This window comes from Euphorbia lathyris, chromosome 6 (genome assembly GCF_963576675.1).
Source record: "Euphorbia lathyris chromosome 6, ddEupLath1.1, whole genome shotgun sequence".
Lineage (NCBI taxonomy): Eukaryota > Viridiplantae > Streptophyta > Magnoliopsida > Malpighiales > Euphorbiaceae > Euphorbia > Euphorbia lathyris.
This window is the reverse complement of record NC_088915.1, coordinates 14261754-14323619: the sequence shown is the minus strand read 5'-3', so window position 1 is coordinate 14323619 and position 61866 is coordinate 14261754. Positions and strand designations below refer to the sequence as shown.

The 61866-nt window shown below is 35.9% G+C and overlaps 3 protein-coding genes across 4 annotated transcripts; 1 reads left to right on the top strand and 2 right to left on the bottom strand.

Annotated features, from left to right (window-relative positions):
• The first annotated feature begins 16527 nt into the window (after positions 1 to 16527).
• Positions 16528 to 20225, top strand: LOC136233830 (mediator-associated protein 2). 2 transcript variants are annotated; one of them, XM_066023512.1, is made up of 7 exons: positions 16528 to 16724; positions 16962 to 17228; positions 17513 to 17644; positions 17823 to 17958; positions 18200 to 18278; positions 18440 to 18523; positions 19274 to 20225. In XM_066023512.1, exons 4-7 carry the CDS (start codon positions 17833 to 17835, stop codon positions 19579 to 19581), a joined length of 597 nt encoding a protein of 198 aa, XP_065879584.1. In that variant the 5' UTR covers positions 16528 to 16724; positions 16962 to 17228; positions 17513 to 17644; positions 17823 to 17832; the 3' UTR covers positions 19582 to 20225. The 2 variants fall into 2 exon arrangements, with proteins under 2 accessions (XP_065879584.1, XP_065879583.1); XM_066023511.1 differs by lacking the exon at positions 16962 to 17228.
• Positions 20226 to 21448: 1223 nt separating this feature from the next.
• Positions 21449 to 32478, bottom strand: LOC136232541 (peptidyl-prolyl cis-trans isomerase PASTICCINO1). The gene is made up of 21 exons (XM_066021759.1): positions 32203 to 32478; positions 31610 to 31706; positions 31418 to 31502; positions 31269 to 31338; positions 30966 to 31063; positions 30522 to 30644; positions 30287 to 30319; positions 28494 to 28552; positions 28320 to 28404; positions 27903 to 28061; positions 26319 to 26376; positions 25735 to 25883; positions 25474 to 25571; positions 25267 to 25336; positions 24877 to 24936; positions 24680 to 24736; positions 24256 to 24324; positions 24070 to 24147; positions 22231 to 22332; positions 22080 to 22148; positions 21449 to 21989 (listed from the first exon to the last, which is right to left on the bottom strand). Exons 2-21 carry the CDS (start codon positions 31669 to 31671, stop codon positions 21705 to 21707), a joined length of 1869 nt encoding a protein of 622 aa, XP_065877831.1. The 5' UTR covers positions 31672 to 31706; positions 32203 to 32478; the 3' UTR covers positions 21449 to 21704.
• Positions 32479 to 41931: 9453 nt separating this feature from the next.
• On the bottom strand, positions 41932 to 46982 carry LOC136231833 (phytochromobilin:ferredoxin oxidoreductase, chloroplastic). Its single transcript, XM_066020805.1, has 8 exons — positions 46692 to 46982; positions 45834 to 45950; positions 44699 to 44793; positions 44261 to 44354; positions 44028 to 44159; positions 43754 to 43858; positions 42326 to 42376; positions 41932 to 42239 (listed from the first exon to the last, which is right to left on the bottom strand). The coding sequence occupies exons 1-8, from the start codon at positions 46902 to 46904 to the stop codon at positions 42051 to 42053; spliced, it is 996 nt and encodes a 331-aa protein (XP_065876877.1). The 5' UTR covers positions 46905 to 46982; the 3' UTR covers positions 41932 to 42050.
• Between the last annotated feature and the right edge of the window lie 14884 nt (positions 46983 to 61866).

Below are 61866 nucleotides of genomic sequence, written 5' to 3'. Positions count from 1 at the left end.
TCACGTGGCGATATTTTGACACTTAAATTTGATAAATTTTAGTTTAGAGATTTGTTTTTATTGTTTAATCTAATTAATCATTTTGACATAAAAGAGTTTATATGACAAATAAACTTGAAGACATGTGACATGTCAAGCTCATATATCAAAATATAATTACATATGAGGGGGATAATAGTTTTGTTAAGTCTCCATCTAAATTTGGTGAAATTTCATCAATTGGGATAGTTCAGGGATCAAATGTGATCGAATAAAAGATCATGGGCCAAATGAAATTTTTTTGAATAGGTCACTGGTTCAATAACACTTTAAGCCTAAAAAAATAGGTTGGTTTCAAAAAAAAAAAATTAGAAAAAAGTATAAAAATAAATCATGTCGTTTCAACCATTTACTAATACAATCCCGTGTTTTTAAACTTGATAAACATGTATTTTGAGATCCATTCCGTTAGTAAACAGAATCTTAGGCTAACAAACATAGCAGTCAAAGTTAAAATATTAAATGAATATTTTTATCATTTTATTTATTTTATATTTTATTATTTTTTAAAATTTTAATTTATTTAATTTGAAATAATTTAAACTATTACTTTTTATTTTGAAAAAAATTTAAACTATTACTTAATTTTTTAAATTCTATTTCTATGTAAATTTCACTTGAGTGGCTTATACATGTAACAAATTTATTTTACCATTAGGATCCATAGATAAATTACATATATGACCGCTGAACTTTATCCATTTTAATATTGTGGCTATTAAACTTTATTTCCTAGCGGTATGATCACTGAACTTTACACTTTTTAATACAGTGACTACTCAATTTTAACTAACTTGTCAAAATGACCGTTAACAATCTCAAAATAAAAATATTCAAGAATTAAAGTTGTTCAGAATAACATTTATTATGAAACCACATTTTTATTTTCCAAAATCATATTTCTTTTGGAGCCTTTTCTCTCTAAAAAATCACTTTCTCTCTTAACCAAACAACACCTAAACGACCTCAAAACGAAAATTTTCAAAAATTAAAGTTCTTTAAAATATCATTAACTTTTCTAATTTTATATTTCGAGGCCGTCAACAGCCGTTTTGAGACGTTGAGTGGCTATCTATAGTAAAAAAAAATGTAAAATTCAATGACTATACTGTTAAGAATTGAAGTTCAGTGTCTGAATATTGGTAAAATTCAGGTAATTTACCCAAATCCATATGAACACTAAAAACTCAATGGGTAGATAACTATAATATGGACCAGAAGTAACCTAACCTTAAATGACACAATTATTGTTGGGAAATTAAGTGAATTAAATAGTTTTAATTTGTGACGTTTGTACATTTACAAATGTTCCATCAAGTTCAATTGTATTAAATGTATTTAATTTATTTATTTGAGGTTTTCTAATTCTTGAAGTCACATATTTGTTTTCTTTGATTCCAATTGGAGGATGGATGAATAGAGATTGGAATAGAAATAAATTAAATTAAATTTTATTTGTTATTTGTAATTTTCTTCTATTTCATTTCATTTACACGAGAAAGAATTTTATTGGGTGAGTGTTTTTTTTAAAAAAAAATTGATTGGGTGAGCTTAATAACAATAAATTTAATAAAAATAAAGAAGAGAGCGAGAGATAGGTAGATATATGCAGGGCCGTCTTAAATATTTTTGGGGCCCTATGCTAAATGAAAAAAAAAATTGGGTCATATTCATTAAAAAAAATTAATACTTTCATATAATAATAATGTTTCTACAAAATGAAACACCAACCTACTTTTAACTTGATTTTTAGCATTAGAAATATAACTAAATAATTAAATTAGATATTGTATAATAACAATAAAAATAATTGGGTCCCTTAACACTCTTTTTTTTTAACAGAAGGAAGGGCCTAGGCCCCGAAAGCAAAACACAGAAGGAAATCAAACCAGATTCGCGCTCTCCTAATAATGCCAGCACCAGAGTGGTCCGTATTAATGATGTCCATTAGGCCTGCATGGGGATTATCACACCCGTGATACCCCAAACTCATAACTCCTGCAAAATTTGCCAAGTAATCCGCTGCTCTATTCCCTTCGCGAAGGGTGTGAGTAACTTTGACATCCCAATCTGAACTTATCCGTTTCCGACATTCCTCAATAAGCCAATCATAGCGATGAGAGCGATGGCCTTTCTTCTTCAATAGTTCCACAATTGTCTGAGCATCCATCTCAATCAAGACTTTTTTCCAACCCTTTCTCCAAGCTAACTCGAGACCATAGTAAGTGCCCCAAATCTCAGCCAGATCTGCTGTGCAAATACCTAAATTGCAGTAAAAACCCCCTAACCATTCGCCATTGCTGTCACGAGCTAAACCCCCACAAGCAGCCCACCCCGTACTGATGTTGTGCACTCCATCACAATTGATTTTTATCCATCCCTCCCCTGGAGGAGACCACCTTACCAGACGATCTGCAGCAAACGGCGGAGCCAAACTCATGTTGTAGCTGTTTAAAACCGCAGCGGCTTGTTCCTTGGCATGGCGAATCACTTCATCGATTTTCTCTATCAGACCACACCCCATGCCTTCGAAAAGAACTTCATTTCTCCACTTCCATATTAACCAGCAGCAGTTCCCAAAAACAACCGCCCAAGAAATCCCATTCCATTTCTCCTTGGCCTTCAAATTACCGAACACCCAAGTTTTCACGTCACCTGAAAAAAACACAACATGTTTATTCACAGGGATGAAAAAAGTCCAAATTCTGCGTGCCTCAACGCAATCACGAAGAACATGGATCAGGTCTTCACTTAGTCCGCAGCCTCCGCACCTGTCCTTGTTACCTATGTGACGCCTCACCCGTTCCGTGTTAGTAAGCACCGCTTCATGCCCAACGGTCCAGAGGAAGAGCCTAATCCTTTCCGTCACTTTAATACCCCAGATGGTTTTCCAATCTGCAGCCCTCCCATTTAAGACATCGTCATTTGCTTGCGTTTGTAACAAATAGGCTGTCTTTGTTGAGAAGCAACCCGTTCTGCTCGGTTCCCAATTCCAGCCATCCCTATTTTCATCATTCCAGAACAGAACAGTAGCTGCTAGCTTATACAAGACATTTCGAGGGAGCAGGAGCTGAAGATTATCCCAGTCCCAACCACAGCCTTCAATCCATAAGTCCGCCACTCTCTTCCCCTTCTCTTCCTCCGTCAAGGGTTTAAGCGCTTCCTCACTCAACTGACCAGCCTGTAGCCACTTATCCATCCAGAAATTCGTATCTTCTCCATTCTTAACTAATCTGTTGATGCCCTGTTTCAGTAAATTCACCCCCAGAATGATGCTTTTCCACACCGGGCTTTGCGGGTTCTTTTTCCTGAACACATCCAAGCCAATCTTGTTCCCCCTATAAATACTCTTTAGCACCTTAGCCCAAATGCAATCCTGCTCTGTGAGGAGTCTCCAGCCTAACTTGGCAATATTAGCGAGGTTTGCTTTCCTGGTCTGACGAATGCCAAGGCCTCCAAGCTCCTTCGGTTTACACATAATTTCCCACTTTACAAGGTGCATTTTCCTCCTACTGTTCTCACTGCCCTAGATGAAGCTCATGTTCATGCTGTCCAGACGCTTACTAACACTTACCGGAAATGTCGAAGTCTGCATAGTGTAGATAGGCAAGGCCGAGAGGACCGACTTAACCAGCGTTACTCGCCCTGCAAGGGAAAGGCTCTTCTCCTTCCAACCCGCTAGGCGGTTCCTAACCCTGTCAATCACATAGTCAAAAGAGTGCTTGTTTATTTTCTCATGAGCAAGGTAAGTTCCCAAATACTTCCCAAGGTTCATGGTGCTCTTTATCCCCAAAATCCCTGTTATCTAGTTCTGGAGCTGAGTCTGGACGCAAGATGAAAAGAAGCAGCAGGATTTTTCAAGGCTAACCTTCTGCCCAGACCCATCACAGAAGGCCCCCAGAATCTTTTTAATCGTTTCCGCTTGTTTTTCAAAAGCCTCAGCCATTAGAACAATGTCGTCAGCGAAGAAGCAATGGGATATTTTGGGCCCATTCTTAGAGAGAGTAACTGGAATCCATTCCCCTGCTTCCACCGCATCCTGTATGAGATGGTTCAGGCGCTCGAGACAAAGAACAAACAGATAAGGTGACAGCGGGTCCCCCTGCCTGAGACCCCGGGTTGGCTTAAAACCAGTCCCTTTCTCCCCATTCCATAGGATATGCATAACCGGTGTAGTGACACAATTCATGATGACCGAGATGAGACCCGGGGGAAGGCCGAGCAAGGTCAAAGTATCCTGAAGAAAATTCCAATTGATCCGATCATACGCCTTTTTCAGGTCAAGCTTTAGGAGCATTCGCTTCTTTTTATTCTTAATGCGTTGGAAAGAGAAGATGGTTTCCTGCATTAGAATCACATTGTCCGATATCTGTCTACCCGGCACAAAGCTACTCTGCATAGGACCAACCACATCAGGGAGAATAGTTTTGAGCCTATTTGTAATACATTTGGTGATGAGCTTGTAACTGACATTGTATAGGCTAATCGGCCTAAACTGCGTGAGGCTCTCAGGATCCTTTACTTTTGGGATGAGGGAAATGAGGGTGTCGTTCATTCCCTCCTCCAACTCCCCCAAGTTGAGGCCCCAAAGAACACAGTCCCTGGTCCTGGCTCCCACAGTATTCCAAAACCGCTGATAGAATCCCGCTTGAAACCCATCTGGACCTGGCGCTTTCCAAGGAGACATGCTATGGAGGGCTTCCTTCACATCATCCATAGTAAACGGTTGCTCCATATCCGAGTAATCCGAACAGCTGATCGCAGGGAACCCATGTGCGGATTGAATTTGGATTCTGCTCGGTAACTCATCAAAATACAGCTGCTTAAAAAAATCATCTGCCATGTTGCGCAGCATCCGATCTTCCCAAATCCAGGTACCATCACTACTTCGAAGCCCAATCTTCCAATTACGGCGGTTTCTGATCACAGTTGACAGGTGGAAGAACTTTGTATTTCTATCACCCTTCTTGAGCCACTGCACCCTCGAACGCTGCACCCAGAACAATTCCTCCTGATGCAGGATAGTGCTTAGTTCCTGTCTTACTTTGCTTTTAAGTCTCAGCATCCCAGTCGTGCAATTAGAAACCAAGCTCTTCTGAATCCCTCCCAGCCTAGCATAGGCTCTCTTTTTCCTGTGGGCCAGATTCCCAAAATCTTCCTTGTGCCAAACCGTCAACCGATCTGCCAGATCGCTGAGCGCTCTACCAAGGGGAATCGCGTCATTCCAGTTTTGACTAACCAACTCCTGCAGAGAATTCCCTTCAAGCCAGGCACTCATAAAGCGGAAAGAGCTCTTGGGCTTACTTATGTTATTAAGAACGTCAATCAAGATAGGAGTGTGATCAGACTGAGTTCTCTGGAGATGTCTCACCACAGCAGAGGGAAAGCGGAGACGCCACTCGGCATTACACAAGCCCCTATCCAACCTGCACGCTACACGGGTTCTTGGCGTGGATCCCCTGTACCACGTAAACTTCGGCCCCTCATACCCCAAATCCACTAATTCAAGCTCATTAATCCAGGAAGAGAAGAGATTACATTTGTTTAGAGTTCTATACGATCCTCCTTGCTTCTCACTGCCTTCTTTGATGCAATTAAAATCACTACAAAGAATCCAGGGCCTCGTAGTGTATCTTAGCAGCTGGCCAGTATCCACAAAAAATGTACGTTTGTGAGATAATTGAGGTCTCACATATACAACCGTAAGGTCAAAAAATTGATCCTTCCATTCACCCTCCTTCAAAGTAACGGCACAGTGAATAAACTGATAATTCTTCTCTTTTATATTAATCTGAACCTGCGCTTCATCCCAGAAAAGTCAGACTCCTCCACTGAACCCCTCTGCCTCAACGATCTCGCAACTATTAAGGCCCATCTGCTTACCAATAGCCGGAGCCCGAGTCCGCGGAATGCGGGTCTCAAGCAGACCAACAACATGTGGTTTATGAACCTTCACCATGTGCCTTAAGGCTCTCTGAAAATTAGTGCCACCGGCACCAAAACAATTCCAAATGATAATCTTCATGGACAAAATTAAAAGGAGCAGAAGCCAGAACCAACTCAATTCGGGCTCCAACCAGGAGGCTGCTCCTCCATTCTGATTACGTTGCCTAAACCCTGCACTGCTGCCCTTTCTCTTAATTTCTGATTTAGCCTGTCATTCCCTTTCAACTTAGGATTCTCATGCTGAACGTTGACGTTTAGAACGCTGAGAGGCTCCCTTGGATCCATGTCAAACCTAGTTCTTTTCCCTCTCCCAGCCCCTGTATCTGTCATGGCACTCTCCTGAATCCCATCACTTCCCATACGGCTACCCTTCTCTATTTCCATCAGGTCGTTGCTCAAGTTAGCAAATCTATTAGGATGAGAGAACGAACCTTGCTCCTTGTTTTCCTTCTGTTTATTAGGCTTTACCGGCCCCTTAAATTTCTGCCTCTGGATGGAGGTACCACCTGTACTTTCCTTCTCATTTTTTTCGGGCTCCGTCGCCTTAAAACCTGTGAAGTCGCCCTTGTTTGTGCTTCCCAATTCCCTTACCTGCTGCTGGACAAATGGGTTCAAGACTGGTTCTTTCCCGGCATTCGATCTCCCTCTGTTTTCATTACCTTGGTTGGTATTTCTAGCATGGAACTTCCTTCTAGGCACCAGCATCCAGGGCCCATAAACCTCCGCGTTCATGTCCTAGACTCCAGAGCTTGACTCAGACATCAAAATCGGACCCGTAGTTTGGTTATCGCTATCAACTTCTTTCTCTCTTTCAGCTGTTACCATATCATTGGTCTCCTGGGTCTTCTTGACAGGCACGGCACTCTGCCAGCTGCATTCCGTCCTAAGATGGTCGTATCTCCCACATTTTGTACAAGCTATATGGAGGCCTTCATATTCCACACGCTGTAACTCCCCATCAAGCTCAAACTGTGCAATCAGAGGCTTCAGGAGGTCAATTTCCACGCATACTCTGGCGAACCGTCCCCTAGTCCTCATGGCCGTATTCTCATCAACACGAACCGGTTTTCCAATGGTCGTTGCAATCCCTAACAATGTATCCTCATCATAGAATAAGAGAGGGAGTTGAGGGAAACGTACCCAAACCATAGACTTCTCCACGCTAGCTTCAACTGGACTGAAAGAGGCGGACCAAGTACGAACTGTCAGGTAGTGTCCCTGGATCATCCAAGGACCATCATTAATCACATGGCTTCTATCCAGCTCCTCATCAAATTGAACTAGGTGGAAGCCCTCTCCCAAGTCCATCATACTCACCCCTGCAATTGGCTTCCACAGTTCCATGGTTCTCCGTTGAAGCGCTACGTAACCCAAGCTTCTACCAAGGATCTTAATGATTAGGGCGTTTTCCCAGGCTTCGCCAACCTTTTTTTGAGCTCAGGGTCAATGGTGACAATCGGGACAAGGGGGTCTTCGTTGTTCTCATTAATCCGTATTAACCCCTCCGCACAGAGGTCCTTACGAGGGCGAGAAGACGAAACAGGAGGCTTCACGGCGGCAATATCCTTCCAGGACAGCTTGGGCGGCGGCGGATTAGACTGTGGCGGGGGTAACTGATCTTCGGTCGGGGTGAAATTCGAGCGGTGGCGGTGGTCCGACGAAGACAACCCTAGGGCTACCGCAAGATCGGATAGGGACATTGTATTCTGATTATTCTTATGGGTCCCTTAACACTCTTAGAGCGTTAATTTTCTGAATAAATTAACATTCACTTAATTTTTTATATAATAATTAATAATAATAATATATTTAGATTTGTATAATAAAAAAAATTGGGCTCCCTTAAATTTGGTTCCTGTGCAGGAGAGCTTATTGTACACCATTCTCCTACTCCCCTGGATATATATAGGTAGATATATATTGACTAAGTTGTAGGATTTAAAAAATAAAATAAATGATAAAATATAAAATAAATGAAAGAATAAAAATATAACTCTTTGATGGAAGGGTTGTATAGCGTGGGAGCAGCGGTGAAGGATGCCTCAGGACAATTAATTTGCTGCAGCAGCAACCTGATTAAGGGAATAAAGGAGCCGAAGATCGTTGAAGCTCTTACATTAAGAACGAGCTTATTTTGGATGGTAGGAATGAGCTTCGCGTTGAATTTGAAATGGATGCAAAAAAAAAACATCACTGATAAATTAATGCATCAACGAAGGACCTATCTGAGTTTGAGTCTTTGATTCAGGATTGCAAATTTATTTTACAAAGTTTTTCTGAGTTCAGTATTTCGTTGTCCCTCGTATAGCGAACGGTGCAACCCACCTTATGGCTAGGCATGTCTGTTCCAATGCTAGCGAGTTCTTTTCGACAGTAGTGTCACATTGGTTCTATTATGTAATTTTTAAGAATATTCATCCTTCTACTTAATAAGAGTTTACTTTTCAAAAAAAAAAAACTCTTTGATTTTAACTTTTTTAATACATTAGCGTGTTTTGAGACCTTATTTGCTAACAGATTGAACTTCAATGAAAATAGTCGAAACTTCATGATTTATTTTTATATTTTTCTAAAAAAAATTATAAGGAACATGATGCGTTGAAATAAAAATTATAAGCTTAGTAAATAAAAATAAAAATGATCATAGGTGTCAAATAACCATTTGAATAAAAACTTAAGCCGATAGTTAAGGTTTAAAAATAACTTTTATTGTTAAATGTGACATACATTCTCACGTGAATGCTCTTTAGTTTGAAACGTGTACACAATTGCCTATCTTACCATGTATTAAAATTTAATCACTAAATGAATATGTCAAGATTCGGAATCCATGACCACTTGATCTAAAAAGTTTTGATACATACCACTAGACTAATTTACCCAATGATAGTTTTTATTACTGGGTATGATATGAGAAATTTACAAAACTAACCCAATAGGAGGTCCATTTATACAATACAAATACCCTTAGCTACTTTCATTCAAACTTCATCTGCAACATCGCTTTCAATAATCAATCCAAACTTTTGTTGATTTCCAAGATTATGAAAGTTTTTGTTGATTTTGAATACATAATAATCGATTGCAATTCTAAGTTAGCTGAAGTAATTTGAAGTTAATTCTAAGTTAGTTATACATTGTGGTTCATAATTTATGTCTTTGCGAAGTAATTTAACCTAGTTTTCTTCACTTTGCAAATCTCCAATTGCGAACCATCTTGCCTAATTGCAAACTATAGAAAACTTCTCAAATCTCCAATTGCGAACCACCTTGCTCAATTGTGAAACTATCTTTTATCATTCGGATTTTGTATAAATTGTGATCCAATTGCGAAGTAACTCTTTGGTTTAGTCCTTTACAATTGATAAGATGAGAACTCAATCTGCCAAAATGTGAAGCTTATTTTAGAATTTATATAAATAGTGACCCATTATATAAAATAGCGATTCACAATACCCCAAATGCGAATTGACTTTGCCAAAATGTGAAGAGTCCATTTCAATCAATTTCACAATTGCAAAGTACCTATTCTATGTCGTTGTTTAATATGATATGATTCTTATAGAAATTTGACAATCAATTTTGCTTATTTCAATAGAAGTACGTCCACAGAGTTTGTTATTTGTTTGATCTCATGGAATGATCAATGGAAAAAAGTTGCAAGTACCATGATGTACATAGGTGGTGAATCGACTAGTTTCAACAAAAATCAAGTTGGAGAGGTTAAAAGAAAGAATTTACACTTCTGTAGGTGTTGATTCAACCTTGTTTGACATACGATGTCCATGCAAGCAAAAACCGATCCAAAAAGAAAACACTTAAATTGGCTTACGTTGAGTCTATATATCCAGTTCGCCATGAGTCGGAATGGAAGACCTATAAAAACCTTGTGAAAGTTCCCCCCTTGTAATTGGAAGACCATCTGTCGGTAGACTGAGAAGTCAAAATAGAAGAAAATCTCAAGGTGAAGATGTAGTTCCCAAAAGATGCAGCATGCACGGGCTTGCTGGGCATAATCGGTTGAATTGTCATCGTCCAGTACCAAATATATCATGATCTCCAAGTAAAATCTCAAGTTCTTCAAACTCTAGGGCGCCAAATCGTGGATTAAATGTATAATGTAATATGGATTAAATTTATAATTTCATTCAATTTCAATTCAATCATCCAGTTTCACTCCATTTCATTCAGTTTCACTCATTCATTCAATTTCAGAAATCGCATCAGGGGTTGCCCGACACCTTACTCCTTTTTCTTATCATCCACGCTATCTTGCTCCTTAGCCTAATCCTTCCCGTCATATGGCTCCTTGACCTTATCAACTTAGTCAACAACAAATCCCGCAAATAATGGCTCATAATCAACTGTACGACCCTCAATATCGTCAAGGAGAAACTTATACCGAGCAGTATTCTTCTCCGCATCTTCCACAACATATATAGGTTTTAGAGGAGTAGCCTTCTACAAATCACAAATGGAGAGATAAGTAATATGATTTCAAAATCGATTATGACAATTTAAATGGATATTTTTTCACCATAAGCATATCGTGCACTTGAGGAAATGACAGGACTTTAGCCGTTTTCCATCTAAGCATGCGTTGCGGGAGACAATTTCGTTTTTTCACGTAGTATGTCTCAGTGGCCTTCCAAAGCTCAAATATCCAAACCTATACAAAAGAGACAAACAAGTAAGTAAACAATATATATACAATTCATACCTCGACTACATGTGCTACCCCTCTTAGTTGATATTTAAAAGGAGCGTTCTTTTCTCTAGACTCAATGTTTTTCCATCTTTTAGAGATAGTTGTCATCATGGTATTGTGTGTCTCATACTAAGACACTTTTTCCCACAAGAACAAATCAAACAATTAGACAATCAATAAGCACGAGCCCAATAATATTCATCAACCTAGTTTTCTCATCAAACAACAATGTATAAAATACAACATCACAATACTGACGACTTTTTATCGTCATCCTTCTTATTCCAATCAGTATCTACAAACACTTCAAATATGTTCTGATGGGTTATGAGCTCTATTCCTTTCAAGTACTTATTGATTATTTCATTATTATATAGCTTTTTTTTTATCCTTTTTTGTCATCTCCTCCAAACCACAAGACAGAGATAAGCCTAAACTCTCAATCCCAAACCTATTTCAACTCCTCCAATAGAGAACCACATCTCTGATCTAACATGCTCAATCTCCCTAGTTAACAACGTGTGGACAATGGTCCGGAGAAGGCGACATTATCCAAATCCATAAGATGTCTGAAACATCTACTTCTGAAGGTCTTTATCTATGACACTGTCAATTTATTTTGTAGATCTAACATGGCAGCAATATCACCTTTTACAATTATTTTACCTTTTGAACCCAAACTCCATAGTACTTGAATTTTACACTGCTGTTCGCTTTTAGCTTCTGCCACTTGACTTTGTAAAAATTGAAATAGTTTGCATTTCATACTTATAATTTACATTTAAGTAAAAACACCTTATGTTTTGTAAGACAACCCAACTTAGCAATTCACCTGAAGGGCATTTACCTATTTATTAAGCAAAAATATTCACAATGTCATTCAATTGTGAAACAAATGGAAAATTGCTAAGTTTAATCCAAGTGGAATGTTCGCAATATCCATATTGTGAAGCCTTTTGCTAAATAATGGTTTTCATATTTAATCAGAAATCTTCACATTTGTCTATTTGTGAAGCCCTTTTGCTAAAAAATGGCTCGCAATTTATCAAAAGTTTTTGCATTTACCAATTTGCTAAAAAAAAGGTTTCAAAATTCATCAGAAGGGGGTAAATTTCATCAATGGTATACAACTTTTACCCGAAATCACACTTTGATATACAACCTTCAATTTGTCTCACTAATATGTACGAAATTTAGGAACTTACTTGGGACTGCTGCATGAAACAAAAACTTCTTCTCATTTCTTATGTAAGCAATATTTAAAATTTTAATTAAACTTAGAAGTGGAATGAATAAGTAATAAGCAATATTTAAAATTTTAATTAAATTTGGAAGTGGAATAATTAGTTGGAAGTGGAATAAATAAGTAATTAGTGCAGGACTTTGATGAATCCCATGCCATCAGACAAAAAAAAACCTTAAAGAATCTATATAATCTTTTTTGCTCTCATTCAGCTTATCCACCATTACGCCTATCCATATCGCAGCAGATGAGAAATTGTCCATAGCTAGTTAGATTTGATTTTGTTAAGTCTGATTAAAAATTAGAAACCCATTTATTGTTTTCACATGAAAAAATTAGAAATTTATTATTGTGTTTGGAAGGAAGAGATTGAAAGCTTTTCAGAGAAAAGAGTTAGAGAGAGAAAGGAACAGAAAGAGAGAGAGTTGGGAGGAAGGAGGTAATGGTAGTTTAGTAATTACATAAGGAACAATGGTATTTTAGTATAGGATAAGGGTGGGTCTCACTTTTTTAAATGATAGGATGAAAAATGATGAAGTGGCGCGTTGACCAGGTGTTGACCGGTCATTTTTACCCGATGTACACCACAGTGGGAGGTCACCCCTAAGTTCGTACATATTAGTGAGACAAATTAAAGGTTATACACCAAAGTGTGATTTAGGGTAAATGTTGTACACTGATGAAATTTACCCCATCAGAAGGCTTCTCATTTACCAAGAATAAGGTTTTCTCGCTTCTTCCGACAATAAAGAAGTTTTCTGCTATTCCCATCAGCCTAAAACGCGGATTCTGATAGTAGCATAACTCGTAGGAGAAGAAGGCAGTTTGATTCTATTCCCATTAGAAGGTTAAGATGGAGGTTTAGGATTTATTGTTTTGCAATTTAGTAAGTAAACTCATAAAATGTGAAGCATCACAAATGAACTCTGAACTTAAATCCTTCGACTTCTAAACCAATAAATCAAACAAATACATTGAAATGAGTTCAAAAATCATCATTATACCATTAACACTAACTCTAACCAAACATAACACCTTAATCCATCCTAATGGCAAAAAAATCAAAACCTAAAACCTAGTTGAAATATATAATGCACAAAACCCAAAGAGATGAAGGACATTATATTTGTTTTGGTTTTATCAACCTGTTGCATCTTCTTTCTAGATTTTGCCATAATTCACTGTTCGTTTTTGTTTCGCAAATCACTTATTTTATCACAAAGAGAAAAGTGAATGTGAGGGGTGTGTGCAAACAAGGGTGTTTTAGGTAAATAAGTATTGTAAGTGTTTTGTTTAATGCAATGAGTTATAATGAGTCTAAAAATAAAAATAGTTGTGTTTTTATCATGGGAAAATTATAAAATTGGGTCAAATGGGAGATCCATTTACATATTTAACATACTACATATCTAGACTATTTTTGTGTTACTTTCCAAAATACCCTTAATATGTATATAACACTTAGAAAATTTTTAGCCTTTCTTCTTTCTCCCTTCCGTCTGACTTCACAGATTTCGCAATATGCGAAGTCTGTGAAGATAATGTTTGGCTCAGTAGATGATTTTAATTCGCAGATTTCGCAATATGCGAAGCCTACGAAGACAATACTAATTCGCAGATTAATTTTCATTTTCGCAGATTTCGCAATATACGAAGTAAAAGACGCGTTTTTTAGCAGTATTATCTTCGCATACTTCGCATATTGCAAAATCTGCAAAGTGGTATATAACAAAAAAAGCATAACAACAAGGGTGCAACAATAATTCTAACATTAAAATCATAACATTATCAAAATTTACAACAAGATTGCAACAATAACAACATTAAAATCATTTCAAAGTCAATGTGACGAATCTTGACGGAATTTTCTCCTTGTAGAAGAGAAATCAGCAGGTTCCCACCTCCCAGTACACCGCATTCCTGAAAGGGATGTTATGTATCCAACCACCTTTACAAAAATTAAATCGTGTTAGGAAGAAAAATAACGATTTTGCTTCGCGAAAAAAGGATTCCGCGAAGTCTGCGAAGAGAAATGTGCAAGAAAGAGGACGTTTTTACTTCGTGAAAGCGGATTACGCGAGTCTGCGAAGAGAAATGTGACGATTTTACTTCACGAAACCAGATTACGCGAAGTCTGTGAAGGTAAAAATCATGAACATTTCTCTTCGCAGACTTCACGTAATATGTTTTCGCGAAGTAAAATCGTCTGTTTCAGCCTCTTTTTCCTCGCTGACCTTAGCGAAACCAGATTACGAAGAAGTGATATTCAGGAAAAAAATGAAGATAAAACAGTAGATACTTACATTTTTCCGTCTTTCACCATTAAAATTGTCAATAACCATATGATAAACGCAAAAAAAACGATGAAAATAACGTCGAATAATGATTTCTTCGATCCGCACAAGAAGAAAGAAACCAAGAGACAATAGGATGATGAAGAATCAAGAGATGAAGAGGGGAAGAAGAGAAAGATATAGTGATGAAGAAAATGGTGCAAATTTCGCAATATAAAGAAAGAGAGAAAGATCAAAGGTTTGTGAAGGGGAGAGAAACTGTGTGGCAAGGAAGAGAAAGGGGGAAGATGAAAGGTTGTGGTATTTTGGGAAAGTAATACAAAAATAGTCTAGATATGTAGTAGGTTGGGTAAGTGAGTTAAATATGTAAATAGGTCTCCCATTTGACCCAATTTTGCAATTTTCCCTTTGATTATTCTAGTTCATTTTAGGTGTTAAAACCAAACGACGCAGTATTGAGAAGTTTTTGAGTTGGTATGTAAACAAAACGATGGATTAAAAAAAAAACCCCATTTTATTCAATTTTCAAACCCTCATCAGTTATCAGCCGCCACTCAAGTCACCACTCCCCACTCCGCGGCATGGGTGCCTATTTCCCAGCCAACAGATTGGTGCCGGTCATCTTCATTCGTCACTAGCTACTCTTACCTCCGCCGCTCCTCCCCTGAGTTCCTTCTGTATTTCAGTTCCTTACCTTTTCCGTCGCTCCTTTCTTCGTTGATCCTTCCTGTTGTTGCTTGATAAATTCTTTACTCCTCCATGATTGTTCCTTCTTCTTCGGTCGGTTGGATTGTATTTGATTGATCATCTCTTTCCCTCCACCACTGCACCAGAACCCGGAGAAGCATCGTTGTAGTCAAACCAGATTCCACATCTCTTTTTCTCGAATTTTAAAATTTTCAAACTGTGAAGTCTCATTTGAGCTGATAAATTGTGGCCTGGGAGCTTAATTTTCTGAATTTGAAAGGAATTATTCAAGGCAGATTGCTCTTCCTTTGGAGATTTAAATTCTAGGTATCTAATTTGTAATTTCAAGAATATGATTCAAGCCCATATGTTTCTTATATATCTAAAATTGCAACCGCAGTAGTTCACAAATACTTAAATTTATAATGTTAAAAGTACTGTAATATGCTCTGTCAATTATATGGTTCTGTTATTTTCATTTAGATTGCAATTTAGGTGACTAGAATGTAGATGTTGCAGTATAACAAAATAGTCATTCTCGTTAATCTGTTAATAGTACTGGAATATGCTCCGACATTTATATGGTTCTGTTATTTTCATTTAGATTGCAATTTAATTTATTAGAATGTATATGTTGCAATATAACAAAGTAGTCATTCTTGTTAATCTATGGGTTCCGAGCTGTAAATGAAAACCTCAAAATTCTTGTCATTAGTGTTAATTTTGTTTTCCAATACATAAAATTTGTTGATGCTTTAATGTTTAAATATTTAAATGCATTTATTATAATACATTGTTATATTTCCAATACAAATAAATGTTTATTTTAGAATTAAAATTTTCCCTTTTTATGGAAAATATAAGAAAATATATGGATAATTAATGTTTATATACAACCCTTGCGGGGCGTTTGATATTCTATTGGGATAGAGATAGGGATAAAGGTTGAGATAAAGATAAGGATAAATGGTTGGAATAAGGATAAAAATATGATAGTCGAGAATTATTATTTAATGTTTGGTACGTGGGATAGACATATGGATAAAATAATATATTTTACTATTTTAACCCTATTAAACTACATAAGATTAATTTGAGGGATAAAATGGACTTTTCCATCCTATTAAAATCGCAGGAGCTTATCCTACCTCCTTATATCACCCCCGGTATAGGATTTGAGGGATAAGAAGCTTATCCCTCATCCGTTTCACTCTTCTATCTCCCAAACAAACACGAGATAACTTATTTCGTGTTTTTTTTATCCCTATCCCACCTCCTATATCCCTTCTAACAAACACTCCATTAGGGTTGTATATATCATTTGCCTTAATCTATAACTAGACCTGGCCATGGATCGGTGAGCCTGCCCGACCCGCCCAGTTCTAGGCCCAGTCCCATTTAGCCGGGCCTGGACAAAAAAAAAGTATTTAGATCCGACCCGGCCCAAGCCCGTAAAAAAACTGAACGGGTTTGGGCTTTACATATTTTACATTGGGCCGGTCCGGCCCGATATAATATATATACTGTTTTATAAATTTATATTATATTATATAATTAAATAAATATTAATTATAATTTATAATATAATTTTATAAGCAAAAAATATTCCTGTGCTTAACCTAATCTCCTCCTCTCCTCTCCTCTCCTCTCCATCCAAAAACGCCGCACATCACACAAAACATAGAGAGAATCGCCTCCTTCAGGAACTCAGGGATTTTCACGCCGCAGCCTTCAGGAACCGTCCTTCACCGCCGTCGCAGGGAACCTCCTTCGCCGCCGCCGCAGGGAGCCCTCCTTCACGCCGCAGGTTTGTTTTTGCCTATCTATTTCTCGTTTTCCTTTTTGATTGCTGTTTGATTTTGATCCTGTTTCTTTTTTAGCAGTGTCCATTTTGATACCCATTTTGATTTTGATTTCGTTTTCCAGTAGCTCTTTGATTTCGATTTTGATTTTTGATACCTATTTTTCTTCCTCCGTTTTAGTTTTGTGATCTTTCTTGGTGTGAGATTTTAAATCTAATTATATATTTTTTTTAAATATACAGATGGGCTTGGGCGGGCGGACTTGGCATTTATATCTCAGGCCCGAGCCCAGCCCGAGCCCGATTAAATTCCTGCGGGCTGGGCTTGGGCTCATCAGGCTTTGTCAAAAACCCGACAGGTCCAAGCCCAGCCCGGGCCATGCCCAGGTCTATGTACTGGAATATGCTCCCACATTTATATGGTTCTGTTATTTTCATTTAGATTGCAATTTAGCTTATTAGAATGTAGATGTTGCAGTATAACAAAATAGTTATTCTCATTAATCTCCTGTGAGTGTTTTTTTTTAATATATATATAGTCCTTCATTTCCTGTTTGTAATCAACTACATGAATTGAACATACCACTGTGCTGATATAGATTGCCATGAATTGAATGTTATCTATTAGCCGACTTGTCGATGCGATACTACAGAGAAAGTGAAATAAGGGACTCAAAACTGTTGGATTAATGACCATAGTTATGTAATCTGTTGATATGTAGTTTAGTTTGTTTTATTTATGTCTAATTAACTTTGCTGTTCAATCTTTCTCTTATATTCTTTCATTCCGATAGCAATTGGAGATCTGAATCACTTTTTCATCTCGGATTCGAGGACTCTTTGGTGAGCTTTGAAGGAAGCAGCCAGCCTCTCTTGTATCCATCTGAATAGGGCTCTTTGAAGAGTTTCACTAAAAATCAACAAAGGTATTATTGTATATACATGGCATTCTGAATTTGTTAGAATCATTATCATACCTAGATAAAATGTATGCAAAGAAGCTAATCTGAGTTGTGAATTTTGGTGCTTTACTTATTGTTTGTGCAAACTGGAAACTGAACAATGTAGTTCATTGATTTATTTATTTACTCAATTTGTTTATAGTTATTGTGCAATGGTTGCGAACGAGGAGGGCTATAAGCCTGAAGCAGGATTTCAAGAGGATTTAAGAGAACCACTAGTTGATCTTTCATTGACAGACTCTACAGAGCTCTGGCTCATCCAGTGGCCTCAGAATGAGGTAAACTTTCATTCTTTTTGCATTTTCACATATTGCCATTTAAATTAATTTTGGAATATATGCAACATACTTGTCTATTGCTTCAAACTTAAATTTTACTTGTTTGAATTCGAGAATAGGGTGGATTGTTTGAAGCTCATTATCGTATTGGTATTATGTCTTTGAAAGTCTTGATGCACAAAGTAGATTTGAGTTTGACTTGGATTTCCATTGCTCTTTCTTGTTATTGACTGTATTACAGCTTCCTGATTGTCATGGGATAGAGTTACCACTCAATCTTCACGGTGATGGATGCTTGGGCAGTTTTGAGGGTTTGTCAGGTACCTATGATATGAAAATAGGCTCCAATTTTCCCGAAGCAGAAATCTTACTGCTGCATTGTCTGATTAATTTAGTTTTAATTTTCTAAGTAGCTTATTTCTTGTACGTGGCAATTCTTACTCTATTTTTCTCGTATTAATGCGCTTTTTCAATGTGTCAGGCAAAGCATATGATGTGGTCAGCTGTGCTACTCGAGAGCCCAATGCAACAGTTTTTCTATCCACTGCATCGGAAACAAAAATTGGTAAATGCACTTATCTTATTTATTTCCGTTGCACAATGTAAGTGTTAATTGTTTGTTATCAGTGTTTTGAATTACTTCAGTGCCGATGCGTAATCCTAATTTTGGAATAGAAAGAATATGCACAAGATTGAATTTCAATTAAAATGCTCTCAATATACTTGATGTTTACAATTATTTTGATGTTGTTGTTGGATTATCAATTGGTATCAACATGAACGTTTGTTGGGGTAAATTACATCCATGGCCACTGAATTTTACTCATTTTAACATTGTGGCCACTGAACTTCAATTCTTAACAGTATGACCACTGAACTTTACACTTTTTAACATCGGTGGCCACTCAACGCCTCAAAATGACCGTTGACGGTTTCAAAATAAAAAATTCAAAGATTTAATGATATTCTAAGGAACTTTAATTCTTGAAAATTTTCGTTTTGAGGTCATTTAGGTGTTGTTTGGTTAGGAGAGAGTAAATGAATTTTTAGAGAGAGAAAGCTCAAAAAAAAGGTGATTTTGGAAAATAAAAATGCAGTTTCATGGTAAATGTCGTTCTGAACAACTTTAATTCTTGAATATTTTCATTTTGAGATCGTTAACGGTCATTTTTAGGAGTTAGTTAAAGTTGAGTGGCCACCGATGTTAAAAAGTGTAAAGTTTAGTGGCCATATGCGTGTAATTTACCCACGTTTGTTGCATCCATCCAGTGTTCATTTCTGGATGTTGATTTGACACGGTTGTCTTCATTTACAGTGGGGAATATATCGAGACGCGTTTCTCTTGTACACTACCCTGATCCGAAAGAGCTTGAGAGACAAGAAGCTGAAAAGAAATCAAAACGATTCCATCAAATGTCTGGTGGATCTACAACTCCATCAAGGAGTAGTAAACTCAGAAATCCATCATCATCAAGGAGTCATGCTGCAACACACAGTAGCAGAAAGTCTTCTTTGTCTGAAGTTGGCGAAAGATCCAGCGGCCAAAAAAGGCGTAAAACTAAACCTACCGCATCAACTGATAGGTCTACTCTGGATTCAGGACGAGGTCACATTGGAGAATGAAGGATGAAAAAAATCTGTTGTTTTCTAATCGTTCATTTCCTTAAATATAGATTAAGTTTTGGGTAAATTTCAAATAAAACCCCTGTGGTTTCACTAATTTTCAGATAAAGGACTGTGGTTTACTTTTTGTCAAAACGAGTACTGAGGTTTTCAACTTTAGCAAAATAAGGACTTTTTCGATTGATACTATTAAAATCACCCTTAACGACTTCAAAAATGACATATTTTAAGAACTACTAATATTCTAAGCAACTTTAATTCTTCAACTTTTTTATTTCGAGATTGTTTAGATGATGTTTGGTAAAGAGAGAGAAAGTTAATGTTTAGAGAGAGAAAGTTCCAAAAAAGATGGCATTGAACAACTTTAATTCTTGAAAATTTTTATTTTTAGGTCGTTAAAGATAGTTTTAATAGCATTATTAAAAATGTGAAACCTCAATCCTTGTTTTGACAAAAAGTAAACCACAGTCCTTTATCTGAAAATTAGTAAAATCACAGGGGTTTAATTTGAAATTTACCCTTAAGTTTTTGGTAGCAACAGAAAAATTAGCAAGAATTTCAAATTGTTATTTGTGGCTACACTTAAAACTAAAAGTTATGATTACTTCTTGACACAATTGCTTCGGGTTTTTTGCCACTCGTTATATTGTGTTTTATCATGAGAGGGTAATCATGCTGCTCACTAGATGATGAATTTCGTAGGAACTTTTCCTTCATGTTATCATGAGTGTGGTGTGTTCTTTGCAGATATCTATTATGTCGAAGATTGATGTGGATCTTGCCTTAATCGAGTTGTTCGCTTTTTCCTAGCTTCTTATGCACTGCGTTTTCATATACGTTGAATGTGCTATGGCTTTTAATTAATGAGGCTATGGTTTTTGACTAAACTCAAGATCTCAATTGTTACCACTAGCTTCAAACAGAGCCATCCTAAGAAGATACCAATGAAAAAGCCTCGTTAACAGAAAATTGTCTTTTCGATGCAGTTTTATTTATCCTCCAATTTCCATCGTTTTTTTAGCGCTCCTCCGGTGTTTTATTTAGGGTATTGCTATTTACCGCTCTCAAATTATTGATCTCTGGTCCCATTTGGACAATTTTGCCCTTTTCATAATTTTTTTCTCAAAACTGAATTTTTTTTTGAGAGAATCGGCCAAAATTTGGCCTGGGCGGATGCGGCATCCGCCCATGCCATGGCTGGTTCAAAATCCTTAAAATTTTGTGATGAAAAATACTAAATCGTTCAATTTTTTTGACGAAAAATGTAAAATTAAAAAACATAAATTCTAATATTTCCGACTCGTAATCATCCATTTCCGGGGTTTCGGTTGTCACACATTAATTATTTTCATAATTTTAATTATTGTTGTTCGGGTTATGATTTTGGAGAGAATTTTCAGTTTTTGATCGAAATTATGAGAAAGGCAAAAAAGTCCAAATGGAAGCGGTGATAATTAATTTGGAGGTGGTATTTAGCAGCCCACTTTATTTATCCTCCAATTTCCATCATTTTTTTCAAGATCCTCCAGTTTCTAGATCACCAAAGAATCTTTTGTTAATGAGATTTAAAGTTATATCATTTGATAATTAAAATAGTTAGGTTTAAGATTGAATTATTTTATACCCTGAAAACTAAATTCAATTCCTAGAACTAAATTTGCACCGTATCTCATATTTTAGCAAAAGCCCAAATCTGAAGTATCTAATTTCCCTAATGAAAATTATATGTAAAAACACAATTTTTGTGAAAGAATTTCTCCTCTTAATTGTTCAAGTGAACCACCAAATAATTTTTTGGCATAACCTTGTTATAAAATTAAACAAGGTCAACATCAACTTTAAAATTAAGTCATTTATTGCCCTTCAATTTAAAGTTCATTGAACCATTTGCTCCTATTTTCTCATGAAATTTACCAAGTATAACAAGAGGCCGAACCACAGTAACGAATCTAAAATTCACTAACAGAGGTGCTCCAATGTTTATGGGAGCTTTAATTGATTTTTTTTGTCTTTACCCTAAAAAAATTAAAGCTCCCCTTCCACCGGTTCGATGGAGTTTTGAGTGCTCAAACCCCGTCCTGACCCCCTCCAGATCCATCCCTGCCTAACCATACTATTCCACATCACAATATAGTACATCTTTGCAACCCCAGTGCTGAAAACACTCTTCTACCACTAGGCCAAAAGTGGGAGAACCAGCCTCCTCTTGCTGCATTCCCTGCATCTTCAAGCAGTGCCTCTTTCTCAATCCCGTCCGAATTCTCATCATCTTCATCTTTCTGTACATTCTCAATCGTATTTTCACCTGTACTCCTTTCTTCTGTATCTAAAGTTCCAACATCTGAGATTTCTCCCGGATTCTTGTCGAATAATCCTTTAAATTGTCTACGTGCCTTCCTCTCGGATTCCTGCTTATCATACCCATAGTGAAAATATTATACAACTGTTCTGCATCTTAGAGATCAAATATAATCATTACATTTTTACATTTAACCAACCTGTTTCTTTTGCTTCAGTTTTTGAAGTGCTGCCATAGCATCAGGTTCAGAGGACTTGTTGGTTTTCATCTGGCAAGATCGAGAAAGTACACGAGTATCCGGGATTAAAAGATGTTACATTAATTAACTGATTAAAAACCACTAGCGTTACCTTTTCAAAATCACTTTTTGCTTCCTCAAAATCTCCATTTGTCATGTACGCCATTCCACGGCGGTACAAAGCCTTCACATGCACTGGATTTGCATCCAATACCTGCATAATTTGCAAAAGATTTCCTCGAATAAAATCTTTAACTTGCATCATTGATATAAAAGAGATTGACATGTGAAACAGACTGAACATCGATTAAAATTCTCCATTCCAAAGAGTTGTAAACTCGAGTCTAATATCTGGAGTACTTTACTTTCAAAAGCTTACAGTTATAGAATCCTATATGATCTAATTTGTTTAACCCTATCTAATAAAGCAATAATAGAAATTACAGTGACATTAAAATCCCAGTTGTAAGTGTTTTGGTTGGGAACGTTTATAAGCATTATTTAGGTTCATTTTGTAGCATTTAGGTTCATTTTAGCAATAGTTTGAGCATACTTTTGTGTTGCTATGCGACATTTATTTTGCAGTTACAGATTCTGCAGAATGTCGTAATCAGAATTTACTTAATGCAGTTTGACAGAACAACCAAATAGCCGGAGAGTCTAAGGTTCCCTTCAATGAACCTTAATTAACAAGTAACCAAAGGTACTAAAGGAAGAAAATCTAAGCACAGACCCGGTATATATTGGAGTTGTTTAATCACCAATCATCCCACAACTCGATCACGGACTTCGAATCGTAACATTAACATAACCTTAAAGCATGCCTTGAGCATAGACTATTGCATGAACAACAATAACTTGTGATCTTGTGGTTGTCAGACTCTTAATCAAGGTCTTTCAATATACATAATGCACCTCTAATTTGTTCATTTTACTTGATCAATTGAGATTAACTTTGAAGATGGATGTCCCATGACCATTGACTCCTTGTTTGATACCAAATTCATGCAAGAAAAGAATTTATTTCCCTTAATAAAATTCAATTCAATTAGCTAATCATTTCCTTTGTTTGGAGAATATTCTAATATGAAAGAATCCAATTAGTGCTAATTAATTCATTTCACATATTTATTTCCATTAATACCTTTATTTAATAGAAGCTCTAATCAATTTAAATAAACAATCATTTCACATATAACTCAATTAGGCCTTTTTGTAATTGTAGACGATCTAAATTGAATTCCCACACTACTACATTATCTTTAGCTGATTTCTGATTCTCAAACTTCACCTTAATTTTTAATTTAGAAGAATTGAATTATTTTTTTTTTTTTCTTTGCAAGCATAAAAATTAAGAAAATGACAGTTAATTGAATTGAATTCCTTCTAAACGGAGTTTTCCAAACACTATAGTGTTTTGGGGAATAGTGAAGCCTAAAGTCCTAGCCATATATATACAAGGGATAAGGTACAAAACTACCCTCAAGATTTTTGGGAAATGCTTATTTAACCTCACCTACAAAACAGTACAATTTCAGTTCCAACGTCTATCATCAAAAGGTGCAATTAAAGGCTTCACTCACCGACAGAAATTGACACATCAGATATTGGTGTCGTGAACCCCTTTACACCTAACATCTGATGTTGGTGGAAGTATGACGTGGCGCCTAGGTGTAGGGGGGTTAACGGAATCAACATCTGATGTGCTAAATTTTCATTAGCGAGGCCTTTAATTGCGTCATTTGATAAACGTTGTTGGGACTGAAATTGTACTATTTTGTACTAGGGGCTAAATTAGCTATTCCCCAAAAACCATGAGGCTATTTTGGTATCTTATCCCTATATATAATTAATTGAATATGATTTTCAAAGATCAACTACTATAAATAGAAATTAAGTAATTTATAAAGAAAAGGAGTTAAATAAATCTATTTAATCCACCAGAAGATACCTTATTGCAATACTCAATGGACTTTTTGCACTCTCCCATCTTGAGGTAGCACGCAGCCAGGTTGAGGTTTAACAAATTCTTCAAACATCGAAGAAGAAAAACATAAATTAAAAATATTATCTCAACATAAATATTTAAGATGATACAGTACAGTAGCTCTTTTGGTTAAGGAGTTGAAAGACTTACTCTTGTATCTGCAAAAACCTTCCCTTCCTCATCATCTTGTGGATTGACATGATTGAATTCCCTAAGTACCTGTTGAGCAGTAGACGTTAAGCAGAATGAATATGATTCAGATGTCGAGGAAAAAAAAAAAAAAATCTGCAATTCCATATAAGATGCAGCATAACAGTATAAGAAATAATAATAAACCTATTTTACGTCGAGCCTCAAAAAGAAAAAGAAAAAACATCTTTTTTCTGAATTTTAATCATTTATTTATTTTGCAATTCAATGAAAATCGAAACACAGACTTGATCTAGGCACATCACCAGTCAACTGAACTAAGTGATGTCAGTAAATGGCTTCACACTTTGTCACCAAAACCATTGGAATTTTGACTCCGAAGAAGCTAAGAGAAGTGAATGAATGAACTGAGTTAACATATCACCTTGTCATATTTTGCCCTGGCAAGTTCAAACTTTCCCTCTTTGAAGAGCCTGTTTCCCTAAATGATAACAGTCAATTTCAATATTGTAAGAACAATCAAAGAATGCAAAGATAGACCATGTGTATATGAAGACAAACCAATGTTAAATGTGGTCAATGATGGAACTGGAGGAAAAAGTAAAACATATATATACATACGGTGTTTCTAGTTTTCTCTGCATCAGCCATTATAGTTGGGAAATCCATGCCAGTCCAATCCTGCAATAAGGATTCAAGTTTACCTTTGATATGTCATGAAACAAAAAGAAATGTCCACTTAAATTTAGATGCTTAATAAGCACTCTATGCTGAATCAAGTAAAAAACATCCCTAATGATGCCCAGCAGTGTCAATACTAATTCCTAAATGCATTCTCCATAGAGTGAATGAACATTAAACAGAATGCCATGCAGGAAAATCAATATGGAGTCAATAAGAGAAATACTAGACCATGATAAAGGAGCAGAAAATTGTTATTCTATAAAAAATATACATATATTAACTTAAATAATCCTGCAATTAAAGTTCTAAGAGATAAATTTTAGTTACCTTTGGCATCTCAAAACCAAGTAGCTCTATTTCCCATTGAATATGAGCACCCTCAGGAACATTAGCTGGCCTAAAAGAAAAGGAGTGACCGGAAATTGGAGACATTATGTGATGAACAAAATGAAGTAAGAATGATGATAGTGGCAATAAGTTCAATAGTTGTGACTGTTCAATAGAATATGTTAAAACAAGATTTTGAAAAGCAACCTCTGGAACTTGTCATATGCGTAATCAGGAGGACATGTGACAAGGGCTATCTCTCCAGGGAGCATCAGACGAACAGACATTTCAAAACCCTCAGGGACCTGCGAAAAAAAAATTTGAAGATACAAGTTAGACGGCAAACTACCAACTGAGTTCGCAATTTGAATAGAGGCTAAGTATGGTCATGTCTATATTTGTTCATGGAAATTAAGAATAGCACTTATCAAGCATCTATTTGTATATTTATGTAGAAGAACAACTTACAAGGCCTTCTCCAGAACTGAACTCCAAGGGCTGGCCATCATTATGAACCCTTGTATCATAGAAGACCTTCTTTTCCTCATTAAGAAGCATACCCTTGTAATGGACCCGTAGTTGACTGTCATGGAGGGGGCAATCCATGGGAAACTCACCTAATTTTTCAGGTCAAATCAGATAAACATTGTAGCATATGAAACGTTACAATTGTAAAGCCATGTACTCATGCATATAATGTTGCCATTTGCAAGAGGTAAGCATTGGAAAAGAAAGCTCAAATAGAATAAGTGACAACTTCAGGCAAGTTAGATGCATTTCAAGGTCCATAGAACCTCAGATCTTTCCAAAACAAACGAAGAAGAAGAAACTCTTTTTGAGGTGCAGAATACCAAGCAACTGACACTAAAAGATCAGTAAAGCACAGATCTCATACTTCAACTGTCGGTGACTTAACAGAAAGAAATAGATGTAATCAACTCCATTTATCCCCATAATATTCATTTATCTACACTATGCCTAATTAAAGATGCAGAAAAGAAAAGAAACATCAGCTGGTGCTAGCAGAGAGTAATGAGTTTAAGTATACACACCTTTTCCATCTCGAATCCGACGCTTTATCAAACGTCCATCTCCAAGCATGTCCCGCACCTGTCAATACTAAGCTAGAGAGTTGAATCACATCATTACCAATACCACCGTTAACCATGGAAGTGATTTCAATTGTCATAAATAAATAAATAAAACATTCTGCACTCATACACAGAAAGACCACATTAAGTCAAAACTTGACATAAACATCATTACCAATGCCCCCATTAACCATCAAAGCAATCCATTGTTATAACCAAGATAAATAAATAAACCACATGCACAAACTACATATAACAATAATAGACAATATCAAGTAAGTACTTGTCCATAAATCAGGTACAACAAGATTGCTTCCATAAGGAAAATATCAAATGTTATGCATGTTAAGTTCTTGCATTGTACATAAGTTATTATTTGTCACTCCTGGATAATATATTTGATAACCATATCTAACATATTCACTGGATAGTATGGCCTGGTAATTTTGTCTGGTTTGGCTCCAAATTATTGGGCTTAAAATGTTGACCAAGTCTGTCCTACATGCCATGAACGTGTAAATTACATACGTGGTGTACAACCTTTGACATATTTCACACTTTGGTGTACAACCTTCCATTTTGCACAAAAAAATGTACAACCTTTTGGTGACCTCCCACTAAAGTATACAGCCGGTAATTGTGACCGGTCAACGTGCCACGTTAGCAAATTGACATCCTTAAAAGTCAAAAGTTGACCGATCAACGTGCCATGTCAAATTGCTGACGTGGCACGTACACTTCACGTTGACCGATCGTAATTACCGGTTATACACTTTAGTGAGAGGTCACTAAAATGTTGTATGGTTTTGTGTGCAAAATTGAAGGTTGTACACCAAAATGTGAAACAGGACAAAGGTTGTACACCACGTATGTAAGTTACCCTGGCATGAACATGTCTAATTATCATCAACATCTTTTGAACTCATGGTTCTAATAAACATGAACTTATGACATCCATGACATGATTACTTTGCTCATATAAGGCTCCCAACTAACAATTCAGAAGATGGTAAACTAATCATGATATTGTCTATGACTGGGTTTTAACTATCAGCTTGAGCTTTTAGTTCAATTGGTTCCATGATATGGTATCATGGCCTCTTGGACCAAACGGTTGAAGTTGAGTCTTGGCAACCTTATTAATTTGTGGATTTAAAAACACATGATGGGATGGGCGTGTGTTGTACACACTGCAAGTCCAGGGGGCATTTTCATGCAGGGTGTGTCTATGATTGGGCCTTAATTATCATCTTGAGTTTTTAGTTCAATTGGTTCCATGACATATATGATAATTTTTTTGGTTTCAAGCATTATTCAAACTTAACCATAGAGGACAATTTTCCTGAGCATCACTTGCAATACGAAGAAAAAAAATGGTTATACCCATGTTCTATGCAGTGACAGAATGACAGCACAACATTATTCACATAAATTAGAATGTAAATAAGATTATTACCAAATATCCCCTCAACCAAAAAAACACTTTTGATGGCTCTACACGGCAAATGACTAGTAAGATTTGCAGTTAAGGAGAAATCTACACACCTGAGTGAAATGAACAAGCTCCACTTCAAAATGAACTTCGTCAAAACCTTCAACCACAGACATGAGAGGAGACTCACTTAAGTACTGATTAGTAACATAAATTACTGCCTTTTCTTGACGTGTCATTGTCCCTATCCCCATCTCAAGACCTTTTGGTACCTAATTAGATAGGAAATAGTTATGATGTTAACATCCATAAGTACAAAACCTCTATATTAAAAGAATTCAATATTCGAATGGAGGGCATAATTATATATAGTAACTATGGATATAAATTAACATCCATAAGCACAAAACCTCTATATTAAAAGAATTCAATAAGCGAATGAAGGACATTATTATATATAATAACTATGGATATGGAAGATGAATAACTACATTGAGATTTGCAAGAAAAAGTGTGAATATGAGGCTAACCTCAGATTTCCCAAAAGTAAAGAAATAGGGTTCTCCTTGTGTGTGCAGCAGAATCACTTTTCCATCGCTCGTCTTTGCAGTAATACTAACACATAATTCAAAAACACTTTAGATACTTCGGTCTTCTGATTAACATAAAGCAAAGCAAAGACAAAAATGAGCAAGAAATTTTACCGAGCTGTTACTTCGTATGGTTCCCTTGGTGATTCCCACCATTGTCCTTCATTTATAACCTATTCATAAATAAGCAAATGTGTAATGCCACTTCTTCAAACATGAATTAGAAAAGCAGACACATGCTGATTGTAGATTGTACGTCTTCATAAGCATTTTCCTTTTATTCCAGTATAGGTGGAAACCCCTACTCAAACACAGGACAGCTAGCCAAATCCCCACTCTTCCGAGCAGTTGTGATAGACCCAGTACAGGCAAAAACCACTATTTTGATGCCAACCAGCTCCATGCTTTCTCTTATAAGTTCCTAATAATTTTTTTTTCTCACTTGCTGATTCCCGTAGCCATTTGGAGAACTGACGGGGCGTTTGGTATTCTATTGGGATAGGGATAGGGATAAAGATTGGGATAGGGATAAGGATAAATGGTTGGGATAAGGATAAAAATATGATAGTCAAGAATTATTATTCAATGTTTGATATATGGGATAGGGATGTGGATAAAATAATACATTTTACTATTTTAACCTTATTTAAACTATATAACATTAATTTGAGGGATAAGATAGACTTTTCCATCCTATTAAAATCGCAAGAGCTTGTCCCACCTTCTTATACCACCCCCCTCCTGGGTATAGGATTTGAGGGATAAGAAGCTTATCCCTCATCCGTCTCACTCTTCTATCTCCCAAACAAACACGGGATAACTTATCTTGTGTTTTTTATCCCTATCCCACCTCCTATATCCCTTCTAACAAACGCCCCGTAAGGACTTAAGGGGTTGTTAATTACAGAACGGACAAAAGAAAAATACTGAACCAGAGTGAAAAACTGAAGAATGAATATCTGATACTAATATGCTCTCATGCCAAACAGAAAGAAAAGAAATCATAGATTCTGTCGCGAATAATGACTTTAGCCTATGACATGAAGACAATGCCAATGTTAGAAGCAATATGATTTTGGTCCTATGACAATGCTTTTGCACTGTCAGATAGTAATATAAATTGGGCCTTTAATTATAAGCTTAAACTTTTAGTTTAATTGGTTCTATGACATGGTATCAGAGCCTCTTTGACCAAGTGATCAAGGGTTCGATTCCTAGCAACCCCATTTCTTGATTTAATTTCCAAACATGGTAAGATGGGCCTGTGTTGTTCACGTTTCAAGCCCAATTGGAAATTCACGTGCGGCGGTGTGTCAGTTATTAATATGAATTGGGCCTTTAACTATCAGCTCAAGCTTTTAGTTCAATTGGCCAGAGCCTCTTTGACCAAGTGATCAAGGGTTCGATTCCTAGCAACCCCATTTCTTGATTTAATTTCCAAACATGGTAAGATGGGCCTGTGTTGTTCACGTTTCAAGCCCAATTGGAAATTCACGTGCGGCGGTGTGTCAGTTATTAATATGAATTGGGCCTTTAACTATCAGCTCAAGCTTTTAGTTCAATTGGTCTGAGCCTCTTTGACCAAGTGATCAAGGGTTCGATTCCTAGCAACCCCATTTGTTGATTTAATTCCAAGACATGGTAATATGGGCATGTGTTATGCACGCTTCGAAGCCAGTGGGAATTTGCGTGCGAGGGTGTGTCAGGTATTAATATGAATTAGGCTTTCAACTATTCGCTTAAGCTTTTAGTTCAATTGATTCCATGACATGCACAAACAAGGTGCTAAAGAATCATAAGCAAAGAAAAGAAACATCAGCTGGTGCTAGCAGTAGCAGATAGCGAGGTACACAAGTGAACTTATAAACCATGTCATAAATGCAATTCAACAAGGAATTTCTTCATACCTGTTTTACAACTCCTAAATCATCATTGACAACCTGAAAAGTCAACACAGAGATGATTCAACACTAAAATCTAAGGCGTACCAAATGCCAATTAATAGTTGCAGTAGCCATAATTAGAACGTCAGAAGATTTCAACTAACACTATCAACTAACCATTCATATCGGAACATGAAAACTAAACTAGCAAAACTGCCATAAACGAAAACTATACAAAGTTAGAGTTTCAAAACCTTGCCTTTACTTTAGAAAAGTGCATCATCTCAATCTCAAAATGGAGTTCATCTTCCTTTGGAAAGTTACTAGGAGGTGAAACTGGACAATCATCCTCACCATAATGCATTTCAGGTTTCAACTTGAACTGAAACAGAAGAATTTACCAGCTTTCAATATAATAAAACAAGAAAATCCAACATAACCAAACTTTTATTCACTATTTCCTCATCAGTTTCCAATTTTGAACGCTTTGTTCTCCAGCCTAAGCTTCTCATAGGAAAGAAACAAGACAAATCAAGAAACAAATTCATTATGTCCTTTTTTTATGTGTCCAAAGTAAATTTGTTCTGCTTTCCTCTTTCTCGCATGTACTTAATTTTCTTAATTTTCTCCCTTCTACAGTGATAAACATAAAATTAACAGAACCTTAAACGCACATCATATGTGAAATAGAATAAGCCAATACCATTGCTACTTCACCCTTAAGCATAGTGGAAAGGCCTTCCAGCAAACCTAATAGCATTTTACTTTTGCCTAAAACTTGTCTTATTGGAGTGCCCTTACCTGTAATGTAAAACAATAGGTTAATTAAATGCCACTTATCCAACAACCATGAGAACATAAGAATCATGGAAAACTTTCTGTTTACGGGTTGAATGTCAAAATCAAGTAATCCGAAAATAGCACAGGAATCTAAGAGCACTACAACATTTTGTACAAGGCAGCATAATTATGAAGCAAACATAGAGCATTCATGTAATCAACCCACCTCCATATTCTAATCTAGTAGACTCTACAACAACTCCTTCCAAGGTTCTAACAGTGCAGTGATATATGACCTGCAAAATTTAACAATTATGACAGTTTCATAACTCCATAAAGAAAATTCTAGGAAGGAATTATTCACATATTTTGAACCTGGTCCCCATCTGATGGCTTAGCATCACCTCCTCCTGGCCGCATCTCAGCTTTCATCAAACTCCCAGGCACAATTTTCATTTTCCTGATCAGACGAATACCTCATTGCTTAAATTTTTTGCAAGGGAACCTAATTCTCAATTACAAATGCTCGTTCACTAAAAAGTACTATCAAATGGAAAACACAAGAACCTCTTCTCATTTTCAGTGGGCTCCTTCTTCTTCTTCGGCAAAGGCGCTTCATCTACAGCCATTGCTGATAACCGTATTCAGGGAATCAATCACAATACTGGACAAATATTCAATCACAGTAATTAGCACAAAATAACAGTAAGTGTGGAGAACGGACTAAGAGCAAACATTATATTACAGAAAACATTAAAAACCAAGTAAATGCTGCTGCTGCAGCAAAGCAGAACTCATTTGAGCAAATAGCTGATTAGGTGTTGGAAGCATAGGCAAGAATAGTCAGGTGTTACAAAGATCGCTTTAAAGTCAGACATGGAAAAATTCACAATTTCGCGAGCAATTCGGTAGCATTGTTTGAGACTATAATTTTGCTAAAGCGGAATACTGCGAATGTCGTCGAAAAGTTTATAATTGGCAGGGGATCTACATCGGCTTGATATAGTAAAAGAAGAACAAAGATGAGATAACTTAATTGAACAACATTCATAACAAATTTGAAGAAAGAATAGAAGAAATTGAGTTTGCATAGCTACTAGATCAAAGATTGTAAACCAAAATCATCCATTACCATATAAGGTGAAGGGAAACTGCAGTACCTGAAGTTCTTAGAACGGTGAATGATTGAGCAGAGCTATTTGATTAAACAAGAAATTACTAGAGTGTTTGAGAATGAAAGATTCAGTTGAAGAAGAAAGGTCAAACACTGATTCTCAGAATTTCTGCAGACTGAAATTTGTAGTCAAATAAGGACAAGCTAGTTCTAGTTTCTACTTTCTCAGCAACATCAAACCATCTCCGCCCGCCTCTCCTCTCTAAATATGGATGTTAAAACTGAAATGCAGCCGAAGATCGTTGCAATCAAGGCAAAACGGCAATTCTCCATCCAGTCAACTAAACTATCAGAAGAAGTACGGCCAACGCTCTCGTGAATGGGCTGCGATGGGCTTGGGCTAAACTCCAATTATTGGGGAGTATAATTATAATTTGGGGAATTTAGCATAAAATGCCATAATTGACTGTTACATTCGGTCGCAATAACTAGGGATGACAACGGGTACGGTATCTATGGGTATCCGGCACAATCCGTATCCTGCATAAAAGGATACGAGACGGGTATGAGATTATCTGCTAGGGTAATAAGACGCGTATAAAAATACCTCAGGATACTCAGTACCAGATACGTGTCATAACTCTTTAATATATTAAAAAATATTATTGTTTTTTAGATGCAAGATGTGAGATTTGAATCCATATCTTTTATTCAACCATTAAGTGCTACCACTAAGCTACTTTATTAAAGTTAAATTTGTTCAACTTTTAGATGGATGATTTATTAAATTTATACTTTGTTAAATTTTTATTATTTTTTATTTTATTTATTGATTCTTAACGGGTAAGAGTATCCGTGGGTACCCGTGAATTAAATGGGATGGGTATGATATGCAAAAATTATACTCGTTAGGATAATGGGACGTGTGAGTGTAATTAAAAATAAACGGACAAAAGTTTGGGATTGGCACTACCTGCGGGTACCCTACCCGTTGCCATCCCTAGCAATAACTGTACTTTAAACTTTTATTTCTTAAATGCCATTTTTTATATATTTTATTTGTATTGATCTCATGTTGTTTGGATCTCTTGACTTGTTTCATTTTTTAGTGTTGAATTTTTCTCATTTTCTTTCATAATTTTCGTTTGAATTTCTTCTTGTCTTTGTTTCGAGTATCAAGTTTTTTATTTTTATTGTGTTGTCTCATTTTTTTCTGTATTCTCGTTATTTTTTGTTTGTTTTTATTTTGTTTGTGTTATGTTTCAGAATGATAAAAATAGCAAAAAAATTCTCACAAAGATAAATCTTTTACTTTTTCTAATTCTGATGATTACGAAGATTTTTCTTTGATTAGATTGATGTATGATAACAATAGAAGAGGAAAAATGTTGTGAATGGTGGTGACTATGTGAAAACGCATAAAAAAAGGTTTGGAGAAGTAGTATGTTGATGAAAATAGAAGAGTTTCTATTAAAAAAATTGTTGGTAAGAACATTGAGTTTTCTAATAAAAAGGCAAAGACTCGTAGTGGAATGATTTTTTTAATAAATTCTTCTACGACTTCTTCACCATTTTAGATGTTAGGGGTAAAATTGCTCCTGACCTAAAATATGGTAATTTTGATTCCAAGAAAATTTCATATGTTAAAAAAATAGAGTTATGTAGATTTATTTTTTAATTTCATTAGATTTTAATCAATTTTGTACAAATTTTGTTTTTTTTTTGTGTGTTTTCTTGAATTTGTTTTTTTAATGTTAAATTGGAAACCTTTAGAAATCGGATCAATTGGTTGAATTAGAGTGAAATTGAATCATACCAAATTAAATTTATTTGATTGTGTTTTAAGTTTTCTTGAAATTATGTTATACTAGAAAGTGTCCCTTGCTTCGCTTCGGGAAATAATTAATTTAAATTGTGTTACATTGAATTATAAATTTTAACCTGGTTAATAAATTAATTAAATAATTTGCAACTTGAGTTCTTTAATAGTGCAATTTATTGTAATTTTAGTTAAATTTTGTTTTTTTAGAAAAGTTAAAATATGTTAAATGTAACGAATTATTTTCTCATAAAATCTTGGTATATATATTTTTTCCTCAAAATATCAATTATAAGGAAATCTCACAATTTACCAGCTCAAAAAAAATATTTTAAATAGTTTCTTCTTGGTAGAGAGAATGAATTGGATTAATGAACATTTTGTGTAAATTTTTGTATAATATAATGAAATAAGTCTATCAAAATAGACTCAAAGTTTTAATGGAAATTTCAATTTAAAAAAAATAACATAATGTTAGCCTTAACATTTATGAAATGATGCAATTATAGCTCGTAATATACCTTAAATCTAAATTGATACTATTTCACAAACATTGAGGCATTAAGATCTATTATCAAGACCTATAATTGCATAATTTTACATATATTGAGATTAAAATTATCTTATTTTATATATTGAAATTAATGTAAAAAAAACATTATAATTATATTTCAAAATCTATCATTTTTATCTTATTTTTTTCTTTGAAATGATTTGAAAAATTTGTATACTAAAGGCAAAAATGTTTTCCATTAATTTGAGTGGATAGAAAAAGCTAAGTAAATTTAGGAGAGATATAGAGTTGAGAGCAAGAGAAAAAGCATAAAAGAGAATTAAAAAATTGAAGCAAGTTTTGATTAAAAAAATGAAGCAGGTGTCATCAAAAAAAAAAAATTGAAGTAGGTGAATATAGAAGGGAGGGAAGATAAACGGTGTCGTTTTAGATTAGGTGAGTACTTTTTTTTTATGGGAATACTAAAATTTCATGAGATAATAAGATTGATAGTACAACATGACAATAGCAAGGAGTAAAACCTCACATACATAAAGGCAAAGCCTATTACATGGACCATAAAGGCAGGAAAAAAACTACAAAAAGCAAAAACAACCATAAAAGGTACATCTAAAATAGATGACCGTTGAACCATATATTTATCGTAACCCCAGATTTGTAGCGGAACAGCTGTAGTCCAATCTTCATCCTTTGGCCTAGTCTGAAACACCAGATCTAAGTCCCTTCTTTTTTTGCATCCACGTAGATCCAGTGATCTACGGATAAGATCTACCTTTTCTGCACTTGCTACAACAGAAAAGGTTACAGGAACAAAGATTATAACGAACAGATGCACGCCAAACGGATCCAGAGATCGGATAAAATATGTCAGATCCAAAAACGATACAACACAAGGAAAACAAACTAACACAACATAAAAAAATAAAATGCAGGGGAGGAGGAAGAAGGAAGACAAGCTTCCTTCTTCCTCCTCAACTATATAAAAGTAGCTTTGAACTTTGTTGTAAGATCTGGGTTAAACTGAATATTTTTCAAGGAATATGAGAAAAGAGGGGAAAAGGGAAAAGGGATCGGGTGCAGGAGAAGGAAGGGGGGGGAGGGGCGGCGGCAAGAAAGGAAGAGGAAAGAAGAGTAGAAGACCCTAGAGAGAAGGGAGACCTTCTCTCACTAGGGCTTTTCCTCAAAAAATGTTAGCTGCAATGAAGGACAAAACTTGGAGAGTGACGATTAGGTGAGTACTCAAAATGAAAGAAATTAGCAAGAGTAGTATTATGATAGGAGGGTAAAATTGGAAACTTAAATTAAATATGAAAATACTGGAAGGCAGTAGTGGGAATTAGTGGATTGAAGTGGGATTTGGAAGGCTAATAAGTTATAGGGGTAAATTTGGAAGTAATTGAAAAAAAATTCAATTGAAACACTGTTCATGCTATTCAATTTTATAAGTATATATATTTGGTTGTAATTTCAATTTTAGTATTTTTCATTCATGTTTATTTGAATTAACTTTATTTTAGTTGCACTTGAAATCTTTTTTAATTTAATATTTTAGCTATTTGTTGAATTTTTTTTAGATAAAATCTTGTGGAACAGAGGGAGTAAGATGTCTCTTGTGGAACAAAGGAATAAATTTGTTTAATCGTCATATTTTCATTCTTTCCATTTGACTGAAAGCATACTAGAATTCCTTCCAATCCAATTTTTTGTAATAAAATATAAAACTTATTTCAAGTACAATATAATAGTTATTGAGATATCAATTATTAAAAATTATCCATATAAATAATTATTATATCGTGTTTGAATTTAATAGTAATCATATATATATAAAAGAATAAGAATACAATCTGATAAAAATAAAATCGAACGTCGACAACAATAGCACATGTTGTAGCAAAAGGTGCATCACCTTGTAGCAAATGGTGTCTATATGGGTGGTGAAGACTGTCATTTTCTCGTCGTGCGAATCCACAGGAATATAGTGATATTCTGCAATGCAATCAATAGAAAATGATACATGGTGGCTTGTCGTTTGATCAACCAGTTAATCGATGTCAGGCAGCGAGTAGCAGTCTTTGGGACACACCTTACTAAGGTCTGTGAAATCAACACACATTTTGTAAGCTCTGTTCGACTTCTTTACTATGACCATATTGGCCAGCCATGTAGGGCAGTGTACTTCCCTAGTGAACCCTGCACCCATCAACTTTTTGACTTCTTGCTTATCCTTTGCGTGATTTCTTATTTTTTGTTGGATGGGGGGCTTTTTTAGGTCCACATTTTAGGTTATGGGTCACATGCTCCGAAAATATCCCCTTAATATTCATGGGATCCCATGCAAACACATCTTAGAACTCTCGTAGGGTTGTCGGTTTTTCCTCTTTAAATGGATCGGACAGTTGCATGCCCATCTTTAGTTGTCGATCTTCCCTGATTTGGAATATTTTTGTACCATCACGGTTAGGGGTCGTAGCCTCTCATCTTGCCTAGGGCTGTAATGTCTTAATTGCCAAAGCATAATTTAGGGCTAAGGATGCCCAATGCACTTTTTTGGCTTCCCTCTTGTCACTTGTTACTATGATGATGCCATTATCACATGGGATAGAATAATGAGTTTTCGTATATTGATGATTGCATTAACTTTGGCCAACAGTGGCCTGCCAATGATGGCATTGTAGTCTAATGTTATGGCTGCCACTACATATTCGGCTTTGACTTCTCGCTTCCATTTAAGGTCTTTGAAGACACCATGGAGCTCTATTGTTCCTATGACATGAACTTCGATCTCAGAGAGTCCGACGAGTGGGTATGTGTTTTTGTGTAAGTGCTTACGGGATATGTTCAACTATTCGAGTGCTCGTGTAGTCAACAAGTTTACTAAGGTGCTGGTGTATATTATGATCTTGTGGATTAGGAAACGATTGATGATTACAGAGACAACCAGGGCCTAGTGTTGAGGAGGTAGAATGAGTGTATGAATGGAAAAAGATTCCCCTTTATTATCTTTTGCTCATTTTCTTAAGGATGTTCTGCTATTATTTAGGACCCCATACCGTATCATATGTATCTCACCTTGGCACCTTGGGCGTTTAGAGTCCTTGGCCCTGTGATCCTGACTTCCTCATCCTCTAGGCTCCTTATCCTATTTGGGCTGCTGTCATGGGAGAAGGGCCTAGTTAAGGAGTCGATCTACTTCATTGCTGAAGTGGTTGCACTCATCCATTCAATGCCCCTATTTTCTGTGGAACTTGCAATATTTATCTATTGGAGCAAGCTCCATGGTCTCACGAGGAGTATCTCTACTAGGTGTGCTTGGGTTTCTGACTTATACTTTCGACTTCTTGAGGTGGTGCCTTGGTGTATTAGTCGCTTTCGGCTATATGTACAACCTTCCCGTCTGAGCTTCCATATTTCATGTCCTCTTGCCAAATGGTCTCTAATTGTCCGCCACCACCGATCAGAACCTCTATTCTCACTTTTCTGCTAATTTATGTCTTTTTCGTTCTTGGTCTGATCTTTCATTTCCTTGGATTGTGATTCCTTTCGAGCCTTGTCCTTGTCACTTTCATTATAGTTTGTATGGAATTAAATGTCGTCATGCCTGGCCTATAGCCATTAATTCTTCAAAGTTACAAAGATGGTCAATGTAACATTTCTGTCGTAGGGGTTCACAGTTGGTGCCTTTTGCTAGGACGTCAGTGACAAATTCCAAATTTAGAATTTTCACGAAAGAGGCCATCTTATTGAATTGAGTCAATTAGTCGCGCAAAGCTTAATACTCCTTTGATGGATATCGTGCAAATTAGTGCCAATTCTTTTGGCCTTCACTACTCCGACAAAGCATGCTACAAAGAGGTATTTCAAGTGCCTGAAAGTGTTGATCGACCCTATGAGTAGTTCCTTATACCACTCATATGTTGTTCCTATCAAAGTTATGGGAAATACCTTGCACGTGACAATTTCATCCTGTGTGTATAGATTCATCATACTCATGAAGACAACATAGTGCTCATTGGGGTCCTCTGGCCTAGTGTAATAGGGTAGTCGAAGTGTTCTCTAATGCAGTGGGAATTTACTATTTATTAGTCTTGGGGCCAAAAGAGTATGAGAAGTTATTTAACAGCCTATCATACCTTCAAGGACTCTTTTATCGAGGAACCTTTGGAACAACACTTCCCAGGGCTCAGTTGTCGTAGGCTTGGAGGTCTCGTTTGCTATATTATGGTTCCCGAAAGCTCTACTTTTAGGAGTTTCCTTTGGACTAGGTATAGTGTCAGCCTTAATTTGTTCTCTTGATCGGTGTGGGGGATCGCTCCCTGGTAATATTCCCATATCTAGTGGTTGTTGTGCTACAATTGCAACTAAGCTTCCATCGGCTCGATGTGAGCCTCCTGCAGCTTTTTTAGGACATTTGAGAAGGTCACATTAGGATCTGCCTGGTGAGGCTGAAGAGTTTCTTCGTGGTTTATAGTCATTGTTTTCATTGTCATCAGAAGGTGTAGACCCCCCTTCCCTAGCGAACGAGAAGTCGTTAAGATTAGTGCCGCCTTCGGGGTGCTTAGCATAGTTGTGTCGAGAACCTTGGGCAGACATTCCCATCATGTCCGACGAGGACCTTTTGCGAGAGGATTGTCTAAGTAGGTTCCACACTCACTGTACCAAATGTTGGCTCAAGAGTTCGACCATTGACTTGTTCTTCAGAGGTTGGCCTGCACTGGAGTGGGGACATGCCAAAGTTAATAAAATTGTCAGGAAAAAGTACTAAAATTGAATGTAAAATTTATCTTAAAAAGAGAGAAAATACATTTTTTTTTGTAAAAGATCTCAAAGGGTGAGATTACCTTATTGTTGTGTGTAAGTCGATGTGGATATGATGATGCTTCCAGGTCCATTGTTGGACATGCCTCTTAATAATTACAGGTTCATTTAGGCTTAGAAAAAAAAAAAAAAAAAAAAGTAAAACATAAAGATGAAAAATTAGAATGTAATAGATTCACTAATCCTAACAAATAAAATGAACAATCAAATTAACATGAATTTAACGCACTCTTTATCCAAATGCACCCATAAAAAATGTTTGTGTTTACCTTATGACCTATTATTTTGTGACATTAATCCATAACGTGTAAAAAAAGTTTTTTTTTTCAGACGTGTAAAAAATGTTTTTTTTTTCTCAGACTTATTATTTCGTGATGTTGACCCTCTAACATATACCAATCAATTACATTTGATTCAACTTGTAAATATTTGTGTTTGATGATTACTAATCGCATGACAACTATTATAATATTCACTGATTTACTTAATTGCCATAATTTTCATATAATATTTAACATCGACAAACTACTTGTTTTTTTAGCTTCTATAACCTTGGAAAACAACAATTCTTCTCCATCTGATTAGCAATCATCTCATGCACGACTTAACAAATCTTCTTAAATAAACAATAATTTTTGTCTGAATTGATTGACTGTTATACGCGAAAGGGCAACGTCACAAAATAATAAATTAGAGGAAAATACAAATATTTTTTTACAAGTCAGAATCGATTTGGATGAAAAAGCTTAGAATTTGTTAATTCCCAATTATCTAGCCACAACAATGTATTATATGATATAATAATTCAAGAAACAAGAATACAATCTCACCGTTGCTAAATAAAAATAAGGTATAAATTTTATACAATAGAATAGAAGAAAATATTTAGTTTCATTAATCAAAAGTTATTGATAAAGGATATAGGTAAAAACCCAGTTCAGAGTGGGTGAGATTGGAATAGAAAACCGGAACAAGAAGCGGCCTTAAGGGATGACTATGGAGACATGAATGAACTGAATCTCACATCGAAAATGGAGAGAGAGTGACTAAAGATTATTAGTAAGGTGGGGATCCAGTACATGCAGACGCATTTTAAAACCATGAGGTCATGTGTTGGATTTGCGTAAACCGAACAATATCTACATATTGGGCCAGGATGTTACAATTGATATCAGAACCGACTCTCCACGTACGATGCGGAAGCTGGTGGGCCTGTAACGATCCGATGCAGAATGGATGGAGGCAAGAATGAACTGAATCTCACATCGAAAATGAAGAAAGAGTATATAGGACTCAAAACCAAGGAAGTTGTATCTTTCTAGATTAAGAATTCTTGTTAACCAAAATTTGCTTATAGTATTTTTCAAGTTATGAACAAATAACAACAATAATAATAATGATATAATTTTACCCTTAAACGTTGGCAGCCAAGAGTACTTTTACCACTGTAATAAAATGTGACACACATGTCAAGTATAAATGAGAAGATTACACCATTTTAGACGTTAAGAATAAAATTAGGGTAAAGTTCAAATAAAACTCATGTGGTTTCACTAATTTTCAGATAAAGGACTGTGGTTTACTTTTTGTCAAAACAAGGATTGAAGTTTCAAACTTGGATTAATGCTATTAAAACCATCTTTAACGACCTGAAAATGAAAATTTTCAAGAATTAAAGTTGTTTAATGTCATATTTTCTAAGGAACTACATTTTCGATTTTCGAAAATCATCTTTTTTGGAACTTTCTCTCTCTAAACATTAACTTTCTCTCTCTTTACCAAACATCATCTAAACAATCTCAAAATAAAAAAGTTGAAGAATTAAAGTTGCTTAGAATATTAGTAGTTCTTAAAATATGTCATTTTTGAAGTCGTTAAAGGTGATTTTAATAGTATCAATCGAAAAAGTCCTTATTTTGTTAAATTTTAAAACCTCAATCCTCGTTTTGACAAAAAGTAAACCACAATCCTTTATCTGAAAATTAGTGAAACCACAGGGGTTTTATTTGAACTTTACCCATAAAATTATTCCTCATTGTAAATCATTTAAATTGTTAACATCTCTTTTGCAAACACATCATATTGTAAAGCTATTTGAGTTAATTTATTTCAAGGCCTAATACACAAATAACCCCTGAACTTGTCCAAATGTTGCAACTGCCCCCCTCAACTTTTAATTGTAACAATTTACCCCTTAAACTTGTTCAATTGTAAAACATAACCCCAAATTGAGAATTTTTTTACCCCGTACTTGAAGCAACAGGAAAAGCGTTTCCCCGAATTCGTATCACGCCAAAGATCGGATTATCACACTCCATGAGCGTTGCAGATTTTGCATTTCACGCGTTTCTTCAATTGCAGTCCATGTCAGCAATTTGAGTTATATTTTACAATTGGACAAGTTTAAGGGGTAAATTGTTACAATTAGACAAGTTCGAGGGGTAAGTTGTTACAATTGAAAGTTGGAAGGGGCAGTTGCAATATTTGGACAAGTTCAGGGGTTATTTGTGTATTAAGCCTTATTTCAATATTAAAGCAGACATTGAATGAATCACATCAAACAAAAAAACAAATTGTTATTTCTGAAATGAAATCAACTGCTAAGTAAAAGTAATACCTGATACTGATACAAAATAAACATCCCTTAATTAGAAAATTAGTGAAAATTATACAAAATTTTCCAGATTTATAAGTGAAAGAGTGAGCATAAGACTAATTACTGCTAAGACAGAGTTATGATACACTAAAATTGAGAATTATTACCAATGAATTCTCCTTTTGCATCCCATGGACGATCTTCATACGACTTGCCAACAATACTGCGTTTTGCATTCACATTCCCGTTCTCACACCGGTATTCTGGAAAATAATCTAAGAATTCTTTGTTTCCGAGTTCATCAATTCCGTTGAAGAGGAAGTTCCTCACCAAGTCCTATGGATTTGATGAGATAATCTATGAAACATCATACCATTGGGTCTAAAGATTACAAATTTATGCAAATATAAATTCAATCATACCTTTGCAAGATCTTCACCAATCAGCTTTTTCAGAACTCCATGGCCTGGATCCTGCAATTCACAAACAAGTTTAGAAAGCGATAACATTCAGATGTTTATCGCATGCGCCATGAAGAGGATCATTAAGAGAGTGGGTTTCCGAATGACACCCCAGAGGGAACCGACAAATATGTCCCATAGAGGATTGAGATTCGGCTATGATGAGATATGTAGAACCGGACATGAGACATCCTGATGAGAGATTCTCATGTAAGCGGTCCGAATGTTCAATTAGGTGAAGTGAAGAACTTTAGTCCGGACAGTAAAGCCTGACTATCACGTGATGGATGTAGGCATAGGCGCATCCCCCCCAGAGGTGAAAAGCGTGGAAGGCTCTCGTCGGGACAGACAGGTCCGCTAATGAGAGCGATGCACCTGTAAACCCTTATAGGACCGCAACAACCTATAAAACTAAAGGGCTTAAGATCCTGAGGTTTCTCAACTTTGTTGTTTTGTTTTTATACATTGAGCCTCTTGATCTTTTATTGTTTACAAGTTGAGCCCTTCATCATTTATAAACCTGCAGATCGAATCCTTACATTGCCTAATTGATCAAGGGCTCATTTGTCACTTGGTCAAAGAGGCTCTGATACCATATCATGAAACCGTTTGAACTAAAAGCTTAAGCTGGCGCAATTCATATTAATATACAAGTGGGGCTTACAGCTATCTTCTTACATTGTTATTTGGTCCTAAATTTTTTCTTGCAATCATCTAACCAGGTCCTAACCCAACCCTTTCTCTTCCCTGACCTTGGATCATTCGCTAGAAACGTGAAATCCTTTCTAATAAAAATTAGACGCTAAAATATAACTAAAATAGCATAATGTTAATAGAATTTCAAAATAAACCTGTCTCAATGGCTAGCTAAAAATAATTTTTGACATATATCTTGCACATGGCATGACCGTTTGTACAAGTTTAAGTATCTTATCTATCTAGCTGGCTGCATTTAGCTCTAACTTGGCAAGATCTTAAAACTAGCCAAATATGAACTGCAACTCTAACAGCAGTTGACCCAATGCACAAAATCTACACTGTTACAACTGGCAAATAGACACATGAAAAGATTAGCATATCACACTATGGACTCGGTGCCCCCAGCATACCCTAAAGTTCTCCCTTCGTAATTCTATTTCACTGTATGAACTTTCATTTCAATGCATCATTCGAAGTGAACTCTTTTGCACTTTTTATTCCATCTAAACCACATTTTACTTTTTATGATAATTAGAGGTTCATTTTCGGTGTAAACTTCTTCGTAGGCATCCCCTGACAATTATGGAAAAAGTGAACACAGATATTTTAATGAATTACAAGCATGTATTCATGTTAATTCCAAATCAGAATAAGTTGGAGGATACAATGACTACATAAGAAAGCAATCACCTTTTCCGCTCTCCACGTAAGATACTTGTGTTGTGCTTCTCGGTTGCACAAAATCTGAGATGCATTTGTCTCTTCTGCAGCTTGCTCAATCAACTCGAGCCATGCCTAAGAAAGTGAAATAGGATTAGTAACTAGATATTTTGCTTTGGAGTTCCAACCCATTTGAAATGTAATTGCCACGTGTTATTCTCATTTCCAGTAAATAGCATATAATGCATCAGTTTACAATGTTATCAAAAAGATCATCTAGATGAGCTAGAATCTGTTGAATCACCTTGTAGTAATCGAGAAAAGCGGAAAGCAGATAGTCATGTCTGGACTGGCTTGAAGTGAATCTTGTCCATATGACAATTGGAGAGAAAAATTGCAAGGATTCACTAGTGAGCTTTCCTCCCCAGGGAAAAAGCTGCATGAAATCTGTGTTCAGTCACCATACCCGATATTTTAGATGGATCAAATTGCAAAATTACGATGAATTCAGTGCATCAGGCTAAGCACTGCAGTTACCTTTGCATACTTGCGACCTAAAGGCAATAAGTTTTGGTAGTACTTTTCCTTGTAATCTTTTCGATCAATGACATTGTGCAAGGGGTTGAGGTCCCTACAAATTAATTAATGAAAAGTTGTTTAAGCCCTTTGAAATTTAATTACTAGCTCCAGCTATAGATGCATAAGTTTCACTTATTCGGTGCAAAACGAGAAATAAAGATGGCTACCATGCCTCATGTTTAGTAGAGAATACGGGAAAAAACAATATTGCGCTTTAGCTCATCCTCCGTTTTTTTTATCCAGTATCTGAATTTAGAAGAGTTGACATGGGAACATTTGAGGAGTAGACTACAAACAGGGAAGGTGAACAAAGAAACAACATGCTTGAAAAAATACACAACCAAGCTTTTTCAAGATAGAAAACAATAAAATGAGTTCCAGAAGACAGAAACTTACAACACAATAATGTTCATGTCAGAAGCAGTGAAAAAGTTGGCACAAAATATTGGTACATCAAATTCAGGTCGTGCAAACACGGCAAAATCCAAAACCTACACATTTGTTAAACAAGGGGCATTATATTAAAAAATCTCAAAAGAGGCAATGTTGTATCTTGTTTCATAAAATTCTCAAATTACATGCTCCTAAAAAACATTGCCCTGGAAAAGATAAATGTACTCCAGAAGAATAAAATACCAGAGGCCTTCATAGTATCACATGCAGCTAGACAACTATCCGTTTAACCGTAGGTAGGCTAGAAAAGAAACTTCCTAACCACACTATAGATAAGAAATGTTCTTGGATACTGGACATTTGAGACCTAAACCCCTTTTTTAAAACTAGGTTCCCACATTTTTGGTAACTGTATGATCTTTCTCCCACTTTTCTAGACTCTCAACCAAAGAAACTTAATCAACTTTCCGAGTTTAGTAGCTAAATCTTTGGGAACCTTAAACAAATACAAGCTTGGGAGAGTACTGAATATTGAAGCTTAGATCAGATTGATACACTTACCAAGGGCAAAGTAAGCACCTTTCAACCATCTATATTTTTTGGATGTCTTAGCTTTTAGTTTCTATTCTTAAGCAGGGCCTGAATGAAATTCCCCAAGATACAAATGATATTGTATTGACCTTCTTTTAGATATCAATAAATCATAAAATTCCATTTTCAGATGCCGATTTACTGAGGAAGAAAAAATCAACGAGTTTCTGGTTTTTATCTTAGGAAAGTACAACAATTTTTCCCACTTAGTTGATATTTTCAACTGATACATACACTCGAGCAAAAAAAGAAAATCCTTACCTTAACTTGTAAAACTAATTAAAAGGAAACAGAATATTTAACAAACTTGTTCTTGCTTTCCTTTTCCATGAAAAGAATTTTAAAATCATATTTTCACCATATACTAATTAACTTCTATGAAGTAAGCAGGAGTTTTTTCTATCGGATAAAAGGAGCTAAACATCAGCAGAAGTTGTATTAGTTATAAAACAAGTTCTTCTAAGAAACAGTGAGCTATCAGATAGTTGCAACTCTTAATAACTGAGGAAAGGATGTATAAAAGAAACAGGCATTGAAATAATAGTACCTGCATTCCTTCATTTTCCACACTCAAACTTCTTAGAAGTCTAATCTTGGAAGCTTCAAATGATTGCATTTGAAGCTCTGTTTTCCCATCCATTGCAGCCACGGTGTTATAACTTTCCTGCTCCAAAATACTCGTGTTATCGATGTAAATTGTAACGAGTTAGGACTTGTAAGTCAGCCATTGTTTCCTGATCAACAAAGGTTCAGTTGAACTTATGGTTTCTAATCATACTGTACCCTCCAATAATATCCATCAAATCTTCAACCTAAGACCGAGCAGCCCAACTACAAGTATAACCTAATGAAAAATGCTTAAGAACCACATCCAAAGAGGAAAAATAAATAAATGGAAAAGCTTCAAGTTTCTTTCTGTGCTTAACGTGCTGAAGGAAAGATCATGTTCTTTCTCTCTCTCTCCCTCTCTGTAATGAAGTAATTTAAAATTAAAGTCATTCCATCTCAGAAACCCAAAATAATTAAAAAATCCTGCATATTCCATTTTTGGTCAACAAAGGAATTTGTTTGGAATAATCATAAAATAACATCTATATATTAACATAACCATTAATTAATAAGCACTAAACTCTAACTTCCTTCCTCATGAACTATAAAAACATACATCATTATAACCTCAAGAATATTGCAAATCCTCAAATTAACTTCTAAATAACTCACTAATAGACTAAAATTTTCAACAGCAAGACCACCAGAGCAATGTCATTGTACGAAATAAATGGTAGACCAAAACTAAATTCAGTTCAAAAATCGAGGAAATCTCAATCGATAACCCAAATTGGCCAAAAACAACCGATTTCTGAAAACGGAAACATAAATAAAGAGAGGAGAGAAAGTGAAGAACCTGAAGAGGAGAGGGAAGCAAAACGGTGCGACTTTTGGCTTCATTGAGAGCAAAATTAACGAAGTTTTTGTAAGAGAAAGCAGAAACTTGAAGCAGATGGGGTTTGATCTTCTTGCTTGTACAAATAGAGTTAATATTAGTGATTAAGGTGGTTAATGGCTGAGATTTTAGAGAAAAGCAGGAGCTAAACGAAGAAGTAGAAGAAGAGTTCATGGAAGTGAAGCTTTTTTAGAATTCTCAACATCACCACACCACCGGCGTTTCTTTCTACTTTCGGCTTATTATTGTCTAAATCCGTTTTCAGCGGTTACTAAGTAAGGAAGGGTACGTAATCATCTGATTAGTTAGTTTAATTAGAGCATCTTTAAGAAGGAAAATTACAAAACTGGGTCAAATGGAAGACCCATTTACATATTTAACCCATTTACTCATCCTATTACATATCTAGACTGATTTTGTGAGACTTTCCCATAATACCCCTAACCTTCCCACTTCCACCACTCGCGAATCGCCGCTCCCCCTATCTCCTTGGTTATGCGAAAAGTTGCTCCTCCATTAATGATTTCAAGACTTTTGATCTTCCTTTCTTCCTTTAAATTGCACGAAATCTGCGCCATTTAGTCAAAATCACAATGAATTTCTCTTTTTCCTCTCTTCATCTCTTGATTCTGCAACTTCCCAACCCTAGAAAACGAAGCCATGGTTTTTTAATCTTCCTGTTCGTTGCTTGGTTTATTTCTTCTTGTTACCATCAAAGAAATGATTTTTCTACGTTATTTCATTCGTTCTTCCCATGTTATCATATTGTTATTGTCGCTTTTGGGGGTGAAAGGGGCGAAAAATGTAAGTATCTGATTTTTTTTCTGCGTTTTTTCATGAATTCACTTCGCAATCGATAATTTCGCGAAGCTTTGCGAAGAGAACGAGCCTGGAAAGTGACGATCTACTTCGTTAATCGATGATTTTGCGAAGATATGCGAATAGAAAGATTCTGAAACATATGGATCTACCTCGCGAATCGATTAGTTCGCGAAGTCTGCGAATAGATCCCCACGTTTCAGACCTCGCAGACTTCGCGAAAGCATCGATATGCGAAGTAAAATCACCTCTTCCCCTGCACATTTACATTCGCATGCTTCGCTAATCTTCATTTCGCGAAGACAAAATCGTCTTTTTCTCTGCCTAACACGATTAATTTTTTCTGTAGGTGGTTAAATACGTAACATCCCTTTCTGGAAGGCGACGTACTAGGCTGCAGGGGAGATGATTTTCCTTCCTGTATAGGGATTAACTTCCCTCAAGATTGACACATTCACTCCTAAAATGGTTGGTTAGGAGAGATTGTGCCAATCTTGGGGTGCACCATGGGACACGTCCATCCCATGGTGCCAATCTTCAAAGTGAACCTAACTAATCCGGTACCAATTTTGAATCGGATGAGTAATCGTGGTGTGCATCGTGGGACACGTCCATCCCAGAAGGTCTGGAAGTCCAGACCTTCTGGGATGAGAAATGGAAGTCCAGACCTTTTGGGATGGATGTGTCTCATGGTGCACACCAAGATTACTCATTCGTTTCAAAATTGGTACCGGATTAGTTAGGTTCACTTTAAAATGATTGGTTAGTAGAGTTCATTGTGGCAATCTTGTTGTAAATTTTGATAATGGTACGATTTGAATGTTGTTATTGTGGCAATCTTGTTGTAAATTTTGAAAATGTTATGATTTTAATGTTAGAATCCGTTGTTGTTTGCCATTTTTTTGTTATCTACCACTTCGCGAATTAACTTCAAAACATATCCAGCATTCGCATATGCGAACTAAATTCATCAAGCAAAACAAACTTCAGCTTCGCAGGCTTCGCATATGCGAACTAAATTCATTAAGTAAATACAAACATTAGCTTCGCATATGGTCGAATATGCGAAGTCAGACAGGATGGAGACAAACGCGCGTAAATATTGAGGGCATTATGGGAAAGTCACACAAAATCAGTCTAGATATGTAGTAGGATGAGTAAATGGGTTAAATATGTAAATGGGCCTCCCATTTGACTCAGTTTTATAATTTTCCCCTTTAAGAAACTGGTGCACTCTCTAAAAATAGGGAAAATTACAAAAATGGGTCAAATTGGAGGTTCATTTATATATTTAACTCATTTACTCAATGTACTATATATTTAGACTGATTTTATGCGACTTTTCCATAATACCCTCAATATTTACGCGCGTCTGTCTCCCTCCCATCTGATTTCGCAGATTCGATCTTATGTGAAGCCTGCGAAGCTAATGTTTGGGTTTACTTGATGAATTTAATTAGCATATGAGAAACCTGGATGTGTTTTGAAGCTAATTCACGAAGTGGTATATAACAAAAAATGCCAAACAACAACGGATTCTAACATTAAAATCATAACATTATCAAAATTTACAACAAGATTGCCATAATAAACTCCTAACAAATCACTTCATAATACATAGGCTCATATTCACTACCGATGGATGGATGTGTCTCATGGTACAGAAACAAGATTGCCACAATAAACTCCTAACAAATCACTTCATTATACATAGGCTCTTATTCACGACCGATGGATGGATGTCTCACGATACATAGGCTCTTATTCACCACTGAGTGATGGATGTGTCCCACGGTGTAAGCTCCTGTTTACCACCGATGGTTGGAAGTCCAGGCCTTTTGGAATGGATGTCTCTCATGGCACCCCAGCTTCCAAGAATGAATATTATGTATTCAATCACCTTCAGAAAAAATTATTCGTGTTAGGCAGAAAAAAGGAAGATTTGACCTCGCGAAATGAGGATTCGCTAAGTATGCGAACATAAATGTGCAAAGAAGAGGGTGATTTTACTTAGCGAAACAATGATTTCGCGACGTCTGCGAGGAGGAATGTGATGCTCTGACTTCATGAAACGATGATTTCGTGGAGTCTGCGAGGAGAAATGTGACCCTCTGAATTCGCGAAACGATGAATTCGCGGAGTCTGCGAGAGAAATTTATCAAATTACCTCGCAAACTTCGCGTAATCATTAATTCGCGAAGTGAAATCGATAAATTTCTCTCCACAGACTTCGCGAAAACCGCATATGCTAAGTGGATTTATGGGGAAAACGCAGAAAAAACAGTATATACTTACATTTTTCGACGAAAACAATATGATAAACTGAGAAAAGCGATCAAAATAACGTAGAATCACTATTTCTTCGATGGTCACAAGAAGAAAGAAACCAAGAAACGAGCAGGAAATGGAAGATGAAGAACCATGACTTCGTTTTATAGGATTAGGAAGTTGCAGAATCAAGAGATGAAGAGAGGAAGAAGAGAAATACATTGTGATTTGGAGAAATGACGCAGATTTCGTGCAATTTAAAGGAAGATATGAAGATTAAAAGTCTTGAAATCATTAATGGAGGAGCTGCCAACCGCTTCGCGCAACTAAGGAGAAGAGGGGAGAGAACGTTCGCGTAAGGGGAAGTGGGAAGGTTAGGGGTATTATGGAAAAGTCACACAAAATCAGTCTAGATATGTAGTAGGTTAAGTAAATGGGTTAAATATGTAAATGTGCCTCTCATTTGACCTAGTTTTGTAATTTACCCCTAAAAATAATATAAATAATTGACTCTTAGGTCCCGTTTGGTACGTTGTAATGAGCATCGTAATGGAATGGTCATTACGATGGAGACCCATTACCATGTTTGGTTAGTCCTATCATTTTTGTTGTAATGGAATCACAAATACATAATTCAATTTTTCTTTACAAATTTATGTAATGGCCATTATAAACAAAATATGTATGAATCCTCATTATGATTGCTCATTGTATTTTTATTACTAATGACGAAATACGGAAAATACATGAAAACATAAAAACCGAAAAATAAGAAAAAGAGAAAATTTTGAAAAAACCGAAAACGAGAAAAAATGCAAAAAATGAAAACGGAAAAAACCAAAAACATGAAAACGATAAAAAAATATGAAAACACGAAAAAACACAAAAATGAGAAAAACAACAAAAACCGGGAAACGATAAAAAATGTGAAAACACAAAAATGAGAAAATAAGAAAAACAGAAAAGAGAAAAAATGAGAAAAACAACAAAAAACGGGAAAAATCGAAAAATGAAAAAAAAACGGGAAAAACATGAAAACAACAAGAAAAAAAGTGAATGGAAAAATGCGAAAAATGAAAAAAAAAACGAGAAACACGCAAAAAAACATGAAAGCGATAAAAAAATTTGAAAAACAAGAAAAAAGGAAAAAGGAGAAAAAACACAAAAATGAGAAAAACAACGAAAAACGGGAAAACCCAAAAAATTCTAAAGGGAAAAACATGAAATCAAGAAAAAAAAAAGTAAACACAAAAATGAAAAAAAAAAAGAAAAACACACAAATTTTTTTTTTTTGAAAATTGCATTTAACTAATATAAACATACGTAGTGTAATGATAATTTCATTTTATCAATTTTATTAGAATTTGCCAAACAAACATGGTAATGGAATCATTATTCCATTCCATTACATTACATCTTTGATTATATTACAACCTTGATTACATTACGTTGCATTACAACGTACCAAATAGACCCTTAGTGATTTAAGAGTGACTAAGACATATCATCTCCAACAATACTTTTTTATATTCACTCCTTATTTATTATTTTGGGTAAATTCCAAAAACAACCCTTGTGGTTTCATGTTGTTCATAAAAAACCCTTGTGGTTTGTTTTTACCAAAGAAAAGGACCGTGTTATACGCCGTTACACGAATTAAGGAAAATGGCTTAACACCGTTAAATGTGATGATGTGGCAAAGGGTAAAACTGTCTAAATTAAAATAAAAAAATAAAATAACAAAAAAAAAAATAAAAAATAAAATAAATCTTCTTCTTCTTGTACAAATCATTACCTCTGTAAAAACTGTACATTCCACTCCTCCGCCGGAAAAATCTCTCCACAATGTGATAATAATAACACAAGAAATTGCTCCCAGATTTCCACCGGCGGCATTGCATCTCCGAGACTCTTCATCTTAATTCCCTAAAAATCCCCAATTTTCTCGTTGGGTGCTCTGTTTTCTCAGTAAGTTCTCTTACTACTTAATTTCTCATAAATTCGATATACACCGAAAAGCAGCCCTCTCGTTCTTGATTCCGATTACAACAGAGGTTCGAAAACGGCGAAATTGATGTATACTTCGTTTGTTGATAACCCGAAGGTTAAGGATCGGCCTTCCTTTCCGGTTTATTACTACATTGGTCTCCGGCGGATAAGCATTGGGAGGCGGAGTGTGAAGATTCCTTACATGTACCTGTCGCCGGAGAAAGATGGCAATGGTGGTACTGTTATCGATTCAGGAACAACCTTTACTTTCATGGCCGGAGATGCGTTTGAGAAATTGGGCAGTGAGATTATTTCTCAGGTGAAGAAGTATAAAAGAGCTGTTGAAATTGAGCGATTGACTGGTCCGAAACCCTGTTTCAACGTTTCCGGCGATAAAATTCTAGGGTTTCCGAAATTGACACTTCATTTTAAGGGCGGCGCAGATGTGGAATTGCCAACTGAGAATTCTTTTGCGTTTGTTGGAGAAGATGTTGCTTGCTTGACGGTGGGCAGAAGAAGATAAAAAATGAAGAAGGGAAGAGGAGAGGAGGAAGAAGAAGGAGAAGGAAGAGAGAGAATAAAATAAAATTAATTTTCCTGTTTTACCCCTTGCCACGTCATCACATTTAACGGTGTTAAGCCATTTTCCTTAATTCGTGTAACGGCGTATAACACGGTCCTTTTTTTTGGTAAAAACAAACCACATGGGTTTTTTTATGAACAACATGAAACCACAGGGGTTGTTTTTGGAATTTACCCTATTATTTTTTTATTAAAATTATTAATTTTTGTTATATTTAGCAATAGTGTGAGGAGAGAGACTCATCAATAATAAATTATTAATAAAAAATAAATTAAGAGGCACTAAGAGGTGGAGAGAGACTTTCTATTAATAGAGATGATGTGGATGCTCTTAGTGATTTGAGGAGCCACTAAGAGGCTATTGGGGCTCATTTTTCATTCTCCATCCTCAAATTTTAACTCAAGAGCCAACTTAAGAGGCTGTTGGAGATGCTCTTAGTTTCGAGATAATGCAATAAAATAGGTGAACTATAAAAAGGGCTAATTACAAATCTGACCCAACTAAAGGATCCTATTTACATATCTAACCTACTTTGCTTCCATTTTACCAAATTATACACTTTCACCCATTTTGGATAAAATTACCCTTAGTTGTATATAACTGAATATCCAACAATCTCCTCTTTCCCTTTCATTTATTTTTAAATTCTCACAGCAAATTTCATCAACTCAACCCAAGATCTAAGCACATCCATACGCCATTCAAGTTCATGTAAGTATCATTTCTTCATTTTTCATACACATTACTAGAAATACACAGTATTCGAATGATGTTGCTTGAATCTTGAAATTATTCGATTCCGCCATTTTCGCCCGATAGGTCGCATTCTGTTACTGTAAATGCGACAACATGGATCTTGTCGCACCATGAGCCCCTGTTGCATTTGGCGTCACATTTGTTATTCATTGTCGCAGTTGGTGTCGCATTTGGCGTCGCATTTATTATTCATTATCGCATTAGTTGTCGCATTTACAGATGAATTGCTTTTGTTTTGTTTTGATCATGTGTTCATTTCCTAAATGTAGAAGCATGTCAACCAAAGAGAAGCGTACGTGTTTTTTTGTCTTGGAATGGACAGTGGAGCACAGTGGGAGATGGGATGACATACATGGGTGGTAAAGCGAAGTTGTTGGTTTTGTCAACAGAAATTGACTTGCAAAAGTTAAAAGAAAAAGTTTATAGTGCCATTCGCGTTGATTCAATCTCGTACGATCTTCAGATGTCCATGCAGGCGACATACGGTCCAAATAAACTGCGTGGAGGTGTAGCACCTATTGATGATGATGATGATGTCATGGGATTCATAGAATATTGCTGAATGAATCCGACCGATTTGATTCCACTATATGTTACTCTAAACATGCGAACAATAGAAGTTGAAGTATTGCGACCTAACAAGGATAGACATGTTGGTCCTAGCAAACCAACGGAAGTAGTAAGTATGATCCCACCATCGAAATGGATGCTCGTATGTATGTTACGGATGATAACGATTGTGGAAATTGTATTGATTATCAGAACTACAATAATGATGATTATTTGAATAATGATAATCATGATCATTATGATGAGCATTATGATAATGATTATTGTTACGATAATGGTGACAATGTGGAAAATGAAGATATCACTCGGAATGAAAATCATGTTAAAGGTATTCATGAAACATCTAAACAATCTTATCATGTCCAAGGTATCCTATATGAGAGTGGTAATAAATATAGAAGGAAAAGGATGACTGATCCATTTCGATGGCTTCCAAAGGCATGTGTCGCGCCGATGAATCTTATTGCATCAAAGCAATCAAACGGAGGGACTACTTTGAGGGTGAATGCTATATTTTTAAAAAAAGTTGAATTGCAAGATTCACTTGGGAAATATGCAATAGAAAATTCATTCGAATGGAAGGTTTACAAATCAAACAAGTCTTTGTTTGAAGTGAAATGTAAAGATGTGGACAAATGTAGCTGAAGGGCTAGAGGGATCGTCATTCCAGGTTCCGATATGTTTAGGCTTTCAAGAATGGATGGTATGGACATACACACTTGTGGGAGAGATCAGATATATCCGCACCATAGGCAAGTAGGGAAATGTGTTACAGGGATACTACTCTGAAATAGGTTTGATTTGGAAAATCGGGTGCATCGACCAAAGGATATTGTTTTCGATTTTGAACGAGATTTTTCCATTAATCTCTCTTATATGCAAGCTTGGAGAGCAAGAAACTGGGCATTGGAAGCTCAGGGTGGTTCGCCGGAGGAATCGTTTATGTTGTTACCGGACTACTGTGAGATGTTGAAGAGTACAAACCCGGGAACCGTGACACATATCGAAATTGATGATGAGAATCACTTTAGATTCTTCTTTATGGCTATTGGTGCTTCATTGGGAGGTTTTAAACAACATATTCGACCTGTTTTAGCCGTCGATGGAACTTTTCTAAAAGGTAAATATCCCGGCATATTATACATTGTTGTTTCCCTTGATGGGAATAATCAGATCTTTCCTGTTGCATTTGGAGTTGGCCCGAAAGAAAGTAATGAATTATGGCTTTGGTTTATGACTAAATTGAAAGAGTGTAAATATGATGTTGAAGATCTAGCCATTATATCAGACCGAAATCAGAGCATTATACATGCAGTTAATTTGGTTTTTCCTAATGTTGTACATGGGGCTTGCGTTCGTCATCTGCAACAAAATGTGAAGGCCAAATTTCACGGAATTCGGAAGATATATGAGGCATTTTGGAAATGTGCAAAATCCTATCGGGTATCTGATTTTGAGGAAAAGTTTCCGACACTTCGTGCACTATATTCTGGTGTTGCCGACTATTTAGTGCAAGCTGGAAAAGAGAAATGGTCACGTGCATTCTTTTGTGGTCGTCGGTATAACATTATCACCACGAATATAGCAGAATCATTCAACTCATTAATGGTGGAGGCTAGACGTCTACCAATCACAATGTTGGTTGAGTTCATACGAACCAATCTCCAGAAATGGTTTTACGAGAGACGTACACAATAGCAGGTTATAAACATGTTTTTTATTTTATTTTATTTATAATACCTAGCCATTTCTAAGATGTTTAATTTTTTTATTGCAGAAGAACGTGAAGGGTATTTGACCAAGTGGGCAGAAGATAAGATGAAAAAGTGTGTACATAAAGCAATACGTTGTTCGTATTTCCCTGTCGATAATCACACCTTTCAAATCGGTGATCGGGCAAATGGGGGACTTGTTGATTTAAATACAGGAACATGTACGTGCAGACAATGGCAACTAGCCCAATTTCCATGTAGACATATATGCAAAGTTTCTTCTAAAGCAATGATGGATAATGCCTATAGGAGCGTGCACCGTTACTACACCATCGAGTCGCTTAAGTTGGCATGGGCTGAGTCGATATATCCACTTGGTCACTAGTCAGAATGGAAAGTGAACGAGAATCCTGTGAAAGTGCTACCTCCTAAGAAGGACAGACAGTCTGCTGGTCGTCCAAAAGGTCAGAAAAGAAGGCCATCAGTGGGTGAAGATGCAATTCACATAAGGTGTAACAGATGCGGGAACATCAGTCATAATCGTTTGAATTGTCCCACCATACTTCCAAATACCACACGGCTTCCTATTGTAATCTCAAGTTCCACAAGTTGTTCTAACACTACTGTTGGGGTTTAGTGTCCTATAGACAATTGTTCTAGGATACAAACTTAATGTAAATGAATTGTTCTTTATATTATTTGTTTTAATGAGATATATGTTTTATAACTATATAAAGGCAATCCCTTTTAAGCACTAAATAAAGTCTAATAAAAGGAAATTAGTAAGTTTGTTTTAAAGTGATTATAAAGTGTTCATACAAGCATGAAGTGAGACAAAACTTTATAATAAACTAATAAACTTAAAACCACCCCAAGTCAAGTGATATGTTTAGGATTGATATATCACTGTTGAGACTTGCATGTAACAATGTCTTCTGTCCGACAGAAAGCTGATCTCACAAGCTTCATATATACAGATATCTGAACAGTTACATGGATCTGATGAAAAGTAGTTCATTAGGATTGGGGACCCGACTTGAGATAACGGGATGGGTAGATTCATCCTTGTCACCTGTTCATCTCATTGGTATTAATAGGTGTAAATAATCCTCAGACTCAAAGGAATATTAATTGGTATTCTGGATTACGGAATGTGACGCTTTGACTCTGGTGTAACACGATCCTTAAGAAAGATGACTCTGGGGTGTGAACAGCAGACGTTGGGTATCACAGGAAGTGATTGCGGGATCGTTATATATTGGATTGAGCATTTATCACTCCCGATAAATGGGAGATATGTCCATGGATCGCTTGTGGAAGACTCGACTCTAAATCCTTGCAAGGTGATAGCTTAAGACTTGAAATACAGATTTCACTTAACCTATCTATTTTGAGTTGACTCGGCCTGTATAAGTAAAAGGAACGTCTCGCTATATGTCACTTGACATTACCCATAGTCATAAGATTCAGTTCAAGGACGTAGTTGATAAAGGATCGAATTATACCGTAACTAATACTGAAAGGTCAACGACAGAATCAACCTGTCTTCTTATAGCTCTAGGGGAATGATTACGGACTTGCTAATCACATACTCTGTACATCATTCCGTTATGCAAAGATTAAATATAATTCTTTGAAAATTAATTTTAATAGTTGCATACGGCTAAAAGCAATAAGAACCTAATGGGTCACACATAAGACTTGGAACCCAAAAGAGAGACAGATGTTAATTAATTGATGGAAGCCCAACTGAGTCTAGTAAGGCCCAGTAATACAGGGGGTCGAAATTTATGTATGTAAATACATAAATAATTAATTTGATTTTATCTATTCTAATTAGATTAGGATTATGAATTAAATTAATTAAAGGATAAATAAGTTAGGAGTTTTAATTAGATTAAATTACTCCTATTATTATCCAATAAGGTTATTATTATTATCCTTTATATATTAGATATATTAATGAATAATAATTATGAATTATATTCCGAATAGAATTCCTATTTCAATAACCTAATTCTATCTAACTAGGGATTAGATACAAGAGATTATAAATAACCCCTCACATGGAATTTTCGATACAATCCACTAAGCAAATCCCTACTGGAATTTTCGAAATACACAGTGCAACCGGGAGAGAGAATTTCGACACCCCTTGTTGAGGACGAAATAATCCACCGCTTCCTACCGATTCAATTGATTTCATTTTTCTTTCTTTATCCTTGATCTTGTGTTGATTAATTAGAGGCAATCTATTTTGGTTGCTATTCAACGGTTGATTCTAACTTGATCTCATATTTTTTTTGTTCTGTGCTCGGGAACTCGAAGTAAGAGTTGTGGGCACTTCATTTGCAATGGTAGATAGAACATCAAAAGGTATTTCTTCTTATCCCTCTTTATATGAAATATCGGTTAACGGATCTTATGGTTTATGGAAATAGGTTAAAATTTTTATATTTCCGCTGCTATATGTTAGCCTATTTTTCTAAAATTGGTATCAGAGCCATCGTTAAATCCGTTATTTCATATATGAAAATTTAGAAGTTTTTCAATAGGATTGAATAAATATTTATGGTTAGGTTAGTTAACAAATAGTTTTTGATTAATTAATCCTAAAGATAAATAAGTTTTAATTACTTGTTAATTAAAACAGATTATGCGTATGTTCCTAATTATTTTGGTTGATAATCATTATAACAAAATCTATTGGTTTTATAGTTAGATTAATAAAATCAGTTTTATTAATTCTAAAGATAAAACGAAAACCTATAGTAGATTTTTCTATTTTCTGAAAATCGTTTTAAAACCGTTTTAGAACTGATACATATATATTTAAAATTATTAAAAAAATAAAATAAATACGACAGCAGCTCGGGTCATGCCTAACGGCGCGACCGGCCACGTGCGGCGCCTGGCCGCCGCTGCCGCAAGGCAGCGGCGGTTCAGCCACCCTAGGGCTGCTGCCAATCGGCAGCAGCCCAACCTCGGGCCCGGCCCGAGACCCACTTGAATTTTAAATTGTTTAAAATCAGTTTTCTATATAATTAAATATATATGTTTCAGAAATTGATAGTTTTCTATTTTGGTTATCGAATGAAAATTTATTTAAAAGTTTGTTTTACCCTTTTGTAAATCAAAAGTATTGAATGAATTAAAATCAAAATAATTGGGACGTGCATAATTAAAGTTTTATATAGTTGTATTAATCTAAAAGATTAATATAGAAGATACGAAACTATTAGAAGTAAAATTGGATGAAAGTTAATTTGATAAGTTAATGTGATTAACATAAATATTACATAAAATAGTTATGTAATCAACCAATTAAATTTATTTAATTGAGTTTATGCATGTTTGGAGTTATGGACATATTTGGACCCTCTTTTAGTCTTTTGGTATTTTTGAAATAGGGCATGCGCGTCCTGCCTTTCTACTATCTATTGTAATTTCTCCTCTCATCTAATTCCCTTCAATTCAATTGAAGTTTTCTTTAGTAGTATATAAATTAATATGTAATTTCAAGGCGCCATGGAGAAGACGGAGAACCTAAAGAGAAATATGTAATAGTTAGTATTTCCTTAGGTTTGGCCTTTTATTCCGTCTCTGGCTCGACGGAATAATTTAGATGATATGTCCATAATGCCAATGTATGTGTCTGATGTATGCTAAAGCAAATCAAGACTAAGTTAGATTATGAGACCTAAAATAAAATCTCTCATTAAAAAGTTAAGTAAATAAACAAGTTATTAAAATCGGTTGCCCCTCCCTAATATTATAATTCAACCGGCAGTACTGGGGGCCTTTGGGTTGTTGAGCAAACTCAAGCTCGGGGTCTTACGGTAACACCTGAATTATCGAAAATTACTTTTCATGAATATGGGTAATACTTAAATTAGATTATGATAATTGGATGAGCAAACTCATGTTGTCATAAACTAATGGGCAATATGGTTGGGATTAATGTGAATAGCATATTAGTTACTAATGTGGTTAGTAACCCAATAACCTAGGAATCACATTAAAGATGTGATTGATTACATGAATCTACCTAACGAATGAGACTAGCTTGTTGAGCAAACTCAAGGCGAAATCTCAGGAGTTAGGATCCTAGCTCACTAAAGGATTTGTGAAATTCTTCGAATTAATATGGAGGGCTATTAATTTGACAAAATAGTGGGAGCAATCTAAAATAAACAAAAGACCTATAATTTTAGATTGATACACCTTAAAGCAAATGAATAACATACGTTTACTCTTTCTCACTCTCAGGTTTATATAATCACTCTTAAAATCATGACTAAAACCAATCTGCAAAACATTCTTACCGATAACAAATTGAATGGTTCAAACTTCACCGACTGGTTTCGCAACCTCAAAATTGTTTTGAAGTTGGAGAGGAAAGGGTATGTACTTGATACGTCGATACCCCCTTACCTAAAGGATGATGCTCCCTACCAAGAATTTTATGCTTACTTGAAGCATAAGGCTGATGATGATCAAGCTGGAGACATCATACTTGCATCCTTGACACCGGAAGTAAAAAGGCAACTGCATGTAGATATGGATGCCTATTCCATGGTCAAGCACCTGAAAGAGTTATTTGTGAATGAAACTCGGTGCGAACGCTTCGAAATAACAAAGCAGTTATATAGATGCAAGATGCAGGTGGGCACATCTGTAATGGCACATTGTGCCAAGATGATCAGCCTTATCACCAAGTTTTCTAGTATTGGAGACGCGATGGACCATGAACTAAGTGAGAACTTACTTCTTCAGTCCCTCCCCGAGAGTTACTCACAGTTCATCATGAACTACCAGATGAGTGGCTTGCAAACCTCTCTTGAAGAGCTTGCTAATATGCTCGAGACAGTCGAGCCCAATATAAAAGAAAACAATGAGATATCAGACCTTGCTATTGAAGGATCAAAGAAGAGGAAAGGGATCTCTCCCGATCCAAACCATCCTGATAAAGGCAAGGAGACTGTGCTCACCGAAATAATGGGAAAGGAATTGAAGAAGCCCAAAGGAAGGTGCCACTATTGTGGTGACGTGGGGCATTGGAAGAGAAATTGTTCTTTATACCTAGCTACCCTCAAGAAGGGAGAAGCCGGGACTTCAACATCTGGTATGTTTTATATTGAAATAAATACAATTTCACAGTCTGAATCTTGGGTACTTGATACCGGATGTGGATCTCATATTTGTACAAATATACAGGAACTAAATCAGACTAAGGAATTAAAGAAAGGAAGCATAAACTTGCGAGTAGGAAATGGAGCAAGAGTTGCCGCCCTCGCAATTGGAGATTATGTTTTAAATTTGCCCTCTAGGCTTGTAATAGAATTAAGGAACTGTTTGTACGTTTCGTAAATGTCTCGTAACATTATTTCTATTAGCCGTCTTGTTGACGACGGTTTTCATATTTCAATAAAAGACAAGAGTTGCAATTTTTATAAAGATTCGATCTTTTATTTTTCAGGAATATCACAAAATGGGATTTATGTGTTAGATGACAAAATTCCTGTTTTTGCAATTGATACCAAAAGACATAAGCTAGATAATTCAACTTACTTGTGGCATTGTCGTTTAGGCCATATAAACAAAAGACGCATGCTTAAGCTACATCAAGATGGGCTTATAAATTCAATTGATCCTGAATCATTGGAAACATGCGAAGCATGTTTAAAAGGCAAAATGACAAAGACACCTTTTAACAATAAAGGTGAACGTGTATCAGACACTCTAGGACTCATTCATTCAGATGTATGTGGTCCTATGTCAATCCAAGCAAGAGGAGGATTCACATACTTCATTAGCTTCATAGACGACCATACCCGATATGGTTATATCTACTTGATGAAGCACAAATCCGAAGCTTTTGAGAAAATCAAATGCTTCAAGAATGAAGTGGAAAATCAACTAGAAAAGAAAATAAAGACACTTCGATCCGATCGAGGTGGCGAATATCTTTCAGATGATTTTCTGAATTATCTAACTGAATGTGGGATTTGCTCACAATGGACACCTCCCTATACACCACAACACAATGGTGTATCCGAGAGGAGGAACCGTACCCTACTAGATATGGTACGATCCATGATGAGCATAGCATTACTTCCAAAGACATTCTATGCCTTAGAAACTGCCCTCTTCACCCTAAATCGAGTACCAACTAAATCCGCTAGTTCCACACCATATGAATTGTTCGTTGGTAGGAAACCCGTGTTCTCATTCATGAGAGTATGGGGTTGTTCAGCATTTGTCAAACGCATTGCGTCTGACAAACTAGATTCTAAATCTGATAAATGTTTCTTCATTGGATACCCTAAGGAAACTGTGGGATATTACTTCTATCATCCAGATGATCAGAAAGTGATAGTATCCAAACACGCAACCTTCTTAGAGAAAGAGTTTCTCGAAGAAACACAAAAGGGAATCA

Coding starts and splice junctions, on each gene's coding strand:
- LOC136233830 (XM_066023511.1), top strand. CDS start 17,833: ATGGTTGCGAACGAGGAGGGCTATAAGCCTGAAGCAGGATTTCAAGAG. Junction 18,279..18,439: donor CAGTTTTGAGGGTTTGTCAG/GTACCTATGATA, acceptor TCAATGTGTCAG/GCAAAGCATATGATGTGGTC. Junction 18,524..19,273: donor TGCATCGGAAACAAAAATTG/GTAAATGCACTT, acceptor CTTCATTTACAG/TGGGGAATATATCGAGACGC.
- LOC136232541 (XM_066021759.1), bottom strand. CDS start 31,671: ATGGCTGTAGATGAAGCGCCTTTGCCGAAGAAGAAGAAGGAGCCCACT. Junction 30,320..30,521: donor TGCACTTTTCTAAAGTAAAG/GCAAGGTTTTGA, acceptor TTGACTTTTCAG/GTTGTCAATGATGATTTAGG. Junction 22,149..22,230: donor CAAAAAGTGATTTTGAAAAG/GTAACGCTAGTG, acceptor CGATCTTGCCAG/ATGAAAACCAACAAGTCCTC.
- LOC136231833 (XM_066020805.1), bottom strand. CDS start 46,904: ATGAACTCTTCTTCTACTTCTTCGTTTAGCTCCTGCTTTTCTCTAAAA. Junction 42,377..43,753: donor TTACGTGGAGAGCGGAAAAG/GTGATTGCTTTC, acceptor TGTGAATTGCAG/GATCCAGGCCATGGAGTTCT. Junction 42,240..42,325: donor TTGGTGAAGATCTTGCAAAG/GTATGATTGAAT, acceptor TCAAATCCATAG/GACTTGGTGAGGAACTTCCT.